A 72,089-nucleotide genomic window follows, 5' to 3' on the forward strand; every position below is an offset into this window, starting at 1 on the left:
TCAGTCGCTGCACCACGTAGAGTGTTTCCACACTCTGAAGAACGCCCATTTGCGCCGAAGGAGAACGGAATAGCTCCTCCAAATGCCCGAATGTTATATTGCCCATAATCACCGAGGGCAGGCGTTTGTGTATATTGGAAGTGCAAATGTTGACAAAACAAAATCAGGTTGCATGAGAGGAAATATGCCTTGGCCCTTTTTTGCGGTGCCAGAGAGCTAAAATGCAAGCCTGTGGTTTGATGTAAAAATGAAAGGCGCTCTTTTAAGTTCGATACGCAGTTATTTGTCTTGAGAGGGTTACTCTGTGTCAGTTGTGGTTTCCCAATTAAAAGGGAAAACAACCAAAACAATTGTGCCTTGATTTTTTAAGTTAATCACAACAAACCTCTTTTTTTTTACACATTTCAACACAGAGGGAGTGAAAAGGGTCAGCGTCTCCATCAACATTGTCTATCACTGACCTTGATGGGAGACCAGCGGTACTGAACGATTCCATTCATTGATCCATAGATCAATTCCCTAATTCTCCCTATCTCTTTTGGCCAGGACTGAACCCCATCTGTTCCAGTGATCAGCTCCCTGTGTGTCCTCACTGAGGGGGTATAAACTGACTGCCTTGGCCTCTCCCTCCCTCCCTATTCAGTCAAGCTTAAAAAAAAAGACATAGATATATATGTGAACTTGGGGAGCGAGTTCACGACAACGTGGAAAAAGCACGAAATGAACTGAGACTTTTTCAGTGGGCCTATTAAACGAGAGAAGTGCTGTGTGGGCTGACAGTTGGAAAGGAGGGAGAGAGAGAGAGACAGAGAGAGAGAGAGAGAGAGAGAGAGGTAAGCCCAAAAGAAAGGAGAAAGGCAGAAGACTCCCTATTATGGAAATTGACTGGCATACTGTTTCCATGGCGCAATGTCTTCTTTCCCTCAGACAGATGGAATAAAGCCTCTTTTCGACAGTGCCACCATGGCTTGTGTGCCAGCCAGGAAGGCCTTCACTCCCCACGTCTGTATTCTTGCACCCTGCTTGTTTACTCACTCACATGTACCGTCCATTGTGCAGGTGAACTTTATGGCCGGACCTCACCTTTGAAAAGCTCCACAAAGATGCCTTCAAAGCTCATTTCCTCTCAATTGTGTCCTCAGAATGCAGGCTGTGTTTGTAGGGGCACAATAGGTTTCTGAAGCACCGTCTCTTCGGCATTGTCCGGTATTATACGCGGGTGAATTACGCACATAGTCCCGGCGGACACGTGTTATCTGATAAGGCCGGAGCGCTGAATTGATCTGGAGCTCAAACTCCTCTGTAAGCCGAGAGATCCCAGAGATATCTTCCTAAACCCTCTCGCAGGGCCTCACACCGGGCCACACGTGAGGAAGCAATTTTCACCGCATTCTCGCTGATTGCGTTTTGTAGCTGAAAGCTAGAATGGGTTTTTTGGGGGAGGTGGGGGTTGAACTACAGGCTGTCTGATTAGTCAAAGTAACTAAAATACCTCAATCAAAACAGCTTCCATCTGGTACACAATCGGACGGGGCAGCGCGAGACTCAAAGAATAATATTTTAATTTCGGCTCTAAAGCAGGGGACTAAATCCTCTAAAACAGTCTGGAATTTTTAAAAGCACTTATCTCCGTGTGGAATCAAAGGGAGCAGTGATTTTCAGACATGGCTGCTGTATTTCGTTAAACAGAAAGCAGAGGCCTGATCTCTTGATGCTGTGGCTATGGCACTTTTAACCCATTAGATGACTGTGTCAGGGCACTTTGCCAGTGTTTGCGAGCCCCAGATCTGTGCTTTTACCACTTCCTGGAGCTTAGTTGCTGCTCACTCTGGAATTGGTAGGTTGGCACTTCACTCTGACACTCTGGAGAAGCAGCATTAGTGTGGCAGGCTTAGCCGTCAGTGGCGTACAGTACGTGCTGAGAGGTGAGGTAATGCCACAGAGACTTTTTAAAAAAAGGGGGACAAGTCTGGAGGGGAGGAGGAGAAGGTGGTGGGGGGGGCTGCCTGTCGTCATGCGTGCGCTCGACTCCAGAACATTCTGTCATGATCAGAGTCAGCTGCGGTGCCCGTCCGGGTGATGAGATGCGAGGCGGGCGGGGGGTTTTGGGAGAGGATGGGCCCTGTGATCCCTCACTGCCCGCTGTGGCAGGACGTGCCATCCGGCCCGACACGAGGGCTCGCCTCCACTGTCCCGCCCGCAGGAGTGACAGGGACTGATTTGAACCTGTCAGCGGAGTCTGGTGTCGTATTCGAGTCTAATCAGAGAGAGGGATGGTTCTCCTTTTGCATGCTCTTGAGCACTGCGGCCAGCATCGCGTTCTCAGGGGCTTTAGTGTTCTGTCAGCGCAGCCAGTGCAGACAGCATCACTCCCGTTTCAGGAATGTCTTGAAAAATGGCTACTGCGTCTTTGTGTGTCTTCTAAACAAGGCAAGCATGAGCAGTCATGTCCCCTCTTTTGATGACACACTTTTTGTCTGCTGTTTTGTTCCTAATTTGTCAGATATTTCCAAATTTCTTTGTAGTTTTCCACTTGCACAAGCAGCGATTACTCACCACTTGTGTCTCACCAAACATCTCACTCATTGCCTTTGAAGTGCGCTCTTCTGACCCATGTGCACCTTACTTTTACAGCAGACAAGGGAGCAGCCTGATTGTATGAGATCCTCGGCCATTACTCTGTAAGTGAAAACAGTCCATTTTAAGCAACCATCTGGACTTGACACTGCTGCTGATGTGAACCAATAAATGTCACTGAAAGAGGCCGACATTTTTCAGGCATGAGAATAGGCCGCCTTTCCTAAGCCACCCTTCTCTTTTTGCCTGGAATGGGCAAGGCTAGGCTGGAGATGTACAAAGCAATGCTGTAATCTTCACAAAGTCCTACTTTACCAGAGGTCATGTGAGTGTGAGTGTGTGTGTGTGTGTGTGTGCATGCATGCGTGTGTGTGTGTGTGTGTGTGTGTGTGTGTGTGTGTGTGTGTGTGTGTGTGTGTGTGTGTGTGTGTGTGTGTGTGTGTGTGTGTGTGTGTGTGTGTGTGTGTGTGTGTGTGTGTGTGTGTGTGTGTGTGTGAGTGAGTGTGTATGTGTGTTGGGAGAGGCAAAGAGAGGGAGAGACAAACTGATTGCACTAATGCTCAAAGCCACAGATCAGGAGAGGGAGGCTGACATTATCCAGGAACATCTGAAGGCAGTTTCAATATTGTGCAACAGCGGAGTATTGTTTTAAGTGGCTTGCTATTCTGATGATTAGGGTGTAGCCTGCATGCCAGCTCTGTTATCTGTTGTTTTTCCACTCGCCCCACCCTCTCATCCTCCATACTGCTCCTTTGGCCTCCCCATGACATCATATATTGTGGTTGTCTCATATGCGGTGACATCATGCACGCTTTCGATGGCCTCTACCTACTGTTACCCCCCTCACACATACACACATATACCCCCCACACACACACACACACACACACCACACACACACACACACACACACACACACACACACACATTCACACGCGCGCACACACACACACTCACACATACACACACACACACACACACACACACACACACACACACACATACACATTCACATTCACACGCGTGCACGCACATTCACAGCACACACACACACACTCCAGTAACCCCCACCTTTGTAATTGAGAGAGGAATGCATACCACATGCTCACACTTCGTTTGGCTCGTGTTTATGTGGTGGAGGGCGAGTGTGAAAGGTGTCTGTTTGACTCGTACATATTGTAATCTTTTAAACAAACAAACCACAGAGCAAGGCCAGGGCCAGCAACCAGCTGTCAAGTGCCACGTAAAGTGTGTGCGCCAACACATACACACACACACACACACACACACACACACACACACACACACACACACTATCACACACTATCACACACACACTCACGCATACACGGTATACAACATCAAGATGATTGTGGGCTGAGTTTGTTTATTTGCTTGCATGCGGGTGAATTAATATGTTTTCCCTCCCCAGCAATCCTGTGATATTAACTCCAAATGGTGACAATGGATTGGAAGGCAAGTGCTCTCCACGACGCCGCCGGCTCATTCTTGTTTGTGGTTATTTGTTGTTTGCGTATGTTTATTGACCGACCAGTTTCCTCTCCTCCTCCTCCTCCTCCTCCTCCTCTCCTCTCCTTTCCTCTCCTGTCCTCTCCCCCTGTTTCCTCTCCACATGTGCTTTGCTCACATTCCGCTTGGCCCCCTACTTTCCCTGGACAGACACGCCTCATTGAATATTGGTGACCCACGATGCTACTGTCCACCTCTCCACTCCTGCCCTCCATGAGACATCCGTGCAAAATTACCTCAGGTGCCCCCCCCCCCCGCCCCTCCTCCACCCCCAGACTCAGCCATCCTGCTGGGGGCAATTTACAACCCAAGGTGCGCAGTTTCTGGCCCAAGGTGCGCATGTGGACCAGTCACAACATGAGGTAAGTTCAAACAGCAAGCAAGTGTTTCTCTGGAGGCTCGTGTAGAAGTGCACGGTCAGTTCTTCCAGGCTCGCTTTGGGCCTCACACCCCTCTCTTCCGGCTTGCAACCCCCCAACTACCCCCCACTCCTGCACTACAGCCCTGGCCGGCCACAGAGGACACCAAATGAGTTCAACTTGTGCGTCTCCACGTGCCCCTCGGCCCGTGCCAAGGCGCTGCTCTGTTTTGGATTTCACTCGGCACTCGGCGTGGATGACCTGAGAAGGGAGGGGCCCGGCGGAACACAAACATCCTTCGCCGAGCTCCGCTGTCACTGCGCACATGTGTGCAGAGCACCGGGGAAACGAGATCCGATGGCGGAGCCGGAGCAGTTTGGCTCGAGCTCGGAGGTGCATGGACCGGGGCAAGGCAGCGTCTCGAGCCTTTACGTAATCCCCGATAATGCCTCCAAAAAGCATTTATTGCAATGAAAATACTCTGTGTTCGGTAAACGTATCCACCCTTGACACGGGGAGTAAAAAGAAAATAAAAGCCCTTGGATGTCTTCAAAAGCAGTTAAGTAATTGTGCAGGCGGCCCACCAGGAAACATAATATTTAAAAGATTTGTTTGCAAGTAAAGCCCATCGCTGATTTGAATGAGCCAAGAGTGTATTGCATGATACGACTGTCTCTTTCGGTTTGTGTCTGTTTGAATGGTAATCGCCACCAAAGGGGACCCGACTTGTTTGTGCAAAAACACATGGTACTCGCCGCTGACATTTAGATCAGCTGATCATCTTCAAAAGGTGATACTCGATCTATTGCAATAAACCTTTTTTCATTTGCGCTTGGCAAAACATAAGTGCACTTTTGTGTTGACAGTCAGGCAAGCCACACAAGTGGCTGCATTACTCTTCTGTTATTTGTTCTGTGTTTTTTTTTTTCTTATTTTATTTTATTTGAAGAGCATCTTGGCAGAGACTGCACAGTAATGGTGTGTGTCCTGTTGAAATGAGACATTTGACCGTGCTGTTAGAGCGAGATCAAAGGACTAAGAGGGGCCCTGTAACGTGCATTTGCGTCTTAAGTTTTACACAAATCCTGTGTCACCCGGGGAAGAAATACGACGTGCCGAGGCAATGCAGAGGAGATTTGAGGTTTGAGCTGATCAGAGGTATTCGCCCAGAGCTTGATTTTGGTGAGACGGGATTGCATGTGTGTGTGTGTGTGTGTGTGTGTGTGTGTGTGTGTGGAGACGTATTTCTGTGTTCGTTTGTGTGTATGTTTGTTCTGTAACTATAAGTGGACTTAGGAACGTTGAAAGACGGTTTTAAAAAATCAGTCACACACTGTCTTCAGTATGGCCCTGTTATGCAATATCCATTTATCATTAAAGTCACCACAGTGGATACCACTGCAGTGTCATAACAAATGGATGTGGCACCATACAGCAAGGCCCTATGCTACACTGATTTGTTATCCTTAATAACTGCTTTAGTCTGCCATCCTGTGCTTTGCGTATTTACCTATTACTAAACAGTACGACATAATGGCTTCAGAATGTTGTGGTAATGTTCCATAGTTTCTCTTTATTCAACACAGTTGAGTTCTGGGCTGAGAACTGTGATGAACAGAGACTGTTGGCAGGCCACTCAAGGGTCCCACAGAGGTTACCATGATAACCAGGAGATATGAGCCATAAGGCTTTTGTGCCCATGAAACTGTCTGTCTGCTCCTCACCTGCACCCTCTGTTCCCTTTCATGTGTCAGGGGCTTGCGTGCCACGCGGGCCTTTGGTGAGGCATAGTATACGTCGTAAAGGAATCACCGCGGTCACATTAAGCGGCATCTGAGGGACCCAGGGCCTGTCTGTCTGACCTCCCAGGCACCCCTATGTTCCTCACGGTGGTACGGGACTGTGCCAGGGCACTGGTGCATAATGACTTTGTCCGGGTGCTGTAACTAAGGGCAGATGCTTTGTCATCATCAATTTATTTAGGTACTACTCATGCATCGCGCCCGAGCACTTGTACTTGAGTTACTGGGAAAGTTTGTGCCTGCCAGCAGCGTTTGAGCGAAAGCATGGCATGTCAAGTGGCTTTGGCTGTGGCTTGATTATGATATTGGTAATGGCTGTAATGGATGATCCCGTACGAGATTAAATGTCAACCTTTAGCTATTGGCAGGACTTTAAAAAAAAACGTGAAAGAATTTAACCCAGAAGATAGTTTCCGTACTGTTTCTTCTTTCTATTTTTTTTACCAATTTATTTTGACTCTTTACCCAAAGACCTGCCATGAGTTATATACAAGTTTTGGGAATGTTTAACTGTATAAATTACAACATAAACACCTCATTGAGTTTTGTGTACTCTGGCGTCTGGTCTGAGTTAGCTGTGTTGTGGGAGTTCCACCATGAGTGAATACGTGTAGCACTCAAGTGTGTAACAGACACGACAAACAGAGGGGGCATCAAGATTAAGTAGAATAAGACCAGTTTGTGTGCCTGAATCTCTTTCACAAAGTGAGACTTAGGTCTTGAGGAAATGCAGAGGGCTTAAAAGGCTTACATCAACAAACGGTTGAATGCCAGTGTATGGCTCTAGTTCAGTGCGCCAGGCGAGGCACTGTTGCTGTTGTGACTGAGCCGTTTCTGTCGGACGTGAATTCCTTTTGTGTGAAAGGCCTCTTTTCTCGCCTTTTGTGAAGCCTGTCTAGACATCCCAACAGCAAAACCCCAACTTCCTAATTGCTAAGCATTGTTTATGCCAACCCTATTGAGAGAAATGGCTAGCGTGCCGGAAGAAGACAGACAGGAGAAAGACACTGTCAAAGCAATGGCAGCGAAAAGAATGATAACAGACTCGTCTTTTTTTCTTTCAAATATACTTTGCTTTAGTTTATTCATGTACTCTTTTTATGTTAGGAATTTCACTATTTCTTTTATATTGTACAATAATGGCTATTATTTACTACAAAAAAAGTTGCATAAATAATTTAAATGTAGAAATGAAAAATAAATACGCAGTTCATTCTTTGTAACAGTCCTTCTTGGGTCACTGTGGAGGTGAATCCTTCCTCTGGAGCTTTCAAGGGACCCTCTCCAGCAGAACACATAGGTACATTATGTACAATCAGACTATACACAACAACTCTGTTCAGATAAAGATCCCTTCCAGTTGCTATTTCAAACACACAATCGAGAGAGAAGCAAACATTGTCAGCACTGTTTAGAGAGCAGCGATATGGAAGCAATCGAGTGAAAACATTAGGGCTCAAACAATGTGCGGAAACGTCCAAAGTATTCTTCATAAAATATACTCAGGGCAGGTCAATGATGAGACTGTGTATGCGTGTGTATGTGTGTGATTTAATGTGTGTGTGTGTGTGTGTGTGTGTGTGTGTGTGTGTGTGTGTGTGTGTGTGTGTGTGTGTGTGTGTGTTTGTGTGTCAGTGTGTTGTGTGTGTGTGAGTGTGTTGTTGTGTGTAATGTTAAGGACAACACTGTCTGAGTTTGTCTGGCACTGTCTGGCATTTCTATGCCTTCCCTTGTGTCTGCATCCTGTGTCACCCTGTTGTATCAACACGCTGTTCATATTTAGCTTTGGCTGTGGGCTACATTTCTATGTGGTCTATTTTGTGGATGAGCGAGAGTGGGGAAGAGAGAGAGAGAGTGAGAGTGAAGGGGAAAGAGACTGATTTCTGTCCTCACGCTGAGAGTTCACACAGGGTTGAATGTGGGCTATCAGAATCCGATAGCTATTGTGATGGGGCCGGCCAGTTCAAATGAGTTCCACTGAGTCAGGGCAGGGGGGCGTAGCTTCTCCAGTGCTCTGCCCTCAAGGTAACCACTAGCGCAATTGCTGCAGACTCCTCCACACGCGCACATGTGGAACCTAATTTTGCCCCTATTCTCGCAAACAGGAACTGGCCACGTCTAGAGGAAATGGCTTTTTATGACTCAAATGCTAAACACAGGAATGGGACCATTTAGTAATTAGGACAGGTCACTAGAATGCCCAATGCAGCTCTAGAGGCCCTGCAGGTCCTCTATGGTGGAGTGCTGACACAACTGTTACCACTCTGTCTCACTGGTAATCGGTTTTGGTTCCTCCTGACAGGTCCAGTAAGGTTGTTATGGAGGCGGTGGGAATTGCGCAGTCCTCCCTTCCAGCGTTGTGGATTAGCGTTAGCGGATAGCTCTCCACGGGCCGAGTCTTGAGGGACGCACTGCTCGGCCACGGTGACCAGGGTTAAGAATGCTATGCCTCACGGATCTGTCAGCAGAAGCAGCCCATTAGGGTCCAACACCCTCAGGCAGCCAAGACGACCACTGGGACCATTCCCTGGTGGTGATGACTTCAGTTCAGCTACATAAACACACGCTTCACCTGTGGTGGTGGAGCTGCAGTCTGGTAGTGGAGCAGTCTGGTTGGTGGAGTGCACCCCACTGGTTTGCTTTGGCTAGGCTGTTTTTTGTGCCTTTGTTAAGACACTACCTTTGGCAGCGACTGGGTTGAGTTGAAAAGATTTTGTCTGTCACGGCTCATTTGTTTTTCCGATGTCTACACTTGCAGGCTTTTTCAAAAATTACTGTGGGTTTGGGTATAACAAAATATGCACAGCAAAAGTCTAAATACAAGTTTGCCCATTTTCCCTCGTTGTAGCTCAAAAACAATGGGATAGCTCACTTGAACAGTTATATTCCAAACATGAAAGTCCCTAATTTGTAGATTGCTCCTTTTGTGAGCTTTCCAATAATGTTCCAAAGTATTTCTCTTTGGTCACCCTTATTATTCAAAGACAATAGGTGTAGCAGGCAGGGCAAAGGGAAGTGTCTGGAAAGTGACAGGTACAGTAAAGAAAAAAAACAGATGAAAATGGGGCTTTGTATACCAGTCCAAAGATAATCATTTTAAAAAGGCTCTCTGCTTTCCTTGAAAACAAGGAGTGGCATTTGAATAGTTACATTTCTGGTCTGTGTGTGTGTGTGTGTGTGTGTGTGTGTGTGTGTGTGTGTGTGTGTGTGTGTGTGCATGTGTTTTTCAGTGAGTGGGTGAGTGAAAATGTAAAATGTCTGTTTGTGGATATCTGTGCTCATGTGCAAGTGTTTGAGCATGCATGAGTGTGGGTGTGAATATGTATGTCTCTTTCTCTTTCATGTCTAGTCAAACTATGTCTCTCTTGTAGCAGTTCGCATAACACCTCTGCTTCCTCGTCCTCCTTCTCCTCCTCAGTACGAGTTGCTGCTCAGCGCGGGTGTGGGCGTTTTGCTCCTGCTTCGCCCCTGATTCTGCCGCGTGTGCTGCTTCTTATTGCGCCTGGTTTTGGGGACCGCGGAGGCCGGCTCCTTGGCGTCTGTCTGGTTGTGGTTGCGGGTGTAGCGCTTGCACTTGCAGGAGGTCACCGCGCGGATCTTGTAGGTCCGCGTCTGACCGTTGGGGCAGTGGAGCTGGACGCGCTGGGTGCGGGCATGGGCGGGCACGCAGCGGTAGTCGGACGCGCTGCTCCGCCACCACTTGCCCCCGATGGAGTTGGGCGGCCGGCACTGGCCTGAGCACACCAGCTCGCGCACGGCCTTGGCACTGCGGCAAAGGCCGTCGGTGATGAAGCGGGTAGATCGCAGTTCATTGCAGGTCATCTCGGACGCCGCTGCACAGGGAAAGAAAGAAGAAAAGAAGGAGGACAGAGAGCGAAGCAGGAGAGAGAGAAAGAGAGAGGGGGATGGGGAAGAGAGAGGAGGTAGAGAGAAAGAGAGAGGGGGATGGGGAAGAGAGAGGAGGTAGAGAGATACAGATGGGAGGGAAAGAAAAAGCGAAGGACACATGGAAAGACAAAAAAGACACAAGAACATATTTGATTAATGTTGTTGCAAAATGTTACCATAAGAATGTTGTTGTTTTCATGTACTTCGTAAACGTGGATTCAGTCTGGTTTAAGAGGGAGAGAGAGAGAGGAAGAAAGGGGAAGATTTCAGACAGAGAAGGAGGATTAGGACTGGCAAGGGACTTGATGACAACTCTCACAGCCGGATGATGTATCATGATTATGTCATTACCAAGACATACAATCTGCGTCTTCAAGAGCGTTCCATATTGTATTGTGAACATTTGTTTTCCATATTTTTAAAGGCCGACTTGAAAGAGCGCTGTGATTATCAAAGACAAAGTTCTCAGTGAATTTCCGTTTAACAAATGTTAATGTTGAATTCTAATCATCCACCACAAGAAAATGTGTATCAGATTAGATTTTAATCATATGGCTCTCTGCCCAGCCATAGCAACTCCATATTTGACTTGGGAAGTTTGTCTGTGTAGTACAGGGTAATTAATCCTAAGTGATCCTAAGTGATTAACGGTAAGAGTAGGTTTTTAATTTAACAAAATGTGCGATTTAAAAGATTTAAGAGTTGATTGGATGTAGATAGGACATAATCCAGAGGTCTTTTGTAAATGCTTCAACCGATGGTTTACATCTTTGTCTGAGAGGTAGGAATACAACTTAATCATCCTGCTCCAGAACCTGACTGCACGTTTGTTTGATTAATCAGTCTGGATTGTTCAGCTCCTTCTAAATCTCTTCTTTCAAACAAAAGATATGATTCCAAAATTTGTCATTTGCCAAAGGGAGTACAACTCGTAAATGAAGACGTATCTCCTCCCAAATGTTTCTCGAATTCACCCAGTGCTAGATACAATTTATTCTGCTGACGGTGTCTAACCTCACTCTTTCACATGGCCAGGGGAAGTGTGAGATGAAGAAACGATACGCTTCTCCCAGGATCCATTTTCTTTCTGTGGCTTTCTTTGCACGCCTGAACAAAGGATTTATGTGTATGATGACTTACTTTTTTCCCTGCCCCTCCCCCCTACCGCCATCGCTTGCAGAGAATTTGATATTGTGTTTTATGAAGGCTCAGCAGAAGGGCGAGAGCAGGGAGGATCTGGAGGAGAGCCAGAGAGAGGTCAGCGTATCTACCATGACCCCCCTCCAAGCTCCACCGAGCTCAAACGTCACCATTGAGCCATGGACCAAAGTGTGTGTGTGTGTGTGTGTGTGTGTGTGTGTGTGTGTGTGTGTGTGTGTGTGAGAGAGTGTGTGTGTGTGTGTGTGTGTGTGTGTGTGTGTGTGTGTGTGTGTGTGTGTGTGTGTGTGTGTGAGAGTGTGTGTAAGTGTATGTTGTTGTTGTTGCATGGTTGGTCTTACACAACATTTACATGATGTGCACAAACACAGAGAAGAGAAAGCAATCCCATATGAGTTTGCTGTAATTTCATTTAAATGAAGGGCACAGCTCAAGTGCTTGGAATATTGCTGATATTTAAAACAAATTCAGTTTCAGCGGAAAGCCTGGTTCAGTTGTTTGCTTGTACATGCTAAGCTGTTTGGAAAGGTTGTTATCACTGTCATCATCATTTGGAGAACAAGTACTCAAAAAACATTTGGTGGACTTCGTCTAGGTGGCGACTTAAAGATGCCTGGCTTGATTAAACTGAATGTGTGTGTGTGTGTGTGTGTGTGTGTGTGGCCATGTAAATCTGTCTCTGTCTACTTGTTCGTGCTCTAGTATGTGGATGTGTATGCGAGAGGTGCTGTGAAAAATAACAAGCCAAATTATTTGCCAGCAAACAAAAATAAGCAGGCTCGGATTCAGCACAACCTTTACTGGCCACAGGTGGGAGTCATTCTCCAAAGCCACACGGTATTTAAACAGCAATTCTGAAATACCCTGAAGAAATTCCCCCTCAGAAAAAGATTTCAGCCCATTCTTAAACAGACTGTTGCAATTAAATGGTTGTGGAAGAGGCAGACCTTGACTAATTGTATAAAAGAGGGGAAATGCCACAAAAGAAGAGCTAAAAAACATGATATCCGTTAAGTGCATCACTTGAGCTTGCGTGAAGATGAAAACCACAGGCACACAAGCCCTCTCCCAAATTCAAATCAGACATTACTCTACAGGCACTGTTCCCACCTCAGTTTGCTTAACTTCGCTGTCTTACTTGTGCAAGGGCAAAACGAGGGGATGGAAAGGTTTACAGTTTGCATGTCTGTTGAGTCCAGTGCACTTGAAAACAACTACTTGTGGCTTTCAACATGGTCATCATAATATCAACATCCAGTGCTGAGAAGCCCTGGCAGACTTAACTGTGTTGGCATCATGCAAGAAAGTGGCTCATTTAGAAAATAGCTTATTATTGGCAAGGCGAATGCTCAGGATGAGGTAGAAGGCGGATGAGTTCTCTGCCTTCAGCCATCAGATTTCCAGTGATCTTAAAAAGAGAGGAAAAGGTTTTCCTAAGCACAGATGGGTCTCTGGCCACCCACAAGCAGGTTTACTTTTCTTTCTCTTTTCTTTTTTTCTCTTTGTTTGCTAAGATTTGTACAAATTGTACAAAATAGATTTCGACTACATTTGATAGTTTTCATTGACCATTGATCAAGCATTCTCTAAACTATATTTACACAACCTCAAAATGGAGTCTATTTTTTGTGGTTAAGTGATAAAAACGCTCATCCACCACGCTCTGTACTGACTTCATTCATCTATAATCTTTTGGGTAAAATAAACATGTTAATGTTCTAAACGTTCAAGAGCTCAGCTAAAGGTCATGATCTAAGAGAATTCACGTTGCAGATAACACTGGCGGACATTCTGAAATTACCAATTGAACAAATAAGAACTGTACACAACTCACAAATAATTTCGTGGAACCGTAAGAGTAAGAATGTTTAAGACAGGAAAGCTTCATAGAGTGATGAAAACAATTAATATTCAATTTAGTCAAAATATTCAAAGATGAGTTATGCGACGAAATCATTAACTTTAGAGTATATGGCAAAGGTTATATCAGTCCTTACCAAAAGTAGGTGGGTTAGCAGACGATATCCGCCCGGAGTTTTTTGGACGATTCATAGTATTATTGTTGACTGTCTGTGTTTGACGCTCCACCGGCGGCGTTTCATCCGTGTATTCAGGTATTCTTTCTGTAGCATCGTTTTTTAAAGCCCCCCATTCCCGTGCAGCGGTACAACATCCCTGCAGTAGCAGCAGCAGCACCGCACCGGAGTAGCCCATAGCCAGAGACACCTGCATGCTTTATCGGTCGACGCCGGAACGGAGAGACTATCGGATGTTTTGTAGGACAACTTCAACAATTCCGCCCATGTGTGAGGCGTTCACGCCATTTAAATACTTCAGGTTTCGAAAAAAAAAAACCTGACAATTAAATTACACAGAGTGGGAGGGATCCGCTCTGACCAATTCATTCAGAAACTGACAGGGAGAGGGTTTGGGGTAAGGTGGAGGCGGGTGTGGGCCGCTCCCATATAGAGGTGTGAGTAATTTTAGAGAGCCCTCTCTGACAGCAGTCCCGTGGCTCTATTGATTTGAGTTTTTGGGGTTTTTTAATCAGGTTTAGACCTACATTGCATTTAATAATACTTGATGACTTTGTACAATTGTGACATATTCCAGATGTTTTTTTTAAATACTTACAAGTATTCAGTGGTACTGTTTTCCCTCCAACTTTTTCTCTTTTGCTGTTTTTTTTACTTTTGTGAAATCAATCACCATTTCATTTACTGGTACTTGAATGAGCAGACTTGATTCACTAGGTGAGATTTTGGTTGTCTAGTAGGGTAACATTTTGGAGGATTGTGGTTGTCATTTCCCTGTACCACTCACAAGAGGACACTCTGTACAAATGCTGCCCTCTTGAGGGAAAGAAAACAACCAAGTGCTGAAATGGACAGTCTTGCATTTGATGAGGTCACATAAAACATTAAAAACACTCCACACCTGCAAATGTTACTGAGCATTTCCGAGCTCATTTGTATTCTTGTCTAATTTGACAACAAATTTGTTTTGCTGTTCTTAACGCAGGGGTTATTAATCTGACAATGCGTATCCTTGGTGCTGCAGGAAAACAGACAGACACAGACAGCTTGCACAGGCAATTTACAAACACACTGACTGTCATCCTGGCTTCAGTCTTACTGGAAACATTAGCAGGTGTAACAACTTTTACCACATGTTAGACTAGCTCTGAAATATTTTTATTGATTAAATATGTCATTGAAGCTTACTGAGTATTTCACCATTCGGCACAGCTACAATTCACAACACAATTATTCACACTGGCACACGAGGAGATAGACAACAGCGCATTCTTACCAAAACAAAATGCTGCTTGTGAGCTCCTGTCATCACGCGGGATAGTAACGCTCGCGCTGTCGGCCACAGGGCCGGCCTGATTGTACCCTCGCGCTCTTTCCCTGTCATTCGCAGCCGTATTTAGGTACCTTGGCTTTCGGCAGAGAAAACACCGGCTCCAGGCATGTTTTATCATGATAACAGCTTGAGCATAAATAACACCGCTTAAATGTGATCCAGACTCCACGAGAGTGGCTCTCGGTGAGGGAGAGACTATTTTTCTAGCATCAGAGAACTTGAACAGCGTTCATGCCACATAAACAAAGCAGTCCGCCTCTCAAGACTGACGGGGAGTGTATTTATGATAAATCCAGACCAACAGTAATCTGGCTGGTCGCACAGGTTCACATAGTGTACCTCACTTGACTTGATGGAACCCACATTTTAAATCCGCCTTTTTGTTTGTATTCCGAGTCTCCCCTACTTCAGGGGAGTCCTATACTTAATCTGAACAATCTCAAGTCTTGACTTGGCACTGTGGTGCCAAACAAAACAAAGCCGTGCTCTGTCACAGACGCATGGTTTTGTCCCATTCAGTCGTACACAAAAAGACTTACTGTAAATTACTTTGTGTGGTATTCTTTTTCAAAGAGCATAATAGAATGACACAGCAGCTAATTAGTGTCATGAATAAAACCAGGCCTTCTTCCACTCTGCATGCACTGTGGACAAACATGTAATCTCAGAGAGCTCAGCCCTCTTTGTGACAATGTAACATTTCAGAATCGTCTGCCAATGGCTGAAAATAGCAATCTAACTGTGATTTATATAGGGTTTAACCGTCTTTGATCTTTCCTTTTCCCAGAATGCAGACGGGAAAGCACTGGTGATAAAGTGTAGACATTAGCTGGTGCTTCGTGTTTATGAGAAAAAGAAACAAACAAACCTCACAGGAGCCTGAGGCACATATGAGGTAAGCAGTAATAACCTTGCCTTGAACTACCTGGACATTGTTCATGCATATTCCAGTGTTAACAGCACATTATTCCCCTGGATGCCTTCTCTCTTGCACGCCCTTCAATCCAGCAGCTCAGATCTGATTTATTAACATTGTGCATACGCACACTTTTTTCCCATTGAAAACGCAGCATCTGCACCTTTTCATTTAAAGCAGAGGATTTAACAATGTTGCAAGATCGTAGTTACAAGACTATGATACAACCAGGACCTGGAGAGATCTCATCCAGACGAGCCATGTGGCTGGCACATAGTCCTGTCACAAAAAAAGCGTCCTAATTGAATCCAAACCAGGTTGATGTACAATAAAAGAGAGGAAAAGTATATATATATATATATATATATAGTATTGAAAGGTCATCATTTGATGTTTCATACCTACACGCCTATGATAACTTTACTGATTAACATCTAGTTTTAGGGCCCTAACTGATTGCATGCTCTGGATTTGCTATTTGTGGCTTAAGGAAGATATAAGAGTGTGGGAGGTGATGAATGAGACCACTATGTCCTGATTTATGGCCCTCTCTCTGAGCAATTGTTTGGTTTTGGAATGGGAGACAAAATCAAATTAAGGTCAGAAAAAAGATAAAGTGTTGACCACACTGGCGTCTGAAGTGTTTGCAAGTATCTGCAACTTTTGAATCACCTGTTTTTGAGATCATGGTAATAAGACACATGCGGTTTCTTCTCTTTGTGAAGAACACCAGCGACACCAGGCACCTCAGTTTAAGCCGAACAGAATGGCTGCTCTTCCAAAAGCTGCCTCATATTCCAAAGTAGTCATTTTGCTTATGGGTGCCGACGGGAACTTCAACTGTGGTTTCTCTCGGGAGTCTGGACAGACCTCACCCAACCACAAGGCCCATATGCTAACCACCCGCTCTCCCTAATCCAGCATCGGCACTGTCAATCCAGCCTTGCCACAGGTGCTATTTTTAGCACGTCCCGTAATTACCAAGCAAATTATTCGCTGCAAACTGCGCAGCTTTTCCAGCGACCTCCTTATTTTTAACAAGGCATTCTCACACGGTGGTAGGTTAGGTAGGTCGAGCTTCACCACTGAAAAAAACACGACCCAAATAAAGGAATGAGTAAAAATAAAGACATGAAGGGAGTACAAATGGTCCGTCACCAAATTGGGTAAGAGTTGAAACGTTCCGCTGGGATATTGGATAGTAACAAGAGCTCAGCACGCAACTCCAGTGGTCGGAAAAATCTGACTTTATTGTGACATTATTGTAAAAAAAATTCAATGAGTATTTCAACATTACTTTGTCGTTGTCCTTGATTCCTGGTTTATGTTTTGTACAATCCAGACTGCTAGCTCTATAAAAGATTTTTTTTTATCGAACTCGGATCTAAGGGGTATTTTCAAGTGAGATTCAGCAGAGCAATAACAGACTCGCTCTTTCCCATGCCCCCTGATTCTGCCCTAAGTTTGGCATTGTCAGTTCTCCCCATGACCTGCATGCAGGCATTTGATGTGCGCTGTCAGTGTTATTCATTAAACCAGAATGCCGTTGGTTTACAAGGCTGCATTATGCATAGACCATAAATTATGCGCCCAATGTTTGCTTAACCTTCCCTGGCGCAGTGGGGCTCACCGCGGATGCTGCGGCTGCTGCTTGCTGCTGCATGTGGGGAGCGGCTGGGCAGCTGGGGCAGGACTGCATGTGAGATTAACGCCATATGGTTTGGAAATGAAGACTGGAAATGGAGAAGGGCCTGGCTACGTTTATTAGCTGACCGTTAAAGCCGCTGTCTACGAGAGTGGGTCAAGTGTTTGTGTGTGTGGGTCGCTATGGTCCATGGGGAGGCTGGTGACAGACAGGCCGTAGCCCGAGATCGTCACCAGGCAGGGTGATAATGGGACTGAGCTCTGGTACACCCATATGCAGATAAATGCCTGGATGAGTTAGTTTGCAGAGATAAAGCTAAATTACAGTGTGTAACCTGTATAATACAGAACTGTTTTTCTGCAGCTTGCTGAGTGTTTTCGCAGAATGATATATTCCTCAACAAGTATTTAAGGGTGTTAGTGCAGGGCGATGTGTAGCAAAAAAAAAGGTTTTCGGAACATTTCATATAGATTTTTGCAAATTATGTTTTTTCACTTCTTCAGACCCTATAGTTTGCAAAACTACCTGTTTCCAATTTTTTCCCGGACTGCACAGGTCCAAAATAAAAAAAAAAAGATGGCGGATATATCACCAAAAATAATCGCCTTTTTAAACATTTTAAATCGATATGTGTTAGGTATTATCATTATATACATACATTTTCTAATAAAATTGAATGACTTAGGTAATAAATATGACCATGGGTGACATGAGATGTCATGATTATCAACCAGTGATGGGTATAACCACCATTATGCTATTTATTGGCATACCCGGAAAAATACATTGACTGTTTCCTTCACATAACCTAATAATCATTTGAATCAAAGTAATGTTCTGCACTCCCCCAAATAGATTAGATTAGAGTAGATTAGATTCAACTTTATTGTCATTGCAGAGTACAAGTATGAAGACAACAAAATGTGGTTTGTGTCTAACCAGAAGTGCAAAAAAGTAGTTGGTTGGTTGTCACTGGGATGGACAGCTGGAGAGCTAGACTTCAGCTGCAGAAAAGAAGCTTCCTCTGAACCTGCTGTGCGCCTTATGCAAGCATCGCTTGCCCTGGATGGCCTCAATGGAGGGGAGTGAGGAATGCGTTGAGCAGTTGCCATACCAAACTGTGACACAGTTGGTGCAGGGGTAGAAGTTCACCAGGATCTGAAGAGGCCGGTGGACCTTCTTTAGCCTCCTCAGATAGAAGAGATGCTGGTAAGCCTTCTTGATCAGGGTAGAGGTGTTGAGGGTCCAAGAGAGGTCCAAGAGATGTGGACACCCAGAAATCTGAAGCTGGTGATACACTCCACTTCAGTCCCATTGATGAGAATGGGTGTGTGTGCTAGCTTTAGACTTCCTGAAGTCCACAATGAGCTCTTTGGTCTTCAATAATTCTGTTAACAGGACTTGCAGGAAATTGTGGGAACATATGAATTTGTTGATTATATGCAAGCCTAATGCTGCCCACTACAGCTAAGTCTGCCTTCATCCATGAATTGTGACTGGTTTCAGAAACAGCATCCTCTGAACAATCTACAGAGAGTAGCTCAGTGCAATTAACACACACATTGGATAGCATCTTAATAGATGGCATGGCTGTTGTGCAGGAGATGGTTGTCAGGAAAAGTGACATAAACTGTTGCCAAGATCTGGCAGAATGCTTCTTTGAAAATGTTGAAAGTAAGAAACAAGGCTACAATGACATATACTTATTATTTAACAACTATACCATCACAAACTCCATGAAAGACAGGACGAGACAGGTCCATACAATGGGAAAAGCACATGATAAGGGATACAAAATACAAGACTCTACACCAATCAAAGACTTTAAAGCTTTCCTGGGATCGAAGGAAACCAAAGCCAACCTCATCCTCTACCTTGGTCATAAAGCTGTTGAACTATGTAAACTGCCAGTCACAGTTCACACACAAAGGTGGCAGTAGCAGTAAGTCATTTTGGCAAAACCCATATGTCACACAGATGTCTTGGTGCTTGCCCTTCGCAGGGTACGAGACATCAACAAAGACAGTCTCATTATCATGGGCACTGGAGAACGTCGACAAAAGATACAGCCTAGAAATCTTGACGCACCCTAGCGGCAAATGTAATTTGCAGTCAGGGTAGTCTAGCAACTCTCCGTTGGCTTGTGAGGTGGAAAAACCAAACTTCGCTCAGGGCAATCACATCGTGTATAGAATCGGTGGACCTATCAGGTATGTATCCTATCCTATCAGGAAATTGAAAGTCAACCGTTTGTCCTGCCATTTACCGTTTATCCCGTGGGAAAGGAAAGGTTTCTGTTTCAAGTCAATCAAGTCATGATGGTGTCATTAACACACTTTGTAGGCTTGTAGTAGGTCCTCATCCATCTCCAGACGTGTTAGCTGGATGTGAGAAATTTGTGTGTCAGCTCCTCAAAACATGGTTTTCAAACAGCTAAAGCCCTTCGGTGGAACATGTTTAAAACTCTAAAACCCAACCAGGGAGTGGAAAAACTCGGGAACTAGGGAAATCCCATCCCTATGATTTCCCTACCATCGCCTATTGCTGTCCCCATGCTCGGATTCCTGCCTGCGCAGCTTAGCGACCCACTATTTGCCCGATGACAACTCCTAATTCCTCCCCTACACTGGACTATTTGAACTTAACACTAAATAGGATTCATGCATTATCATACTGGTTATGTAACCATCCAACCACTTTGTAACATATACCTCAGGTGGCTCTTAATACCATGTTCTATTCTCTGTATATAGACCTTACTCTCCTGTAACTGACCCCAGGCAGATGGGTCAGTTACAGGACAGTAAGGCCCTTGAGTCGTGGATCTGCTTGAGGTTTCATCCTATATGTTTCTCCCTCCCATAACAAGGGCGAGGAGTTTTTTCTCTGTTACTCATGGGCTCTGTCTGAATGTTTAACACTCTGTAAAGCGCCATGAGACATGTGACAAATTGAAATTCTGAGAGCACACAGGCAAGCAAATGTTTGGGCACAAAATACAGTGCTTGCTCCAAAGATTCTTGACTCACTATCACTGGGATGGAGACAAATTGTTGATGGGCAATGGGCTCCTGTTCTGTCAAAACCTCCACCAGCACCAGAGGCTGTTGTGGAACTTGTGAAGTGTTGTTGTCTTGCTAGCCAATGCAGTATACAGACCTGGCGGCAGACACAAATTCACGGATGGGCATTACACCTTTCCGGGGGGGCACGGGAACTTAAATTGATCACGGTAGTTTAAGCTTACACTTGACAAAACATTCTAATATGAAAATGTAGATGCAATTGTTGTAAAATGGTGCAGCCCCTGTAAGAGAGCCCCGTGCGCAGGGATGGAGAGAGAGAAAGCGAGAGGGGATATGTGTGTAACTGAGATGCGTGTGGAAAAAGTAGACGTGCTGTTGAGATTGGAGCTAGTCATATTCAAAATAATGCAAAATTAAATCCGCAGATAAAACCAAAATCCTCGTTCATTTGCTAACAGATAGATAGCACTCTCTTTCAGATAGAGTGTTAGGGACGGATAACTTCGTCCCTGGATAATAAGCTTCCTGTTCTCAGAATAGCTCAGAAGAAAAAACAGTAACGCTATCAAACAAACCGAGAAACTACTAGGCCTACCTCAACTAACTACGATATGAGATAGCCTACCTGCGAGCCGATAAGCATATTTGTCATCAGATGACAGGGGTTAGTGCAGGAAGTGAAGTAGACTGCGCCACGTAACCTCCTCTCCATTTAGGTGATGGGCTTACTGAATGTTCCTGATTGATTAGCTACGGAATAATACAGATTTTACAAGTTTTATTTGCTACTTGCTAGATTGACAAACATATAATATAAGCCTACATTTAATAAGTGTTCAAAATCAATCTATGGGACTGGGGAAGTGGGGTTGGTTGGTGCAGCCAGGCTCGTCCAGGGCGGGCACAGATGACTTCCAGGACGGGCCTGGCCCCCCAAAGCCCCCCCCATGACGCCGGGACTGGCAGTATAAGGTGTTCTTGCAAGAGTAACAACTTACCATTCACGCAACTTTGCAGGTGTGAAGGCTCTGAGGAGATGTACACCAATATTAAAAAGACAGTGACAGTGGTGAGGATAAATACCGGATGGAATTTCTAACAGGGTTTTGAAATCCTGCGCTGCTCAGTTAGCTCCTGTGTTCACTTATATCTTTAACACATCATTGGCTCAAGAGACAGTTCCTACTTGCCTCAAGCAGTCTGTTATTGTTCCAGTACCGAAAAACAAAAGTCCATCATGTCTGAATGACTACCTAGTAGTAGCCCTGACGCCTACAGTGATGAAGTGTTTTGAGAAGCTTGTGAAAAACATTATCTGCTCATCCCTCCCTGCCTCCTTCGACCCCCTCCAATTTGCTTACAGAGCCAACAGGTCTACAGAGGATGCCATCTCAAACCTCATGCACACCACCTTAACTCACCTGGAGGAGGGGAATGGGAATTATGTGAGGATGCTGTTCATTGACTTTAGTTTAGCATTTAACACGATAGTACCTCTCACCTTGGTCACAAAGATGAAGGCCTTAGGACTGAACACCACCCTGTGTCACTGGGATATTTGACTTCCTCACCAACCGCTCACAAGTGGTTAGAGGGGGGGGTCTGACATCTGACTCATTAACCATCAGCACTGGTGCTCCCCAAGGCTGTGTTTTGAGTCCACTGCTGTACAACATCTACACACATGACTGCAAAGCCAACAGTAGTCATACCTCCATCATCAAGTTTGCAGATGACACAGTGATCTTGGGCCTGATTAGTAACAACAATGAACAGTTCTACTTGGATCAGGTTGATGAGGTGGCACAGTGGTGTCAATCTAACAGCTTGACACTGAATATCAATAAAACCAAGGAAATGGTAGTGGATTACAGAAGGCAGCAGCAGAACTACAGTTACACCCCACTAATGATCAGCGGGCAACCTGTAGAGAGAGTCACAAGTTTTAAATACCTTGGTGTCCACATTACTGAAGACTTAACATGGACTGTTAACACTCAATATGTTCTGAAGAAGTCCAGACAACGACTCTACTTCCTTCGTCAGCTAAGGAAATTCAAAGTTTCTACATCCATCATGAAGGCCTTCTACACTTCAGCGGCTGAGAGTGTTCTAACTGGTAGCATCATCACCTGGTATGGGAACTCCACAGTTAGAGATTGTAGTACTCTGCAGAGTAGTGCGCTCAGCTGAACGTACTATAAGAACTCAACTCCCTGCTCTACAAGATATCTATTCCAGAAGAGTACTCCTCTTGGTAAGGGAGTTTTTCCTTGCCCCTGTTGCTCTTGGGTGCTCCTTGTTGGTGCCCCCCACCCAATCCCAGTCCTCCCCCACCTTTTTATGCAGCCCTTGCCACTTAATCTACTAAACCCCTCTTCTACTGCACTTTTACCCCCCATTAATGCACAAATAGGCTGACACCAGACATAATTTCACTGCATTTCTTACTTCCAGTAACTATATGCATGTGACAATAAACTTCCTTGTATCCTTGTATCTTGTAAATACTTGATTGACAATTACAATGTTTTGTTGAACTCTTCAATAATTTTTCAAAAATCTTTTTTTTTTCATTTTTTCTCCAAATTTTTTGGCAAATGATGCAATACATCTTTTGAAAACAGTCTCACTTGTCTATCTCACTACCTCACTTGTCTACCTTATTAGGTGTATATTTATCAAAAAGTTGACCACTTTAATCCTTTAGGTCCTATATTATTTTTCCGCATATATTGTCCGCCATCTTGAATTTTGGCACTGAAAATGAAGAAAAAAATTGGAAACAGGTTGTTTTGTATTCAATGGGGTCCTAGCAAGTAAAAAAACACCAGTTGCAAAAATCTATATGAATCGTTCCTAAAATAACACAATTCCCCATACTATGTAGCCTACACATAGCAGTAGGGATATGTTTCATGTTCTCAGAATCAAAACGTGGGACTTTTATTAAGTGAGGGATGTTCTATGTCACTGATCGCATCCCTGCACATCTGGTGGCGGATGTGATTCATAAAATTCAAATAATCAGCCATAGCTGTTTTATCAAAGGGTCGGTAAGGTGGGGCTGACTTGCTTCCAGCTCCAAGACGTTGGCTTGTGTTCTCTGTGTGTTGTTGACAGGAAGCTATCGTACGGGCTCATTTCCCAACAAGCAACAGCACATTGGAGCGGAATGTCATAGTTTCCCAGAAAAACGAAAGGAAGGTGTGTTAATTAACCATGAAAGTATAAACAGACTCAGCAGCTGAACATGCAGGAATTTATATGGAAAAGCGGTAGACGAGATATTTTTCAAGAGCACTATCCTGAAAAACACTTCACAAGTTTTGCCTTTTTAAAGGATTCATAAAACCAGATAACAAGCGTATGAAAATATTCTTAGTCTCTCATATCTAATCCAGCAAAGACTAATTATAAACAGGGCTAATAAAAAAGGTCAGGCTGTCGCCTATCAGGAAGAGGCTGCTGCTGATGGAGCCAGATGAGCATCAATCCCATGACCACCCATGCCGTGGGTTCTAGTTTTTTACTGGCCTAGGGGGTGAAAAACAAACCTGCCGAGAGGAAACACCGATCAGAAACACTTCATACTTAAGTTGTGTATAAGATTGTGGGTAGGTTGAGGTTAAAATGAATGAGAGTGGGTATGGGATTGGTTAAGTATGTGTGTGTGTGTGTGTGTGTGTGTGTGTGAGAGAGAGAGAGAGAGAGAGAGAGAGAATGTGCACCCCTGTGTGTATGTTTGTGTTTTCATGCACCTTTACCATTATGTTTACTTAGATTTGTAGATTTGTCATGGGTGAGTGGAGTTGCCAACATATCTGGCAGGAAGGTGATACAGTAACAATGTCGGTATTTTCACAGCTTTTTTCACTATTACAGTACATGCTCGAGGCCACAATCCTGCATCACACCAGGATGAGCTTTGTTTGACTAGATTAAACCACTACTACTCTCTCTGCTATGGTGTGTAGTAAGTTAAACATCAACGTCATTATATTAATGAATAGGATTTTCATGTTTATAAACATGAATGTGTACGCACATGAACAGTATGACTGATGTAACATGCTTTTGGTGCCAGTGCACGAGTTGGACAAGAGGTTCAATAAAATGCTCCTCTCACCTAGAGAACTGTTGTTGAACCTTTTGTCTTGTCTGACACCAAAAGCATGTTTCACCTGTCGGTCAGTAAATTAAAAGATGTTTTAAAGTGTTGCCTACATGCTGCCTACTCCTAACTCCACAAATCTGGAGATTTATGGTTGACCCTGGATGCAGCATATTGAAGCCTCATGCAGGGTCGTCTTCATGACTGAAGCAAAATGATTGTCTGTCTCTTGTTGGGAGGCTTAATGCCACAAGACCACAACGCCACAAATTCTCTCTCATGTGAAGTTCATGTCTGTGGGTAATTTGAGGTCACTCTGTTTGAACTCCAACATTGAAGTTGTTCTTTGCAAGTATCTACACCGTTATTAGTGCTCTAGATGACTGCAAGCATGCAAGGCCTTTCATATTTCACAGCGCAAATCAAACGAAACCTTTGAAAGGAAAACAAGATGTCCCACTGTGCCTAAGATATGCTCTGCTCTTCTTCTCAAAGAGGGAAAACAAAGGAAAGCAGTCGCTCTTTTCTTTCTCATCTTGCTCTCCTCCTTTGAAAATAACTTGAGAGCTCCCGCCACCTTCACGGCTAGAGCTTAATGGTGAGACGCGGGGCTGCCATATTGCTCCATTTCAAACATGACAGTTTGCTTAATAAATATCAGCCTCGCAGCATCGGCAGTGCACAGTAAAACAACAGAGCACGCAGAGATGAAACGACCAACACCACTGCGGGCACAGGCGCTTGGAAGAGGATCTGAAACTTAGCCATTCCAGCCCCGTTTTCCCTGATATTTCCCAATAATTAGCGCTGTTCCACAGATGTGCGTCTCCCTTTCTCTCTTTCTCTCTCTCTCTCCTACTTCATTTCTCTCTCTTTCTCTCTCTCTCTTTCACTCTCTCTCCTTTCATTATGGGAATGCTACGTGGAATGGGACGCAAGGATTAAGGGGAGTGGGGATCATCATGTGTTAGTCATTAAAGGAAGGATGGGGGCGACTGTGAAAAAAGAACATTAAAGTGTAGAAGAGCATACGTCTAAATAATCAGAGTCCATTAAAAGGAAATGTTGTCTGATCAAGACAGTAGAGATGTCTGCAATTACAGGAAAATTAGAGCCAGACTCAGACTAACAGAATTATTTATTCGCATTTATGTAATGTTGTACGTTTCGTTATTTTTTGTGTGTTTATGTATGTAGTATAGTATGTGCTATTTCAGTATAGTTTTTTCATGACACAAACTTAATAAGAGGTCTGTAACTGTGACACTGTACCCATACCCTGCCCTTGTTAGATGGTGAGGTGGGAGATACACAAACCATGAGCTACCCACTGGCTTACTGGTAGACCTACTTCATTATCACACTGCATCCTGCAGAAGCTAGCAAACACACATACACACACACACAAGCAATCACACACAGACACAAACACAAACACATGTCCTCTTTGCCAACTGTGCCTCTGCAGGATTCCATCCCCTCACCATGTGTATATTGTTCACAACTCACACTCTAACACGGGAGCAAACACACTAACACTGAGAGCATGGTTATATCACCTCCTATAGATAGCCACATTGTGTGATATGGCACATCTATTATATTGTAGATATATATATATATATATATATATATATATATATATATATAAGCTAAGATCGTATAGTCACTGTAATTATAGGGACAAGGTGGAGAGAGTAGTTCTAGTTCTCATTTCCTTTGTGTGTATGTTTGTGTTTATGTTATGTGTGCATGTGTATAGGATACACCTGAATGTGTTGGGATATGTGTGAATTTGTTATTACAACTGTACACCAGTGCACATGTGTGTGTGTGTGTGTGTGTGTGTGTGTGTGTGTGTGTGTGTATGTGTGTGTATGTGTGTGTCTATGTCCTGCCCTACCGTTTAAGCTGTGAGCGTTGGTGTGTCAGGGAAGAGGCCCCTAGATAGGATCCCACAGCTGGGCTCTGGTAATTGCAGTGTGCATGGGGCCGTGGAAGGAGATTGGCTGTAGCATCAGGGCTCAATTGACTTGAGCGTTTTCAGTGGTCCACGCGGACAGCCCCACGTCCCTGAACGCCAGGTGTGCCTCGGATGAATGCTGCGAAACCACAAAGACTATTTGCATCAAATCATAAGGAAATTGTCCTGCTCAGGAGTGTTTCGTGTGCACTGAACCCACCGTGTGTGTGTGTGTGTGTGTGTGTGTGTGTGTGTATGTGGAAGTGTGCGTGCCTGTGTGTGTCTGTATGTGGAAGTGTGTGTGTGTGTGTGTGTGAAAGAGAGAGAGTGGGAGAGAGAGAGAGAGAGAGAAAGAGTGGGACAGAGGTCATGGCACACTGAGCACTAAAAAAAACTTCACGGGGAAAAGAGACCACATATAAACTTAAAAGGAATTTGTCTCCATCTGTTGGCCGAAGAAAAAAAAACATCTGTAATAAAGATGTGATGCGTTAGTGGCCTATTTGTGAAACAATGTATCATCCTTAATCAAATTAGTCACCTTTTACTTTAGATGTGGAGCTACATAGGACAAATGTGCGTTTATTATTATATATATTATTATTATTATTATATTTTATTTATAATATTATATTATATTATATTATAATATATTATTATAGTATTATATATTATTATATTATTATATATTTAGTAGCATTAGCTTGCTGAAGCTCTTGATCTAATGAGGCTGGGTGTTCCTCACCTGGCTATTTGGTGTTTGCTGCATGTGTCCCTCCCAAGACCGAGACGGCAGTCCCGAATGGCCTGATGTAATCATGGGACTATTGTGATTCTCTCTGCCTCCCCCCCCCCCCCATGCCTCCCCCTCAAGTGAAGACATTCCTCAACTCTTTGGTAATCAAGCACTGTGGAAAAAAGATGGCTTGTAACATATGAAGGCTGCGCTCTGGAAATGGGGTACTGTCATGCAAGCCATGCTGGTGTAGGCTACATTTAAAAAATGACTCCTTCTCATGCTTCAGTCTCAAGGCGAGGAAACCCGTGAGTAATGACTTATTATTGCAATGGCCTCGTTAATAAAATCTTCCAGCTTTGCATTGTGTTTTATTGTTTCCCGTGACAGGAGAAATTGCAGCGCAAATATTTGAAAGAAGTTTTGCCTTCTCCCAGAAAAATGGAAGACAAGAAAATTGCAATCATCAGTGTTTATAGAGAAAATTATGGTTTCAGAACCCAGAGATGCACGAAGACAATCTCGTGTTATTTTAGCCATTTATTGTTCAACATAAGAAAGGAGAAAAAAGAACTTTCCCGGGTAAAAAAAATAACATTGGCATTTGAAATCAAGTGCACTTCAACAAACAGTGTCTATATATCTGTGGAGGAGCTGTCCTGTTCGCTTGGTGAGCCGTGGATACATAAATCAAAAATATAAATATAAAAAATCAGTCTTCCGTATAAGGCTTTAAGGTGGAATGTGGTGAGAACAGCTCATTTTGTGTCAATGCATTCCCTGTTTGTACCACTGTCTTGCTTTGTACCATTTCAAAATCGCCTTCGCAACACTGGAGTTATGTATGCCTAAATTCTTGAGTCATACAGTGTCCATGTTCATAACGTCAAACATCTGTGTAACATCAAAGTAATATTGTGATTAGTGGTTGTGTGTTTGGGGGTGCTGGGAGTGCATGACAGGTGCCTTATTATTGGAGGAGGGCCACTGAGGTTACTTGGGCTCAATCCCCTGCAGATGTGAAAGCTGTCGTCATGATGGGGGGTCAGAGTAACCTGCTGCACGGTGGTGCTGTCATATCAAAATGTACAGCAGTTTAGACTGACGTCATGTGATGTGTTCGAGTGGACACACACAGAGATGTTGTAGCTAGGCTATGTACCCAATACAAATGTCAAACTTAAATCGGGGGTGGGGGGGGGGGGGTCAGTTTGGGATTTAGCTTTCGTGCGAAAGAATGAATTCAGTAATTATGCAACTCATGCACGTGCATGAGCAGGTTGTGACCTAAGCCAAGTTCTGAGTGCAGCCCAGTCAAGAGTATTGTGTAAACATGGGATGCATTTAAATAAGAATAGCTTTTGGACAGGAATTCACAGCAAATCATAAAAAAACGACCTATTTTCAGCCAAACGGAATTTTGTTATAGGAACAACTTAATTAATGAAACATGTTACTCTCAAATAGGGAATTTGACACAGCTGTTACGAGAATACAAACTGTAAGCAACTAGAACAAATTCTGACCTTTCTTATAATGTCATTAAAATAAAAATAAGAGTTCACAAACTGGATTGAGTATGAAGAATAATCAGATTAATTAAGTATTGACAATAAACTTATTCAGGGATTTTTGTGCAAACTAGAGCTGGTCAACAGTAGGTGGCAGTGTTGCATCTTCCACCAGTTCTATCATCTAGGTAAGGGCGTTCACCGTAAACAATATCACTCTAAGTACAATCATGTTGAACCACACAATCCAATCGAAGAATTCATGTTCTAGCCGGTGAACATTCACCCTAACCAAACTGTATGTTTTAAATAATACATTGGTCATCTGTTATCCAATGACTCAAAGATCTCTGTGACAATAGTAAAGCCAACATAAATCAAAGATAAGATGCCATCTTAGACCAAAAGTTCAGAAATGGACTCTTAGTCTAACTGACTGAGTGTCCTCTATATGACCTAACAGAAATCATCCTTAGATCCATTCAACGTCACTATGACATGAAAAGTTAGGGCCGAGTTCAGCTTTAAAATTGGTAAAGAACATGTCTGTAAACATTTATGTCTATTGATTCATTTTGGCGCTTCACTTGGCACAAACAATCCTTATTCGTTCACTGTGTACAATTTGAGTGAAAGGGCACACGGGTTATGGTATATATAACTACAGTCATATAGGTTGTACAAAGCCTATGTCTCCAGATTATACAGGAATGTTTATAGAGCGTGTGTATTTGTATGCGTTTGTATTGTATAGTTGAATTTATTTGTTTCTCAGAAAATAAACATTTTTGTGCAGCAATGAAAAGCAGCATCGATGACAGGTGAGATCAAATGTAGACATAGCCCATGGCTGTCCTAAGTCTTCAGGGAAGACTTACAGTGGGCCTTCTTACTGACACTACTGAGGATCATTTATCACCATGGTCACCACAAATGAGACAAATGATACCTTTAAAACATCACAATTATAACACAAAGCTATAGCTCAACATCACCATTAATATTAACATTTGCTGACATACACATATATAAAATAACAAATAAAAAACAGGAATTGTGATGTTTTCTTGATAGTTTTGACACATATATAAAACAGGCACTATATATATATATATACGATATGATGTATGGAAAGTAATCACGTTATGATGATGTTTAAGTGGAAGCAGTATTTGGTGGTGAAAGTTATAACACTATAATGTGAGGTTAAGCTACAGAGACTATGCTGAATATTTACCTTAACCAACTAACACATGTACTGATAATACCTATACATTATAGATACATTTATTATACATTCATATATGTCAACACTTAAATATGTATATACATGTATATATCTATATGTATATATCTGTACATGTATATGAAGAAGAGTACTAGGCTATACTGTGCCTTGTGGCAGAACTTAAATTGAGTGGTGTGTGTGTGCTGTGCATGTGTGTGTGTGTGTGTGTCAAGTGGTGTGGGGATGTGTGATTTATGAAGGACCCTAGATCATTGCGAACACACAAATCAGCCTTGGGGGCCTTTGGTCACAAGTCCAATCGATCTGACGTGGGTGAACTGATTGCCCGATCCCTCTTTTTTTGTGCACTCAATCCAAATGGAAGTGATCCTGGTTGTCATGTAGGAAGGGACTGGCTGGGCCTCGCATTAGTGCTTCTCTGATCAAGACGGAATGTTCACTGAGGCTATGGGTCATCGCCACTGTGCTACCTTGCCCTCACGAGGCCAGACAGTTGGGACAAAACACCCCTCAGGGAAGAGGCCATTTTGATACTCTGATTCACTATACTGCACACGCGTACAGTGCATCCATCCACCCTGTCTTCAAAAGTACTAAATGCCTATATGAGACACAAAGACCCAGATGAGACATAGTGGGAATGTGGGGACTATCATCTACTCTCACTCTACCAAACCCACATTCACTGTGTTCATTATGGTCTGGAAGCATTCCTCTGGTATCGTCCTGTTCACATCCCGCTTGTATAGTTAATGAGTTTCAATCCAAGTAATGCTCAAAATTACAAGGTCAGCTCATAACTCATATATCATTAACAAAGAACCCTTTACCTAAAATCACTTAATCAAACTTATTGAGCCAATACGGAGATGAGCTATGTAATATCCTTTCCATTGAGAATTTAACGTTTCCCACAACTACAGCAGTTATATTATAGTCAGATGTAAAATGAAACTGCTTTCTGTTGTCATCACCAAACCAGTCCCCATTCACTTTCAACCAGAAAATCTGGTTTGTCCCTATTCAAAGATTTCAGACCATTATCCGATAAGTTATGCATATGGACCAAGGCAGCATCGGGTGAATGGGTTTGCAGGTTTTGTGAGATCTTGTGTGAACAGTGTTTTAAAGTAACTCAATGGATGTTTCTTTTAAAGGACAAGTTCAGTGTCTTTATACCTAATTGTTAGGTGCTGCATTAATGGCATACTGACCAATGCCACCGACAATTATTTTGGCACATTTCTGTATACTTTGAACAGACGAGAAAATATGTTGATGGGAAACAACTCATAATGGCGGTGAATGGCATCTTGCTTTTCCAACAAAAATGTTCAAATGTGAAATTCTCAAAGTAAATCCTACAGAATACATGCATACAATAGAAAAGTTGTACTCCTACATAATTTATTGTTTCAGAGCAGTGAGTCTTATTCCAAGTCAAAGAATTTATGGCTGGTTGTAACTTTGCCGAAATACTGTTCAAAAGTCTTGCACAGAATCACCAAAAAAGCCTCAGTGTAAAATATTACTTTTAGTTTCAATTAAGTTGGATTCAAGATGTAATAAAACTTTACTTAATGATTTTGGTAAGACTTTTGTAATGGTCAGGTAAAACATATATTGTATAGCCTTGTATATATAGACCGTTTCAATCTGTTCCTGGAGGATTTCCAGTTAAAACATACAAAACCAACGCAGATACTTTGAACATGAAAATGAATTGGACTTTTGGTGTAATGCTCTACAAAATTTGGACTCTAAAACAGTTTTTTGTTCCACCGTGAATGCCTTAAAAGAACACACCTGTGTTATACAGTTGAAAGGGTCTATATGAGTATACTGGGACGTGTCAAAAATGATTGTCGGAGTTTAACGGTATGGAGAGTCTGTTATTACTCCAGCAGAAGATGGAAATTCAATTTAAATCCCTGGACCTTGTCATTTAGTGTTGCATTTTGGCAGTGACTAACTGGCATGGCAAGGCTGTGGCTTTCTACTCAATTGTGCCAGACTATGTAGACAACTGTTGTATGGGAGTAGTCGAAGCATTGGCAATGTCACATCTGCATAGAACTGGCCTGTTACCAGAGGTGCGTTCAAATTCGCGAACATAGGCGAATGTTTGCAAACAGTCGCAAATCGTTTGAGAAGGTAGTTCACCGCTAACATACAGTGGAGCTGGAAGTGAGCTGGATGAAGTATTACTGTTACAATAGAATGTTTACACCAAATCAAAATTTAACTGTTCAGAGAATACATATTCAGCATGAACGTTTGCTGCTGTTTAGGGAATTTGAACGTACCTATGGATTCAGGTTTGTTGTGATGCATATGTGTGCAGGCAGAGGCTAGGGGCTCCTTTATGACCTAGCATGGAATGTTTTTTGTCTTCCCACTAAGGGCAGGTTCTGGGCCAGGCCTAATTATTACTGAAGACGTATCAGCGCAGACAGTCTGATTTCTAGAAAACTCTCTGAGGATTCCAACTTATCTAACCTAGTTTCTGGAAGAATGGGAGTTAAAAATACGTGACAGAGAGAAATTACTTTTTCTCACAAGGTTTCGAGTCTTTGTCTACCCCAAAACAGCACTGACCCTGTGTTACATGATGGAAAAAAATCTTGGTGCTCTTTCCAAAGGAGGCCAACAAGCGCTCCTGTTTTGTTAGGTGCCTTAACATTGTGGCCCTCCATACATGGATGGGGTAAGGAACGGCAGTGGGAAATCCATGGAATGATTGTGCTATAATCTAAGTTTCTATAGGTGTCTGGGCCCTCAAGCTCCAAAATTGGACAATGCGACACATACTCAACTGTGATCATAGGAGTGCGTAACAGGTGGAACAGTGACTATCACTGTGCTGTACCTGTGGAGGCTTTTTGTGAGGTGATTTACAAGAAGGTGGGGGCAGTAATCATGATCAAAAGCAGAGAGAGATGGAGAAATGAGAAGGCTGCTTCCCCATCCTTCACTGAAGCTTACATACACCCACCCTACCACACCGGCACGGTGATAAGTTAGAATGCTAATGATATAAAATGATTACGGGATTATATAAAGTTGGTAAACTGTATGTGTGTGTGGTGTTTGAGTACCTGTATTTAAATTATACATGTGTTTTTGTGTAGACACACAAATGTGTGTGTGTGTGTGTGTGTGTGTGTGTGTGTGTGTGTGTGTGTGTGCGTGTGTATTTGTGTGTATGCAGCTGGCCTGGTGCAGATTAGAGTCCCCACATAGCCCAGTGGTGGTTCTCAGGCAGGACTGGGGAAGCCCCAGGAGGGAGAGGGGGGGGGGCAGATGAGAGTGCCAGGGGTCCTCCTCTCATTTGGTCTTGAGTTTGCCCTCCTTGGCCAGCTTCTCATTGAGTTGGCAGAGCTGGCGAAGGAACCCGTCGTTGGGTCCAATCTCACGCTTGTGTCGCACGGTCGCCACGGCAACCCTCACATCCATCTTGTGGCGGAGCATGAGGTATGCGATGACAATGGTGGGAGAGCGGCTATAGCCCTCTCGGCAGTGAACGTATACTTTCCCTAGGTGTGTGAGAGAGAGACAAAGAGGGAGAGAGAGGGAGACAGACAAAGTGAACCAGGATTTAATGCAGCCACTGTGCCCTCTCAAACCAAGATTAATGTCGAGCTGGTGACGAGACACAAGGTGGGCTCTCTGCCTGTAACTGAATCAAATGTTATATAATATCTCATAAGATACAATACCTGTTCAACACAATTCTAGACAGTCCAATTAAGATTTAACTGGTCTCGTTAATTTGTTTCATTCTCAGAGTGTTAGTTAGCACATCTAAGAATGAAATCCAGATGCCTATATTCCAGAGCTACAGATGCCTTTGTGGAAAAGGTATTGATTGTTTGCACTAGTAGGGTAGAGATATAGAACAGCACAGAATGGCTCTAAAAACAATGAGGACAGTAGTGAGAGTAGGTCAGAGACAGGCAGGGGGTGGGGGAGAGAAACATATGCCATGTCTGCTCAATCCTGCCTAGCAAAGCAGCCTTAGACAACGCAAATATGGAGCTGACCTCTGCAGCAGACGGCCAAAGTCAACCCACATTCTCTTCTCACCACACCCCCCCCCCCCCAGAGCCCTGGTCCCAACTAGCAGCCCCCTACCGACACTCCCAGCTTCTCTCCACCTCCCCCCTACACACACATTCATTATCGACCTGCCCACACCCCTGGAGGAATTCACCTTGCCAACTTCTATCGTGCTGCTTCTGCAGATTCTGCAATGCATCTGAAACCTGATCCCTCCCTGCTTCCCTTTCTACCTCTCTATCTCTATCCTTTGTTTCTCTTCTGCTACCTTAATAATATCCCCTTCTCGTTTTTATTTCTCTCAGTGTTCTACTGTAACTTGATATCCTTTGCTAGCAGCGGAGGGACGCTGTTTCGCCATTGCGATGACCTTTCCACGATTTTAAATAACCCTTCCTCTTCCCAACAAATCAATGCAGAGCTGAGTGATGCCACTTATCCGCTTGTCGGATGCGTAGTGAATCCTCAGCCTTGGCGGCGGAGAGGCCTCGACGGCTGACACTCCCTTTTTCGCTCGTCTGCATTCTGTCATCGTGTTGCGAGGCTGGCTGACGCCCCTTACCCTGCCCCCACCCACCCCCCCCCGCCCTCCTGAGCACGCCTTGTCACAAATGTCACGGCAGAGATGACGCTCTGGTTGCAAAGTGATGACGAGTATTCGAGTATTTTTTTTTTTTTTCGTTTTCGGGGGCTCTCCAGCCTCCATGGAGAATCAATGTCCTCCCTCCCCTCGACCAGAAACAGTCCAACTGATTTATAGTGTAACGAGTAGCACAGCCAAATTGGCAAGGAATTAAGATGCTTTATAATTGCACTTGTGTGTCAGCGATGGCATAAAATCCATCCCATAAAACAACAGGCTGAGGGCACCAATTAGACATGGCACTAGGGGTGAGAGATTTGGGAGTATGTTCTGGAGTCGAGTCTAAGATTACTGTCTTGGGAGGTGCTCCAGCTTGGCACATTTGTGAACTGCTAATCAATCACAGGGGAAGTTGGGGCAACTGCTAATCAACCACAGGGGCATTCCCGGCATGTACTTGTGCTTCATTCATGACAAAAAGCTACACTTTACAAAATCCTTTCCATCAGGAGGTGTTTATATTAGTATACATTCAGAACATTGTCGGCACTATTTTGCTCATGAAGCAATATGTGAATATTGTTCAATAAAGCCTCTTTATCTTCATGACCATAGTCTCACCTCTACAAGATTAATATCTCCCTTGTTGGGAATGTGTTTGTTGTAAAACAATGAAAAAATTGCCTGTGTTTATATCTAACATTTTTCAACCACCAGACTATGATTGTGTTGTGTTTTATGCTGTTCCAGAAATGTGTCATCGTTAGAAAAATAAGGAAACTATTTTGACAAGACTAAAACATAACACCAGACCAATTCTCAATGGGGTCTGCCGGATCAAATGCAGTAGGCTTAGTCTGGTTCCCAGGCTAATATTTTATTATTCCTATTTTATTTTTCTGACTTTGTACTGTGAAATCTGATTCCTAAGATCTAAAGGCTTCATGTTTAATAAGGGGCTAAGCTAAGAACAATGGCCACACCCTTGCCGACTGGTCATTGTTGATTAAATCACCACCCACAGTAAGCACATCTGCAAAACATTTTCTGGTTAAAACCAGGTATGTAGCCCTTATCAACAAAATCAATGCACATAAACAGGAATCTCAAGCAGCTGAGCCTGGAACATCAATAAAATTCCACAGAGACGTCTTTGAGTGCATTGTTGCACACTAGCAAGACCTAAAACAGCATACACATTGATTTAATTATACAGTGTTATTTAGTTCGCATAAAATGGAGAGATGATAAAGAATTGCTTTCCTGCATGTTTTTTTCCCTGCTATAGCAATGGTCTCAGTTAGGGTTTTCAAGTGTAGGGGCAGTGATTCAAAAGTTCAATAAAATATTATTTTGACCTAGATGGAGCAACCAATATAAACATACCTTTCCCAGACAGGGCCTTGTCGATAAACTCTGCCCCCTCCTCAAAGAAGGCACTGAGGACAAATTGCTCTGTGTCGTTGGCCTTGATGCCATGGTACGTGATGCCGGTGCCTGCATAGAACTCTGCATTGGTATTCACATGCATGAAGGAGTTACCCTCCGCTGTGTTGAGGATGTGTGTCACCCCCAGCTTCTGCAGCCGCATCACATTCTGGGCCACAAACCTGAGACGAGACAGAAAGGGGGGGGGGGGTTATGATGCAGTGAAGTTCAACCCAACAAAGACACAGTGTCATCAGTCGGGGGAATTTCTGGGTTAAGCAAAAATAGCTCAAGTAAGAAATCACAACGGCAGATTTATGTAAGTCTTGAGGTCAGAGTGATGGAAGGCAGACAGGCCTCCCTGCTGATTGCCACATTGTTAAACTCCAGACCGAAGTTATGAGTTCCCATGCAAAGTGCCAAGCAATTTAAATAGGCCTAGCTGAAAATTGGAACTAATTTATGAGTATGTGTCCGGCGTTGTATGTGGCTGTGTTTGTTGATGCAGCCTGTGGACACAGTGAAGCAAATCCAACCAACCAAGTCCAGATTGTGGTGTGTATAGTATGAAGGGTCTGTGTAGAATCAGATAGCAGGAATGTCTGTCTGTCTTTGCCGGATATCAGGGATGGAGGCCTGTTCCAAACCCACTTGCATTCGCCTTACACTAATGAGATCTTGGCCATGGCCCCAAGGCATACACAGGCCAACAGGCACCCTACACAGTGCCTGGAATTGAGCTGATGCCCGTAGAAAGAAAGAGAGAGAGAGAGAGAGAGAGAGAGAGAGAGAGAGATGGGAGGGGGACTGGAAAGTTCCAGCATCCTGCTGCTCTCCAGCACCTGCTCTCTTCCATCTTTATCTATTCATATCTATCCCCATCTCTCTCCCTCCTCTCCTCTCCTCTCCTCTCCTCTCCTCTCTTCTCTTCTCTCTCTCTCTTCCCCTCCCTCCCCTTTTCTACCAATCCCAATCAATGATGAAGCTGTTTTACACCGCATCAAGATTACAAACAATTGGCTGAATCCAGGCCAAACAATGCCTAAATGGGCAGACAAGCCAACCGTAGTTCCTAACAGTAGCCGTGGCTCATTAAGCAAACTGGCAAATATCTGAGTCTTCCTGATCAAAAGAGGCAGAGAGAGAGAGAGAGAGATGCGAGAGAGAGAGGGAGAGAGAGATGAGAGAGAGAGAGAGGGAGGGAGAGCGAGAGATGAGAGAGAGAGAAACACCTCCCATGCTCCTTTGCCTTCTATATAAATAACAAGCTCCACAGGCAGGACTCTGTGACCTCTCCTGGGTCCCCGGGGATAGAGATCCGGAGACTCCCCCTCCTCCACACCGGCTGGCTGAGATGAAGATCGAGTCTGCCACCATTTTGCTTTTTGACCGTAAGATGTGGCTGCCCATCTGTCTCCATGTCTACTCGCTCCCAAGGCTTCTCTGTACAGAGCAGTGCTCCTGTGCTCTGAGCTTGGATTCAGATCTGCTTCCTACAACCTGACTTATAGCCAATGTACACATGCACACACACACACACACAGGTGACTGACTGTGTGCGTGTATATTTCTGTGGATACTCACTGACTGTGTTCTGTATGTAAGGGCCACCCCAAGTGTCTTTGCCTAGAGCTATAAGTGCCAAGTGAGCCTGTACAGTGTGTGTGTGTGTGTGTGTGTGTGTGTGTGTGTGTGTGTGTGTGTGTGTGTGTGTGTGTGTAGCAGCCCTGCTCACCTGGACTATGCTGCTCTCTGAGCTCCACTAGCTGCAGTCCCTGACCATACATTATTAATATAATCCCCACAAAGAGAGCAGATGCGTGCAGGGAACAGAGGGCTGCCCATTGCCCTAAAGTGCAGCCACTCCATCAGGGGCTAAAAATGCCAGCTAATATATGGAAGCTATTTCTATAGTGAAAGTGCAGTCCTGTTTTTTCCCATTAGTAAGATCCTTTACTTTTACAGTACAGACTGTACCTCACCACAGAGCACTCAAGCACAAGCCAAGATATTGTTAAAGTGACAGAGGATGCGAGATCATAGGTTGGAATGAGACATATTTGCCAAAATGTATTTCTAAAATATGTATTTCAAAAATGTATTTCAAATATGTATTTCGAAAATGTGTTTCGAAAATATATATTTTGAAATGTATTCCGAAAATGTGTATTTCGAAATACATTTTTGAAATGAGACGTATTTTCCACTGGAATGTATTTTTGAAATGAGACGTATTTTCCACTGGTGTTGTGTGACTCACTATACTGGAAAGGTATACACCCAGGAAAGGTATGTCCAGTAAGGTGATTTACACTGGATAAGAATATACATTTAATAATCATTGAATAACAATGTATCTTGACTGGATGCTTTATGTAATGTACAGAGATAAGATGGCCTTGCTTATTCATCTCGGTTTTATTGACCTTTTATCCAGTAGCTATTATTTACCAAATTTCTGAAGAGAAATCTTCAGTGTTCTAAACCATGATTACTTCCTTTGAGACAGAAAAAAGTATAAATCATTATAAGCTACATGTTTTACAGCATAACTGTAAAATATTTCCCAAAAGTAAAACATAATCCAACATTAACACTCAAATTTCAATGTTGTTTTGTTGCTTGTGTTCATCCAACAAAATGTCATCTACTGACATGAGATGACTTCTAGCTCTTAGTAAAAAGCCCCTGTGAATCTAACACGTTGTTGTCTGTACTTTGTCTCCCACTGAGTAGGTTTAGAGACAGAACAGAACCACAGAACTTGCACTAAACTTGGCACTGTACCGTATGCAGATTGATTAAGCTGTTCTAACGGAGGTAATGGGTTTGTCCTGTTGCCCTTCTCCCTGCTCTCTCTCTCTCTCTCTTTACAGAGAGCCAAGCGGTGTATGGGACACAACAAAGAAACTTCTAGAAGCACATATTCCACTCCACTCTGTCACTGTGACCTCCACAAGTCAGATCCAATAGACAATAGACAGTCAAGCTGCTGACTATATCACACACTGACATAACAAACATCCTGTGCACACACTGGGGAGAATACGCTACCTGAGAGCCTAGTTTGATCAGGTCAGATCATACTGAATATAGGCTATAGCATGTTTGAATCGACTGTCCAAGAAAGGATGTTATAGTTCCAAACCCAAAAGTTTATAAGTACAAGGACTATACATCAATAAAACTCTACGATTCTGACTGGTGTAGAACAAGAACAACAGTCTACCTGCATCTCTCTCTCTCTCTCGCTCTCACACACACACACACACACTCTCTCTCTCTCTCTCTCTCTCTCTCTCTCTCTCTCTCTGTGTTTGTGGTGTAATATGTTTATTGCATTGGGGTGGTTAGAAACACTATGTGTGTATATTATAAAAAACAAACCAATCATCAGTTAATCAGACAGGTGAACAAAAATAACACCTTTCGCCATCGCCTGCAACCTTTTGTCGTGCTGTAGTAAGCTGCGCTCATTTGGTCTTTTCTGATGATCTCATATCTCCACGCGAATCAGTCACCAATGCCTTGTGCTTCGGTCATGCTTGTTTCTAAGAAGCTGAACGGCTCATCCCATTTCTCCACTTTGCGTGAGAAATTATTTAACAAAAAGAACACGTGATTGTGAAAGGACGGCCCAAGTGGAGAGATGAATGATCTCTATGAGATAACATGATGGTGGCTATAATAAAGCATGCCGTTCCATTCTTGAAAAACAAGTCTTCCTATCGACTCTTTATCAGTGCATTCTAAGCGTTCTAATGTTTGCGAAATGATCTTTTAGTTGTGCTTCATTCCATTGTGTAACACTCATGATCTGCAGTAGTCTATGAGATTAAAAGGTGACACTTTAACAATCACTGTTGAAAACCCTGCGGTGAGAATTTTACAACCATAGGATGCAGTTGCACCTTGTCAATAGCCTATGTCGTAAGGCAAAAGGTTACACTGTTAATATAGGTGATCTGGGTTAGCCTATATGTGATGTATTGTATGTGTGTTCCCTACTACAGAGCGCAGTGTGGATGATAAACCAGGAATTTCTGAATGAATTGGAAGACAATCTGGATGTCGTGAATCACCCGTAGCCTACAGATATTGAGGGGTATTGAACAGTAGGCTGTGATGTGATGCGTTGCTAGGACGATGAAGTAATCGCCTACCTGTCTGTCATCTACCCAATCTTGTTAGTGTTCGGAGGTATATGTCTCAAAAGCGACACCCGAACCATAGATAAATATGGTAACTTACGCGTTGCCAATGTAAATCCGGGGAAACACCTCGTTGAAATGTTGTGCTGGTAAGCTGTAGAATCCGCTGCCGTTTGACAATAGCTCGTTGAGTTGTTGCACAGTAGCTTCGCTGTCTGGCACACTGACTTCAACTGGTAGCTTGGCCGGGCTCTGGTGTTTCTTCATGTTTCCAACGCAGTTTCACCAAAACGATAAACAAGTGTCAGGTTACTGTCGAAAAAGTGTCAGTTTCCAATTCTGCTGCATTTTATCATTCGGTGGAGAGACGCCTTCGCCTCGGTGGTTGAAACGCTCGCTCCCTTGCTCGCAGACACACCCCGACTCGCCCACCGGCGGTCAGACGCTCTACAGATCGGAATTTGCGGAGGACAGCGACACGCGCACCAGGGTGGCAACCTAAGAACGATAAACAAGGCAGTGAAAGGGGCGTTAAAGGAGCCGCTCTGTCACGACGCCTGGCTCTGACCGTGACAGTGTACCTTATACCTCTGTATTTCAAAGAATCCGTTGATAAATTCATTAGTATGGTTATGATACATTACGATCGATAATCTGGCATTTTAACAGTAAGATCAATGGGGGTAGTTACGTAGGGAATTGTCACCCTCTTCAGCCTAATGTTGCATTTCAAATCAAAGCATCACGAGCTTCCAGAGTACGTTAACTTGCCTGTATACGTATGTGTTTTAATGTTTCATGCCTCAACCTCACCCTGTAAAATATACCATTATAAGTCTATAGCCTACCATGGTGAACTGCAAAGATCCAACAAGTGTTTTTTTACTCAACAGGATGCAGTGAGATTGTGCTACTTTAGCTTCCCATAAATTTGGATAAAAGGAGGTAGTTTGGTCTTCTCTATGATTTGGGGAGAGGAAAGTAAGCTGAAACTGGACATGTTCACTCTCTGTGAACAGATAAAGGGCTTTTTTTCAAAGGCTGAAACAAAGCAAAGTTTGTAAAACTGCTTATTCATACCAGTGACAGTCAGTCCATTAATTATTTTTGTTTCAGGCACATTAAAATTAAATCACAATAAGTCTCTTAAAGTAAGTGTCTCAGTTTCACTGGGCTGAAATGCCAGCCAGGTAGGAACCAAAAGGTTTTTAAATAGCTGGTTTTTGAAACAGAAGCCAGAACATGACAAATTACTGGAGGGACAACTTTGTGTGGAGAGTGAAACTCCATCCGCCTTCTAAGCCTTCCCACTGTGTTAGAGCACTTTGTGCTTATGATTCCCATAAAAAATCAGTTTAAAGTTTAAATGAAGAAAATAATGAGATGGCTCCTGCTCAAGAGTTATACACTCAGTTTTTAAATCTGTGTGGCCCCTTTAGCACCAATGAATGAAGTCTCTTGTGATAGTTGTGGATGAGTGCCTTCATTTTTTTCATAATGGTAAAGGTGCCCATTCTTCTAGACAAAAAATCCTCCAGGTCCTATAAATTCTTGGGTTGTCTTGCATGAACTGCACGTTTGAGATCTCCCCAAAGTGGCTCAAGATACTGACTGCTGAGCGTGCGACCATAAAGTTCAGTGTTGGTCACTCTAAATGACTTTGTTCCAGAAGGTCTGAGGCTTGTCTAGGGGCTGTTTGGCGTATTTTAAGCGTGCTTTTCTATTCAATTCAATTCAATTAAAAAAACTTTATTTATCCCCGAGGGGCAATTTTCTCTATGCAGGCATAGTGACATATAAGACATAACACAACATATAAGACACAATAGAAAGTACAGGACAGACAAAGAAAGAACAGGACAGACAGGAGTGTAAGGGGGGCATTGACATTGGTGCAGTGATGTCTTTTTTTCTGGTTACCCAGTCCATTTTTGTTCAAGTGTTCTCCTTATTGTGGATCTTTAAACAGTCACATCACTTTCTTGCAGTAAAGCCTGTGATTCAGCTGAAGTAGCTTGAGGGGTTTTCCTTGCATCCAGGCCAAGTCTCTTGGCATGTGAGGCTGAAATCTTTGTCAATCTGTCTGACCAGTAACCAAGCCACTAATTCTCCGCTTCTTTATCAGACTTTGTACACTACTGACCAGCATTTTCAAATTGTTGGATATCTTTTTTATATTCTTTTCCTGATTTACACTTCAAGTACTGTTTAAATATTTTCTCGCTTATCTTTTGACAGCTCTTTAGTTTTGGCTCAGTAGCCAGTAAAGTCAGTACAGCCCTGGGAGAAATGTGCAGACAGAGGTCTCATAAGAGCTATGAAACTCATTGACTATTTATACAAAGGCACTCATTACAGTCAAACATGTCATATGTGTGGAAACCTAATAGCCAATTAAGCCTAGGTGTGTCAATGTGTGTGTATATTATCAGGCCAAACATTCAACGGTATGTAAACTTTTGGATAGGGTCATTTGGGTGATTTTAGCTATCACTATTATCTCTATCACAGCTACCAATATTTCACAAATTCTGTCAGGGTATGTCAACATATGAGCACAATTGTAAAGCTAATAGTTATATCTATCTCTCTTGCTCTCTCTCTCTCTCTTTCTTCTCTCTCTCTCTGCCTTATAATGCCAATAATGCTGTATTGCCATTATATGGTCACTCATATTGCCAAAGCAGTTATTACACAATAACTCTGGACATACACACATACATATCAATCGGTGTTCATAAGAATATTATATGACTTTACTTTACTTTAAATAAATAAAGTAAAATAAAATGCAGAATACGATAGTGTGTGTGTGTGTGTGTCTGTGTGAGCGTGTTTGTTTGTCCATATAAGTAAGCATAAGTATATATACTATTTTGATCCCATGAGGGAAATTTGGTCTCTGCATTTATCCCAATCCGTGAATTAGTGAAACACACTCAGCACACAGTGAGGTGAAGCACACACTAATCCCGGCACAGTGAGCTGCCTGCAACAACAGCGGCGATCGGGGAGCAGTGAGGTGTTAGGTGCCTTGCTCAAGGGCACTTCAGTCATGCCTACTGGTTGGGGTTTGAACCGGCAACCCTCCAGTCCGAAGCGTTAACCAGTAGGCCACACCCCAACCACAGACTGTTCACCCCACTCCCCTCTGGGAGTAAAGCTGTTTGAAATTACAGTGTTACAAGTGAATAACTAGATGTACCGCAAAGCGGTCCTGCATTCTCTCCGCAAAAATAAATCACGCTTGTCAATTTGTCTCCAGCTCCTATTCCATCCCCTATTCTTGAAACTTTTGTGTATGTAAATGATGTGTGTGCATGTGTGTGTTTACTTTTGTGTATACGTGTGCTTTTTCGCTTGTGAGTGTGTGTGCAGGGTTGGGTAGTAACGGATTACATGTAATCTGGATTACGTAATCAGATTACAAAAATCAAGTAACTATAATCAGCCCAGATTACAATAAAAAAAATGTGTAATCAGATTACAGTTACATTGTTGGGGATTACCTGATTACATTTTATCATACAAACAATGCAACTTTTTTATGATAGCCTAGCTATCTTTTAATTTGACAAGCTTCAGGCTTGCCAGTTCGATCCCCGACCAGTAGAAAAAATGTGGGCGGGGGAAGTGGTTGAGCACTACTCTCCCATGCCCACATCCACGGCTGAAGTGCCCTTGAGTAAGGCACCTAACCCCTCACTGATCCCCGAGCGCCGCTGTAGCAGAGAGTAGGGTCCGTTCCGCAGCCGGATGATATTGGTAGCAGACAGCTCACTGCTCCGGGTTGGTGTGTGCTTCACCTCACTGTGTGCTCATTGTGTGCTTCATCTCACTGTGTGTTCACTGTGTGCTCTGTGTGCTTCACTAATTCACGGATTGGGAGACCAAATTTCCCTCACGGGATCAAAACTTACTACTTTATTTACTATTGGGGCAGGTCTCTCGGCACACTGCCTGATCTTTTCCTCCTAATCTTAATGTAGCCCCTTGTTTTAGTGTTACCGTTTACTTTGAGAAAGTCACCAGGTCCCCCTGGTTGAAAAACATCCCAAAGGAATCATTTTCTCACCCCCACAATTGAAATGGACATTCAATCTCAGGCCATGTCCCTGGGTCAAAAAAATCCAGCGAAAGCTAAATTCATTGTCCAGGTGTGCCCTTATAAGGGTTAACCTGAGTTGTGCATGTTTGGAGAATAGTGATCCATGATCACATCTATGATGACTAAGTGATCAATTTTGGGATGGGGTGAATGGTGTGTGTGTGTGTGTGGTGGGGGGGTAATGGTGTATGTGTGTGGGTGTGGGTGTGGGTGTGTGGGTGTCCCCGCTTGCCTGCATGTGTGTGTGTTTTATGTGTGTGTGCGTGTTTGCATGTGTGTGTGGGGGGGAGGTGTTTATATATGTGTGTGTGTGTGTGTGTGTGTGTGTGTGTGTGTGTGTGTGTGTGTGTGTGTGTGTGTGTGTGTGTGTCATCCTTGTCTTTCAGTGTCCCTTAAATCATTGACACAAAATTACTGAAAATTACTTTGCTGCGCATATTAACAGGATTAAGTGAAAGTTCAGTACTAAGTTGTAGTGCTAATAGATAGCCAGTAGGGGGCACTCTATCCACTACCTTTGTAGATTCTAATGTCTAAGAGCAAATGCCAAATACCAAGACTTACATTTGATTTGGCATCCTTAATCCTAATCCTGTTGTGGTTGTATCACCACTTCACCTAAAACCAACAGGAGTAAAAGGGAAAAAAGAATAAGGAGTATCCTGTCTGCTTGATTGTTTTGTGTTATAGTCCTGTTAACTGTGTACAGCGGAGGCTCTACCTTTATTCAGTTCACCTGGTAATGAGGTGATTCCCCTTACCTTGTATTCATCATCTTCAGTGATCTCCAAATAGTTGTAAACCAGCCAGAGGTTACTTTTCAGAATTATTTCTCCTGGAGATTCCATGAATCGTATTTTTTATATATATACATTTACGAAATATTCCAAGCATCTGAGTGTTGGTGTAAGTCTGAAACACAACAAAATGTGGAAAACTTTCCAGTTGCACGGCACATTGTTTAGTATATATATATATCTGCACTGTGTATCTTATAGCTTCATATAGCCCCTGTATCATGTTGGAGGACTTGATGATTTTATATGTTTCAAAGTTCACTGGTTTCATTATTAAGTCAGCAAATAAATAGCAAGGAATGTCAGTTGAGCAGTTTTATAACATAAAATAAATCTGATCATGAAGACTGATACAGTAATATGCAATTTGTTAGTGCAGGGTTTGACCACAAGGTGTCAGGATAGTAATGACAATATTTGTTTAAATTTAGGTCTAGCCTATATTATCCATTTCAAACATATGAACAACCATCACATAATAACATGTATACAAGATCTTTAGCTATGCTAACAGCCACAAAAACACAGACATTTTCTCACATTCCTCTCCCAAGATTGTGATCTTGCATAAGTAGCTGTTTTTTCCATATTCTGTTACAGTATTTTTTCCCACAATCATTTTCGTACTTGTCTCAATGCCATGTTCACTTTTTCAACTTTTTTTACAGTAGGCCAAACACACACCTGAGCACAGTTAACCATTAGTGCAAAATGCACTATGTAGCCAAATACCGAGTTGACTCTGAGGAAGACGCTGTATTGAAATGTTAGTCCTTTGTACCTCTCAAAAAGCTATTTGTGTGCTCAACTCTTTCCCTGGGTTCAGTCATTTGAAGCGCCCCAGGACCTGCTGCTGCTGCTGTGCTGTCCTGATGCTGATGCTGTGCTGTCCTGCTGCTGATGCTGATGCTGTCCTGCTACTGATGCTGATGCTGTCCTGCTGCTCATGCTGTGCTGTCCTGATGCTGATTCTGATGCTGTCCTGCTACTGATGCTGTGATGCTGTCCTGCTACTGATGCTGATGCTGTCCTGATGCTGATGCTGTCCTAATGCTGATGCTGTGCTGTCCTGAAGCTCATGCTGTCCTGTTCTGTGAGCACCAAAGGGGCTAGATTGCACATAGACTGTATATACATATAACTAGACAGTGTGTCGTCCGTTAGAATGATGTTCTATATATACAGTCTATGAGATTGCAAGTGATAGGCCTACCCATTCCACAGCCTAATAGTGATCTAATGTTCTGGTAGGTTTTATTGTGAATAGAGTATCTACTGTAAATGTCTGTAGTCGGAGGTTTGATTGAGGAAAGAATTTTGGATTCAATTTGGTGATTGACTGAATTTCTTCCTGAAAGCACTGCAGAAGGGATTAACAGTTTAGCTCACATAGCCTACAGGTATGGTGAAAGTGTTTTGCAAAGGTGGACATGGTATTGAGACAAACTTGAATATGACATGACAGCAATAATGGTTTGAGGCTTACACTAAGTGAAACTCAAAGTCAAAATGGCAGTATATATCTATATGTTGATTTGTCTTTATTCAGTTATTTGTAAAGCTTCCTTTTTTGCTAGACTGCTTTCTAATTCCTCTAAATCCTCTTTTGACTTTTTTGTCTACTTTTGTCTTCTTTTGACTCAATTTTTTTTAGGTTAGTAGCATCTGACCATTTTTCCTCCATAAACTTAAATAAATTCACCATAAATTTAAATGCCATTACTTTTGGCAGACCTCTATACTGCCACTGAAAGCATTTCCATTTTAATCCACACACTAGTCATGTAAAAGTCCTTAGTGTTCTCAATCCCACAGACCTGTTACATAAGTGAATTAGCAGGCCACACAATCCAATAGGTTACTCTGCACACTGAGCCAATCAATGAAATGGCTATGAGTACAGTGCTTGGTGCCGATATCGTCCAACTGATGGCTTGTCACCCCCCAACTGTATCCTCTGAACTCATCTAAATGCCACCAGTGTGTGTGTGTGTGTGTGTGTGTGTGTGTGTGTGTGTGTGTGTGTGTGTGTGTGTGTGTGTGTGTGTGTGTGTGTGTGTGTGAGTGTGAGTGTGTGCTGATGTGGAAAGCTGTTTTTCGCTAGTAGGCATAATTATGCACAGACTCTAGAGTGTGCTGTAGAATTAGTGACCAGAGAGCTCTCCACAAAATGTCAAGTTTTTGAAGACTCACCCAAGAGAACAGCGTCCACAATGAGTGGCAATCCTGCCGCCCAGCACACACAGAAGCCAAAACCTCATTTTTCTGTTTCCATGGTGATCTCATAAGATGCATTTTTAATGCCATGGCAACAGGGCCCTGAAGATTTCAACAGCCTTTTATGATTTTTCCCTTCATCTTACCTTTTCTGATGCAATATAATAGTTGTATCTTATATTGTATGCCATATACTTGTACTGTTCTTGCAATTCTCTTCAAGACCATTGTCTTGTCTTACTGTTGCCATGGTGTTTGCATGTAGTAGCCTTGCCTATGTTGATGCACATAATGTTGCACATGTTTTATTGTAATGTCTTAAGGATATTAGTAGTGTAGCATCAGATTTGCTCAGTGAAAAGATCATACCTCAACATCGTTTGGGGAACTATAATGTACTTTGTATCCCAAATATTGTATTTGAAATATCAAACATTATGTACAGAACATTTCTGTGCACTAGTACTACATTTATATTGCACTATGTGGTCTCTTTTATGTGCTTTTTGAGAAGGCTACTACACCAAAGCACCACTATTTTTGAAATGGCCATTTTGGCAAGTGTTATCTCCAGCACACTAGAGGGAGGAGGACTTCAAAGGAAAGTGTATTTGTTTCACAAAGTGCCCACAAATTGCCCTGCCCTGTGTTTTGGATGAGTTTTGTTTATTCATTTTGTCTGTGTTCTCCTACACATCCCATTCACTATAGGCTAGCTATAGCTATAGGAACTATACGGATGGTTTGATCATTATCAACCAATTACTGGTTTTGTTGTATTGTCATTATAAGAGGAGCGTCCCATCAGCTCGTAAAGTTTGATTTAGCCCCCTGATCCCGAGCTGAGAGTGATGATCCGTTCCCCCTGATGGATCAGCTCTTTGAGTCGGCCCAGCTGAGCTCATGAGTGGTGGCTGCACTGGGGAAAATAAAAGGTAAATCATCATGCAGACAAAGGACAATAAAGAGATACTCTCAAGCAAGCGCAGTATGGCCCAGACATTTTCCTTTTTTTTCTATTTGCCAGCTGGATTTCTAATGAGAAGGGGAAATAAAATGCACACGCTAATGCACACACTAATGCACACGGGGAATGAATTAATCCGATGATCCAATTATGGAAGGGCTCGAATGGAAAAGGGATTCCGTATTGCGGAGACGATGCTCGTAGGCCATTGATTTAAATGGCGTTTTATTGGCAGCCCTTCCCCCGTGCCTCTTGTCTGATTGATGCAGGCCCTTGGGGTTAGAGCCCGCACCTGGGGCCCCGGGTATGAGACCAGTGGGTGCCAGAGGTGGGAGCACATTAGGGAATTCAAAAGAGTATTGAAAATATTATTTGATGTATTTGGGCTTGTTGCCCTCAGAATATAATTATGTGAATGCCTGAATGGGGGAGGGGAGAGGAGGGGAGGGAAGGGGGAGGTGTTGGTTGTCACTCAAGCAGACAAACCATTTGCCAAGTGTGAAATTGCAAATGAGAAAACAAGTGTTTACCTTTAATGCATACTGGAATTTTGACATGATTCATGCTCAAACGAGAAAACTGTTTGAATGTGTACTGATAGCCTATGAGTAGCTTTACAGGCTAACCTACTGACAAACAGTAGGCCTACACGTCCTTCTGTAAAGACAAAACAGTGTTTTGAGTGTCATTTCCTGTTGAAAGAACAGTAGGCTATTTCTGATAATTCCATCTCTAGAGTAGTTGCAGTGTATAAAAGTGCTATAGTAGGACAGCGGAGTGTTGTGACAAGTGATAAAAACAGAAAGCCCTGTGCTGATCTAATTTAAGGGTCTTTGCATACACGTTCCACCGTGAAATTTTACTGCAGTCATGCAGTCGTCTGATTAGTCAATGTTATTCTCCCAGAGGGAGCAGCTTGACCCCAGCATAAACTAGCTGAGAGGTTTGGGGAATAGACGTTCAGCGATAAACCAAGGGCATGCCATACCATTTGCATACTAATGTAAAACTCTGCTAGGTTCATGCAGGAAAGCCTGTTTTTACTTTCCTTTGAAAATGTCATTTACGTTTTACCCCTATGTGCTAGTCCAGCATTGAAGCGATAGAGTTGTAGTAATGTATGTGTACCAGTAGGGTGCACTGTCTCCGTTCAGGAGTCAGCGCCACGTTGTAAATCTCAAACCACACGCTCCACACCAACGAGTGTTACTCCATCCAGCATGCCATGCAGCTCTCTCAGCCCACTGCATCTTGCATATCCAGACAACAGCAGTTCTTGTGATTGTTTTGGAAGTTTCCCCTGTTTTCCCCCTTTGTTCCTGTGCTCCTGTTCCGTCCCATCGATGTCTCCGGCCCAGTGCTCGAATTACGTGGGAGCCAGAGGGAGCCGAGCTCCCTTAGAATGAGGACTGGCTCCCATAAAAACAACAAAGTCAAAAATCTTAGAGGGTCTCTTATATCTGAAGGTGTCTGGCATTGTAATTTAATCTTAAACAACGCTCATTATCCATCCCTGAACGATCTCTTACCAGTAGGCTAGGCTACGTTAAATTAAATTATAGGCTACTGCTGGACGTAGACCTACCTTGAACGCAGCATGACTGCACTTCATCACACCACTATATGAGCAAACCGCATAGCCTAATATCGATTTGACAGCACTCGCAAGTCCGAAGAAGTCACCCTTATTTGATGCGAGTGGTTTGTCTATTTACATAGGCGGTCATTGGGCTGGAAAAAGTCCTGTTTGTTGTTGAACTTGCGCTTCGCCTCTTCTATGTTTATTGACAAAAATAAATTATGGCCCATAATACAGCCTACTTCAATGATTGTGTGAATTGATCTGCAACTATCCTCTGCCATTCAGAGCTCCGGAAAGTTCCCAGATATTTTGAAACACCTGTTAGCAATCTCTGATGGCGGAATATTCAATGGCTAGCCGACAACATCTCATCACGCAGTGCAAATTCCAAAATTGTTCGTCTATTTATTTCCACGAGACGACTGAACACCCCGGTGTTGATATCACTAGGCCTATGTGTACATTAGCCTATAATACTAGAACATAGTTTGGCTGCAATGGCTTTATTATTTTCTGCCAGTTAGTGCATTTTCCTTATGTATAAGTTAAAGACCACATGCATTATTGTGTTTTAGCCTATCTGAGACAGTGGTATGGTTCAAATGAGTTACGTTGTTAAATTGAGAATGGCACTCAGACTAAACTAAGTTTAGTCTGTTTTTTCGTATTGTGAAATTGAAATGAAATATGGACTATTGCAATCAATAATATGTTGAAATAAATTAAAAGGAATCAATTTCTATCAAATCTGTCAAGTTATAGCCAAGGCCTACCAGGCGATACTGCTAAAAGCGCCTCTCAAGGCCTAGGCTATTAAATTGTATCGCCTTTAGTCTATGTACTGGATGTGCCAACTTTTTATGAGAGAGAGAGAGACCCCCTTAAAGACAAAAAGATAATTCGAGCCCTGCTCCGGCCTCTTTGGAACTATATTTGTCAAATGACCTTGCAAGACAATGGAGTCCCCCAGAGAATGGACCTCAACAACAGTGATTCATGCATAATCTAACCATCTGCTTGTGCAGGCACCTGGAGTTGACGCGAGGCCATGACAGGCCGAGGGCAGGGAGAGAGAAAGAGAGAAAAATCACTCTGGCCAAGTACGCCGAGGGTTTGAAAGAGAAAGGGAACGTGCTGGGCACACGAAAGAGAAGAAAAATGAGGAAGGGACTCAGGCAGCGACGGGCAGCTTGACCTCCGCGGCTGTGTACGAGCCTCTTCTCTTGGGTGGCCAGAGCTTTGGTCATACAAGACTTTACAGTTGAGGAATGAGGTCACGACACTTTATGTTTGTCATTGAGATGAAGTCACCAGGCTTGCTCTGTTAGCTGGCTCTGTGGCTCACTGTGCAATAGGCTCTTCTTTGTGGGCTTTCTCTCCAAGGGCAGGTGCGTGAAAGCAAAGGGATTTGGTTTCGTTTTTTTTCTTTTGCCTGGCTTTTGTTTATTTATTTTTTTAGTGTTCTCCTCTGGGCGTGAAGCACCTTTTGGGGATTTGTTTGTAAGACACAAATGGCAAAACGTGCTGCTACCTGTTTCACTGATTTGTACAGGTTGTAAGCACACTCAGAGAGCCCGAAATATTTCTTGCTTCATTTAATGAAACAATGACAATACAGTTTTGAGGAGAGGCATTGCACATTTGCCTCTAGAAGGTGTGTCACATTTGCCTCTGGAAGGTGTTTCAGTGTGTCAATCTTTTCATTTTGATTAGTCCGAAATGCAGGCATGGTGTGTGCTGCAGCTGTATGTGAGACAGATGACCACATCTGTGAGAACGACCCACATTTCCCAGATTAAACCATTAAACGCTAGACTTTTAATATGGTCAGCACAAGGCCCTGTTGGCACACTGGCCCCAACTCTCCAAGGAATATTGCCCTAAAAGCAGCTCAGGCCCTTTCAGCTGTTTGAATTGCAGATGTTTGTCTGGCCCAAAGAGAGATGGTTTTGATTTGATGTGCAGAGTGTGGAGAGTCGGTTTTTCCACCCAGAGCTTCTCAAATTCTCCTCTAGCCTACCCATGTCTCTCTCTCTCTCTCTCGCTCTCTCCCTCTCTCTCGCTCGCTCTCTCTTTTTTCTCATTACCGCTGCATAGCTAAGCAGCGGGATGTCACCCAGCTCACAAAGAGAGGTCAATGTCATAATAGGTATGCCCGTTATTCTCCATATTTCTTCACACATTCAGAGGCTCCCCAGGAGGCTCCCACAGACATACTGGTGCTGCAATGCGGAAGGTGTGGAGAGGAGAGGAGAAGAGCAGAGGATGAGAGGATGAGGTTCTTGACTGCTCCACTTTCTCCCAGACACGCAAGTGGACTTAGCCATTTCCTGCTTTAGATGAACAAACCCAGACATGTTGTATACCCCAAGGCCCAGGGCATTTGACTTGAGTGTGTGTGTGTGCTTATTACTTTTGTGGCCGTGTTTAATCTAGGAGAAAATAACATTGAGGGCACACACACGCCATCTCTCTAAACCATCCCATAAACACAAGGGAGAGAAGATTGGACTTGGAACTCTTTATTTTGAGCTGGCTTTCTCCGTGTCTTGTTTATAAATCAATAAAAACAATAAACACACACACAAACACAGAAAGACACAAGTGTATAGAGATAGTATGATTCACACTAAATCTTGTTGAAGTGCAGCATTAACTATTTACTACAGCTTCATTGGACAGTGGTGGCCAGACCATTCTCATAGTAGCCTATTATTGCTCGAAGACCAACGCAATAAAGGAGCCGTTGATGAGCATCAGAAATCCTCTCCCCGGCCCGGTTTCCTGGAGTCCAAAGCCCTGTCTCTCTCTCTCTCTCTCTCTCTCTCTCTCTCTCTCTCTCTCTCTCTCTCTCTCTCTCTCTCTCTCTCTCTCTCTCTCTCTCTCTCTCTCTCTCTCTCTCTCTCTCTCTCTCTCTCTCTCTCTCTCTCTCTCTCTCTCTCTCTCTCTCTCTCTCTCTCTCTCTCTCTCTCTCTCTCTCTCTCTCTCTCTCTCTCTCTCTCTCTCTCTCTCTCTCTCTCTCTCTCTCTCTCTCTCTCTCTCTCTCTCTCTCTCTCTCTCTCTCTCTCTCTCTCTCTCTCTCTCTCTCTCTCTCTCTCTCTCTCTCTCTCTCTCTCTCTCTCTCTCTCTCTCTCTCTCTCTCTCTCTCTCTCTCTCTCTCTCTCTCTCTCTCTCTCTCTCTCTCTCTCTCTCTCTCTCTCTCTCTCTCTCTCTCTCTCTCTCTCTCTCTCTCTCTCTCTCTCTCTCTCTCTCTCTCTCTCTCTCTCTCTCTCTCTCTCTCTCTCTCTCTCTCTCTCTCTCTCTCTCTCTCTCTCTCTCTCTCTCTCTCTCTCTCTCTCTCTCTCTCTCTCTCTCTCTCTCTCTCTCTCTCTCTCTCTCTCTCTCTCTCTCTCTCTCTCTCTCTCTCTCTCTCTCTCTCTCTCTCTCTCTCTCTCTCTCTCTCTCTCTCTCTCTCTCTCTCTCTCTCTCTCTCTCTCTCTCTCTCTCTCTCTCTCTCTCTCTCTCTCTCTCTCTCTCTCTCTCTCTCTCTCTCTCTCTCTCTCTCTCTCTCTCTCTCTCTCTCTCTCTCTCTCTCTCTCTCTCTCTCTCTCTCTCTCTCTCTCTCTCTCTCTCTCTCTCTCTCTCTCTCTCTCTCTCTCTCTCTCTCTCTCTCTCTCTCTCTCTCTCTCTCTCTCTCTCTCTCTCTCTCTCTCTCTCTCTCTCTCTCTCTCTCTCTCTCTCTCTCTCTCTCTCTCTCTCTCTCTCTCTCTCTCTCTCTCTCTCTCTCTCTCTCTCTCTCTCTCTCTCTCTCTCTCTCTCTCTCTCTCTCTCTCTCTCTCTCTCTCTCTCTCTCTCTCTCTCTCTCTCTCTCTCTCTCTCTCTCTCTCTCTCTCTCTCTCTCTCTCTCTCTCTCTCTCTCTCTCTCTCTCTCTCTCTCTCTCTCTCTCTCTCTCTCTCTCTCTCTCTCTCTCTCTCTCTCTCTCTCTCTCTCTCTCTCTCTCTCTCTCTCTCTCTCTCTCTCTCTCTCTCTCTCTCTCTCTCTCTCTCTCTCTCTCTCTCTCTCTCTCTCTCTCTCTCTCTCTCTCTCTCTCTCTCTCTCTCTCTCTCTCTCTCTCTCTCTCTCTCTCTCTCTCTCTCTCTCTCTCTCTCTCTCTCTCTCTCTCTCTCTCTCTCTCTCTCTCTCTCTCTCTCTCTCTCTCTCTCTCTCTCTCTCTCTCTCTCTCTCTCTCTCTCTCTCTCTCTCTCTCTCTCTCTCTCTCTCTCTCTCTCTCTCTCTCTCTCTCTCTCTCTCTCTCTCTCTCTCTCTCTCTCTCTCTCTCTCTCTCTCTCTCTCTCTCTCTCTCTCTCTCTCTCTCTCTCTCTCTCTCTCTCTCTCTCTCTCTCTCTCTCTCTCTCTCTCTCTCTCTCTCTCTCTCTCTCTCTCTCTCTCTCTCTCTCTCTCTCTCTCTCTCTCTCTCTCTCTCTCTCTCTCTCTCTCTCTCTCTCTCTCTCTCTCTCTCTCTCTCTCTCTCTCTCTCTCTCTCTCTCTCTCTCTCTCTCTCTCTCTCTCTCTCTCTCTCTCTCTCTCTCTCTCTCTCTCTCTCTCTCTCTCTCTCTCTCTCTCTCTCTCTCTCTCTCTCTCTCTCTCTCTCTCTCTCTCTCTCTCTCTCTCTCTCTCTCTCTCTCTCTCTCTCTCTCTCTCTCTCTCTCTCTCTCTCTCTCTCTCTCTCTCTCTCTCTCTCTCTCTCTCTCTCTCTCTCTCTCTCTCTCTCTCTCTCTCTCTCTCTCTCTCTCTCTCTCTCTCTCTCTCTCTCTCTCTCTCTCTCTCTCTCTCTCTCTCTCTCTCTCTCTCTCTCTCTCTCTCTCTCTCTCTCTCTCTCTCTCTCTCTCTCTCTCTCTCTCTCTCTCTCTCTCTCTCTCTCTCTCTCTCTCTCTCTCTCTCTCTCTCTCTCTCTCTCTCTCTCTCTCTCTCTCTCTCTCTCTCTCTCTCTCTCTCTCTCTCTCTCTCTCTCTCTCTCTCTCTCTCTCTCTCTCTCTCTCTCTCTCTCTCTCTCTCTCTCTCTCTCTCTCTCTCTCTCTCTCTCTCTCTCTCTCTCTCTCTCTCTCTCTCTCTCTCTCTCTCTCTCTCTCTCTCTCTCTCTCTCTCTCTCTCTCTCTCTCTCTCTCTCTCTCTCTCTCTCTCTCTCTCTCTCTCTCTCTCTCTCTCTCTCTCTCTCTCTCTCTCTCTCTCTCTCTCTCTCTCTCTCTCTCTCTCTCTCTCTCTCTCTCTCTCTCTCTCTCTCTCTCTCTCTCTCTCTCTCTCTCTCTCTCTCTCTCTCTCTCTCTCTCTCTCTCTCTCTCTCTCTCTCTCTCTCTCTCTCTCTCTCTCTCTCTCTCTCTCTCTCTCTCTCTCTCTCTCTCTCTCTCTCTCTCTCTCTCTCTCTCTCTCTCTCTCTCTCTCTCTCTCTCTCTCTCTCTCTCTCTCTCTCTCTCTCTCTCTCTCTCTCTCTCTCTCTCTCTCTCTCTCTCTCTCTCTCTCTCTCTCTCTCTCTCTCTCTCTCTCTCTCTCTCTCTCTCTCTCTCTCTCTCTCTCTCTCTCTCTCTCTCTCTCTCTCTCTCTCTCTCTCTCTCTCTCTCTCTCTCTCTCTCTCTCTCTCTCTCTCTCTCTCTCTCTCTCTCTCTCTCTCTCTCTCTCTCTCTCTCTCTCTCTCTCTCTCTCTCTCTCTCTCTCTCTCTCTCTCTCTCTCTCTCTCTCTCTCTCTCTCTCTCTCTCTCTCTCTCTCTCTCTCTCTCTCTCTCTCTCTCTCTCTCTCTCTCTCTCTCTCTCTCTCTCTCTCTCTCTCTCTCTCTCTCTCTCTCTCTCTCTCTCTCTCTCTCTCTCTCTCTCTCTCTCTCTCTCTCTCTCTCTCTCTCTCTCTCTCTCTCTCTCTCTCTCTCTCTCTCTCTCTCTCTCTCTCTCTCTCTCTCTCTCTCTCTCTCTCTCTCTCTCTCTCTCTCTCTCTCTCTCTCTCTCTCTCTCTCTCTCTCTCTCTCTCTCTCTCTCTCTCTCTCTCTCTCTCTCTCTCTCTCTCTCTCTCTCTCTCTCTCTCTCTCTCTCTCTCTCTCTCTCTCTCTCTCTCTCTCTCTCTCTCTCTCTCTCTCTCTCTCTCTCTCTCTCTCTCTCTCTCTCTCTCTCTCTCTCTCTCTCTCTCTCTCTCTCTCTCTCTCTCTCTCTCTCTCTCTCTCTCTCTCTCTCTCTCTCTCTCTCTCTCTCTCTCTCTCTCTCTCTCTCTCTCTCTCTCTCTCTCTCTCTCTCTCTCTCTCTCTCTCTCTCTCTCTCTCTCTCTCTCTCTCTCTCTCTCTCTCTCTCTCTCTCTCTCTCTCTCCCCTAGTGTTACCTGAGGCAGCCATACTCCAAACCAGGAGCTGACGCCCAGGTAAAACCACAAAAACACACGCACTCCACTAACCCCAAACCCTACCAACCCAAAAACATACAAGACAAACAAACAACAAAGGAAAAAATAAATAAAATACAGAAAAAGTAAGAAAGAGAAAACAGGTAAGAAAAGGCACAGCGGCCTCACTCACACAACGCTCACTCACAGACGCACCGGCTCCGCCCACTCACTCAGTCCATGCGCACAGAGAGAGAGAGAGAGATCAACCAGGAACTCGGTGATAAATGTGTTCATTTTCAGTGTGGATTTGGCGTTTACATTGCGGCTTTGCAAAAGTGGCCCGTGCAGTTTGCTCACGCCCAAACAAACCAGGATGTCCTGGATTTGTTATGAAGGGGGTGGATTAAGTGCTGTGTTTGTGCCCTGCTTGTTCATGTTATGTGCATGGGTTGCCCATTTGGTTAAAAGTGGAGCATGTGGCATATGTGTGAGAGTTATGTGCGCTGCAGAAAAAAAGGCAAAGTCTCCTTTCGTGTTCTCCCCAGTATTGCACTGGATATATAGTCGAGTTGAATTATTAACATTATACAACCAGTAAGAGAATCTCTGCATTATTCAGTGCTGTGTCCGCTGTAGAAAACTCTTTGGCTGAGTTACTTCCTCTTGCAAGGTTAGTGCTTTAAACTCGGGAAACCTCGTTGTTGTATTTGCGGTTGCCAGGCAGACGAGGCCGACTGTTTCCAGACAAACAAATCTCCACCTGAATTATCAGCACTCAGTGAGATAAGAGACAGGCAAGAGGCCATGGCACACCATGGTTGTGCAAGACAGTGACACTCACCATTAGCCCTGCAGAAATTCAATTAACAGCCCCACAGTCCCGCTCCCCCCTCAATGGCTGTTACGTCCACTCCATCACTCTGACACGAGAGTGGTTTTATTTTGGCCCAGAAATCTGATAATCAAACAACCTTTTTTTTCCTCCTCTGGCCCTGTGATCACCGTAGTGCTTTAATGATTTAGTGCGATTAAACCTTAACGCTGAGCGAGAGTGCGATGGGGTGCAGAAATACTTCAGAAACTTCCAACCAAGAGTCACAGTGACCTGCAATCATTTTGCACTCCAGTTGCCCACGTTTCTATTTCGCTTGCTGTTTACTCCGATAAGAAAATAACTTTCATCTTTTAAAAAAAAAAAAAAAAAAAATCCTCATCTTTTGAGGCAGCGTGATGCTCCAGAGCTTTTGATTTTTTTCTGGCTGTGTATCGAAATGAAAGTACCAGCGGGAGAGGCTTTCCCATTCAGGCTCGCCGCAGTGGAGTAGAATGGGGCCCGTTAATAGCTGTCCTGTTTTCCACATTGTGTATTCAATGTGGAGCTGGCTCTCTAGAATCTGACAGCTGACGCTCTAGTGTATGTATACTCTTATGTAATGTGACTGCCGATGGGTTGTGTGTGTGGGGGGTGTGGGTGTGTGTGAGCGTGCGTGTGTGTGTTGTCCCCCCCCCCTCTCTTTTTTACCAGGGGCCTATCAGATGGAGGGCTGAAGCACCGACCAAGCTCTCTCTCTCTCTCTCTCTCTCTCTCTCTCTCTCTCTCTCTCTCTCTGCGTTTTTTGTCACTCTGAAAAAGCACCTCATGTGATTCCACGCACAGTGCATGCCCAACCATCACTGCAAAGCCCGTTATTGCGGCGCTTTGATTTAAAGCTTCCCATTCAACCGTGATTGTCACTCCAGCTGTACGCAATTATGGTGTTGTGCCAGGGGACTTCGGAAAACTATAATTACACGTTTCGGTCATGCTGTGCGCGCCATGTGACGTGCGGGCGGCTACACAGCACTTCCAGCAGCAGTCAGACTTTTGGCGGCACACAGGGTCCTGCACACCAACTTGGGAAGAGTGCAAAGTCATGTGCAGACACAGGAAACCGTGTGGGGAAACTTCTCTCTCTCTCTCTCTCTCTCTCTTTCTCTCTCTGTCTGTCTGTCTCTTTCTCTCTGTCTCTCTCTCTCTGTATCTGTCTCTCTCTGTGTGTGTGTGTGTGTGTGTCTGTCTCTCTCTCTCTGTGTGTGTGTGTGTCTCTCTCTCTCTCTCTCTGTCTCTCTCTCTCTCTCTGTCTCTCTCTCTCTCTCTCTGTATCTGTCTCTCTCTGTGTGTGTGTGTGTGTGTGTGTCTGTCTCTCTCTCTCTCTGTGTCTCTCTCTCTCTCTCTCTCTCTCTCTCTCTCTCTCTCTCTGTCTCTCTCTCTCTCTCTCTCTGTATCTCTCTGTGTGTGTGTGTGTATCTGTATCTCTCTCTCTCTCTCTCTCTCTCTCTCTCTCTCCTCTCACTCTCACTCTCACTCTCACTCTCACTGCTTCTGTTAAAGAAATCAGATGCAGTGCAGCCTCCATCTAATCTGTGTCAAACTACATTAAATCTCACCAGGTGAGAGGTGCTGAGGGAGGAGTGTGTGTTTGTGTGTGTGTTGTGGGATCAGGAGGAAACGCTGCAGACGACTGCCTGAGACCTCTGTCTGGCTTTAGTGTGATGCAGGGCAAAGATTACCGGCGACACCCAGACAAAATAGCATCCAGGCTCCGAGCCTCGCGCCTTGAACTGATTACCGCTTTATTAGCTCTCCTTCGGAGGGGGTCGGCTGAAGTTCAGCTCTATGTTTAGTCCCTGAGTCCAAACAGCCAGGCAATAGTGGTGATGGCGACGGTGGATTGGTGCTGTAGTATGACCTAATAATGGAGCCGGATCAGTGCGCTATTTTCCTAAATTCCACCCCCCACACACACACGTTTACAGCATGGGTTTTATAAGTGTGTGCCACACGCTAATGCTGCGCGCTGGCAAGACTGCTGTGCCAAGCAGTATTCTAAAAATGGACTCGCACGACACACATTTAGAGCCAGTGGCCAGGGCCGGTCAGTGCTGTCTTGTGTGGTTACTGGTGGGATAAACATGTCTTCGACATCCTGACCACTTTTATGACATCTGTCAGTAAGATATCACAGGGCATTAAGCAGTGTATCAAGTTTTTTGTTGATGCATCAAGAACTAACCCAGAACTAACCAAAGTATTTCAAATGATGGATACCAGGCTGATCTCGTTGTTTGTTTTGTACTCTTGCATTTCAGACTATTTATTCAAGTCAAAGGTTTACCCTTTTTTTCAACTCGGTCTTGGTTGTTTTGTGCTCCGACGGCGGTTCTTCCATGAATAATACAAAATCCTCTAAATACCATTCTGTCTGGTTTGATTACTCTCTCCGCTCCAGATCCCTTTATTGTGCCTGGTCAGGCACTTTTGCAGTAAAACAAGTGTTTTTTTCTCTCTCATAAACGTTATATATGATACTCAAAAACAGAACCAGATGGGCTGTATCAGCTTGCTTCATCTGGGGTGATTCCTCAGCTGTCCAACTCTGGCTTTTCAAAGTGAGGTCCAGCAGAGCCCATTATACTTACATGAAAGTCTTGGCTCTTTTGAAATATTGATTGGCACTAGCTCACATGAGGGCAAATGATCTGCCTTCAGAGCGATCCCTCTCACCGGCCACAGAGCTTGTTTTACCGAATTAAAGGGAAATCCCTATACAGTAAATAATGCAGATAGAGGTGTATTTCTTCTCTGTATATTTGTGTGTGTGTGAGTGTGTGTGTGTGTGTGTGTGTGTATACGTGCGTGCGTGCGTGTGTGTGTGTGTTTTTGTGTGTTTATAGTGAATGGATGTATGTCCTATATGTGCACTCCTTTCAGGACTGCACAGTGGAGGACAGAGTTCCCCCAGGCTTTCACTCAATTGCACTAAGAGCTCCTAGTCCTGGCCATTGTGAGAGCTCTCACTGGGTTGGTCCAATGGGCCCAGGCCCAGGCGAGCCTCCCTGTGTGTGCGTGTGTCATAACCTTGAGAGAGGCCTGCCCCTTGTGCCTGGGAGCGCAGTGCTATCTTTAGCTTCCAGTGGACGGGTTTCTCTGCTGGCCTCCTCCTCCTCCTCCTCCTCCTCTTCCTCTTCTCTTCTTTTCTCTCCTCTCTTCTCTTCCCTCTGCCCGCCTCGCACAACTGTTACTGGGCAGACTAGTTGGGAACCTACTTTTCTGCACGGCACGGCACACACACGCCACGTTATGTGTGCCTCTGTGCGAGCCGAGCTGCTGAGTGACTCGGCGGCTGTGCCCGCCCTTGATGTGGGCCAGAGGGGAGCTGTCGGCTGGAGGCAGTGCGCTGGTGCAGTGCCCTCGCTGGCATCCCTGCCCCGGCCCCCCCCCCACCACCACCACCTCCGCACATGGAGAGTTACGTGGCAACACGAGCTCGGGCACTGGAGTGGCGTGTCTGCCCTGACAGAGTGCCAAGTTGTAGTGTGTAGTGTGTCTGTGTGTGTGTGTGTGTGTGTGTGTGTGTGTGTGTGTGTGTGTGTGTGTGTGTGTGTGTGTGTTTATATTCAGACACAGACACACACACATTATTAATCTGTTTATAGCTGTGTCCGCATTTGTGTGTGCACGTAACTGTATGTGTGTGTGTGTGTGTGTGTGAGAGAGAGTGACTACTTACTTGAGTGGGCAAGTTTGTCATTGAGTGAGGCTGTGAGTGGTTTGTGTTCCTGTGGGTGAGTGACTGTGTGTGTGTGTTTGTGTATGTGGGTGGGTGGGTGGGTTTGTGAGAGAGAGAGAGAGAGATGTAAATGTGTGTGTATGTGTGATCTGTTTGGTCCTTAGGCTACACAGATATGACAGAGGGATTACTTGTTTATTTGAGTTTATGCCAGTGACAAAGCAGCAAAAGTGTGTGTGTAAGTAAGTAAGTAAGTAAGTACATGTAAGTAAGTATGGTGTGTGTGTGTGTGTGTGTGTGTGTGTGTGTGTGTGTGTGTAAGTGTGGTGTGCTTTTGCACGTCCATGGTTGAAGCCAGATGGCCAGAGGCTGCAACATAAGCCAAATCAACTGGTCACGTAGGACAATAAAAGAATAGGAGGGCTTTAAAAAGGCGTTTACATTTCAACTTAAACTATCTTGTAATAATATTAACATTTTCAAATCCCTGTCCTTTAAATATGATACTTGATTTACTCCATAGATTACAGTACAGTGATGTACTGCATGACTGTTGAAGATGTACATTACATATGATGACTGACATTTGGATTAATGACTGCCATTATCACCAAAGTATGGTGATACATTTTGTGTTTCCTAATATGTCTGTCTTTAAGAACTTTGGGGTTTTCTTGCTCATGACTCTTTGGGATTTGAGATTCAGAAGCACACTGTTCTTCAGAGCTGACTCAGTGTGACTCACACCACAACCCTGACTACTCCGACCGCAGTGTGTCAAGTGTATGAATTTTTAACAGACAGAAGAGCTGCTTTTTTGTGAAAAGGCACATTTTAGACTGGCGCAGTTTGGCCCTCAATGGCATGCCACGTGTCTGGTCTTCTTGGCTTCCCAGCTCAGGTGATTTGCGAACCTGTCCTGTTCCTCCTGTTAATCTATATATAGATCCAATTGAATGGATTCCTAATGAAGGAGGATCTTGGGCTGCCAAGGGCTAGACTTACAGACAGAGGTGGACCCTAGAGGACCTTGGGCAGAGGTTAGGGGAGAACAGTATCAAAACAGTGGCCGATCTTCAAGTTATTTATCTGTCCAGCCTTGCCAGCCCTCTCCCCTCCGCGGCTGGCAAGGCTATGTGGCTGGACAGATAGATAACTTGACGACTGAGAGGGGTGGTATCTCTTTACCGCACACAACAGGCACATGATAGCTTTACCGTGCACACGGGGATCAATTGAGGTCCGAACTGGCTCCAAGATGGCACGAGGCCTCCACACTAAGACCACGGATAGGCTCACCTCGAGGTCCACCCCCTACCTGCGTGGAGCTTGTCCAAAATGGCTGCCAACGAAGAGGGTCAGGGGCCAATCACTGCTGGGGATCAAGTGGTATTGTGAGCCCGCCGTGTTTTGCTGTGGGGTCAGCTGGGAAAGAAGAGAGCTGCACTGATACCTCTTTGGTTTGGAGGGGATTTAGCAAGCTATGTCCAAATAAATACAGGGAAAGATGTGAGCTTTCATTACTACATATTGGTGCTTCCATTACTACATATTGGTAGGTAGCAAACTCAATGCCCTTTCAGGATCAAGTTCATGTAGGAACTAATATAGGCATTTTCTGTGGGGATTATATGTAAATCTTTTCAAAATAAATCAGTTTATATAAGAATAATGTTGTAGTAAAAAAAGCTAGTGAAGTGAATGGTAAACTGCTGCACACTTGCAAGTTTTTTCCAGTATGTCCTTACCCCGCTGCAAGTTTTTTCCAGTATGTCCTTACCCCGTCCATGCTGTGCAAACGTGACTGTAAATAATTCACATTCTTCAACTTCATCAGATTTTATAATAATGAGAGAAAACATTCATAATTAAGTCCTGAAGGCACTCAGCCTGTGAATAATTCAGCTGCTGGATTATCTGTGTGCTGATGGGGGATCTGAGCCGCTACACGAGGAAGGTGCTCTGGCTTTGAGGAGGAGGAGGCGTGTGTGCAGGAGTGTGTGTGTGTGTGTGCGTGTGTGCGTGCCTCCATCTCATCTCGCTTACCCTCTCTGCAATGCAGCAGTCTGTGCATGCATGTGTGTGTGTGTGTGTGTGTGTGCCTGCGTCTGCCTGGGGAGTTCAGCTGCCGGGTCTCTCTCTTGCTCTCTCTCTCACACACACATACACATTGACATACACACACTATCACACAAACTCACTTTTACATATATTGTCTTTTACACTTGCACACACACACACACACACACACACACACACACACACAGACACACACTCACACACACACACACACACATATACACACACATTGTTCCTCTTCATCTCTCTTTTCTTTTCTCTCTCCTGCCCCTCGTCTTTCCTTTCCCCTTTTCTCCTCTCTCACTTCCTCTCCTCTCTCTCTCTCTCTCTCTCTCTCTCCATCTAGTCTGCTTCTCCCCTCATCCCCGGGTCTGTTATTTACATCAGTGATAACTCACAGTCCCTGGCGTCCTTCAACACATCTCTTTCTCTCTTTCTCCCTCTTTCTCACTCTCCATCCCTCTCCTCTCTCTCTCTCTCTCTCTCTCTCTCTCTCTCTCTCTCTCTCTCCCTCTCTCTCCCTCTCTCTCTCTCTCTCTCCCTCCCTCTCTCTCTCTCTCTCTCTCTCTCTCTCTCTCTCTCTCTCTCTCTCTCTCTCTCTCTCTCTCTCTCTTCTCTGTGGCAGGACTGCTGGCTGTCTGTCTGCACCAGTACATGTCAGGGTGACTTTACTGCTCGCCCACAGCTCCATCTGTGCGCATGGGTCCCATTTACTTTCCCTCTCTCCCTTATTTATTTCCTTTCTCTTGCACCCCCCATTGCCACAGATGTCACGATGTTGCTCTTTTCAAAATGCAGTGGAAAAATAGAAAAAAAAAGACTCCATCTGTACATCTGTATTTCAAAGGCTGTTCTTCTTCCCTCTCAGCAATCTTTTCCCCTCACACACACATCCCACACACACACACACACACACACACACACACACACACACACACACACACACACACACACACACACATACACACACACACATGCATTGTCTGATAGTGTAGCCTTGACTGCATACAACAGCGATGACCTACATTCTTTACTGTAAAAGATACTGTAGTCAGCAGCAGTGGCCAGCGGGTGGAAGGAGGTGGATGTTTAAGCTGCCTCCACCCCATGCAAGTCTGTCTTCTCTCTCTTTCTCTCTCTCTCTTTCTCTCTGTCTCTCCTCCAGCCTTCAAGACTCCCTATCCGCTAGACTGTGCCATGGACAGCTAGCCTGACACCCCGTCATGTTATTCATCGCTCAACAGCAGCGAGCCAGCCAGCACTTTGCCATGCTAATAGACAGCGTCAAATTCTACCTGGCATGTAGCCCTCACACACACACACACACACACACACACACACACGCACATGCACACACGCACACGCACACGCACAGGCACAGGCACACGCACATGCACACACACACACACACACACACTCTCACACACACACACACACACACACACACACACACACACACACACACACACACACTCACACACGCACACCCCAGCCTATTATTTTATTCAACATTCAGCACATCACAATGCCGGCATGCTGCTTCCGTTGCACGGTGAGGGCGTTCATTAATATGGATGTGGTGCTGCTAAAGTTCTGTAAGGTCAGTAGGGGAGCACAAAGTGAGGGAGCAGCTGGTGGCTTCGTTCCCATCTGAAACTAATGATTAACTCAGTGAAAGTTTTCCCCCCTTCTCTGTAGTCCAGGGCATGGACACATGGCTGCCAGTTTCCCCATATGCTATACTGTGGGAGAGTTTTTTCTTCCACCAGATGATTTTTCCACCAGGTCTTAAAGGGGAGTCACGAGGCAGGGGAAGAGATGGAGGAGAGAGAGAGAGAGATGGAGGGAGAGAGAGAGACAGAGTGAGGATGTGATGGCTGTTAACAAGAGGTACAACACTCTCACACACCTACACACAGCACAGTCACTCACAGTGCAGTGGTGCTCCAGCCAATTTCACACATTTTCCCTGGAATGATAACATCCCCCTCACAATTACCTGCCATGTCGTATCCTAATTCATATTCTACTGAAATAACGTGCTTGCTGCTCAGGCAAAATTATATAGTCACAGCCACCATGTTTGTCACAGTACCATACTTCAGTTGTTTAACTGTTAGTCAGCCTCGGCTATTTTAAAGCTCTCAGCTGGTACTTATTTTCTCTCTGCTGTCATAACATTTGAATGTCAGTGAGGCTGGAGAATGTGAGAGTAAGAGGATGAGCATCCCAAACATCCACGGCTGAATATTTCAGTGTTTACGCATTCCTCTACCATTGCAACAGCCAGGGCCAGCACATCAAACAACAGTGTCCACCGCTGCCGCCCATTGGCCAGGCTTTAGCGCCTGTGGATCACCAGCACCTATTGCCTGATTCATGGCTACCGCCCAACCTTTGACCCCGATGTTATGACATCAGTATGGCCTGACCGTCGGCGTCAGGCTTAGCGCTCTGAAATGGGATTAAAGGCTAGTTAAGAGCGCCGCATACGCACCAGTGAGCCTATATAGAGGTCAAACCCTAGCCATTCCCATTCACCAAAGCCCTATTAATCATGACCGTGGATACAGGTTGGACAGGTTCACATAGAAGCAGTTTGCCAGTGTTTAGATGGGATATTGCACTGATAGACGAGAGCTGTAGCTAAGCCATGATTGGTGATGTAGCTGTTTCTTTGACACTCCACAGAACAAATAAGAGCTGAATCACCTGAAGCGAGTGCCAGCCTTTCCCCTTGAGACAGACAGTGCCAGTGACCATGCGTATAAAACGTGAATCATCACGGTGTTATGTAATGGCGGCCCGTGCGAGAGCGTGGTCTGTGGGCAGAAGATGGAGTGGGTCGAGCCGAGCACGCCGCACACCCCCAAAGAAGGCAATGAAGAGCGGCCAGGCAGCCAGCCACCGCTGCTGAAGTAGCCTGTCTGGTTCTTCTCAGGCACTCCGCGTGAGAGGAGGCCAAGACATGAGGGAATGGAAACTTGTGAGGCTCAGTCTGCGGCCTGGCTGACGGAGCTACGCAAACCCACCACCACTCCATCTATGGGAGTCTGGCAGCCCATTTACCTGACCTGGAACATTCATTATTTTGACAGACAAAAAGATACTCTCGGAGTATGGTTAAGTACAATTGCATGACCACACTAACTCACGTTGTATCGCCAGTTATACTCTGACGGTTACAGTACGGCTAACTGCTATTTTGGCCTCAACGCTAAAATGCAGTCAATGCAGGGCTGCCAACTCTCACACAATGGCCGTGAAACTCAGTCATTTGATTGGCTTCACATGTTCTCACGCCACACTTGCACACGCTGAAGTGTCAACCCTGTCAATCAAACAATGTCAGGTGACCAGACGTCCTCTTTCCCCCCGGGCTTGTCCTCTATCTGAGACCTAAAAAATGTGAATTTCAAAATCGATTTTGTTCTACCTTAGCAGGGGGGTCACTAGACCCTTTTTACTGGTGCCCCAGACAGGGATGGATTACTGCACGGGCCTACCGGGCCCAGGCCCAGGGGCCCAAGGGGTCAGGGGGCCCTGAAGCCCAAGCCTTTGCATGGAATCATTGCCTCAATATCAACAAATCAGGATGTAGGCTATGAATCTGATTGAATTTAGTATTGCCCATGCCCAAAATGCACCAGAATACAGGAAATCACATCAAACAAATTAACAAATTTCTGGGGAAGGACCCCCAAACCTCCCACATATATGACAATAAGTGGGGGTCCCTTAATACATCTGGGCCCAGGGGCCCAAAAGTTCATAATCCGCCCATGGCCCCAGAACTGAACTGCTGTGTCCCAGTAAAATCTCAAAGATATATACAAATATAACCCCAAAACAGAACAAGTTTGGATGTGTAAAATATGAATAAAAACAGAATCTAATAATCTGCAAATCTCTTAAAGTCATATTTAGTTGCAAAAAGGACACACAGACAACATATCTAATGTTGAATGATGAACATATCTAATGATGAAAATTTGGACTATTTCATGGAAAATATATGTTAGTTTTGAATTTGATGCCAGCAACATGTTTCAAAAGTTGGGACTGGAGCATGTTTACCACTTGGCTGCTTCTCCTCTTCATTTAACACAATTCTGTATTAGGAACTGAGGAGAGTATTTACTAGAGTTTTGAGAATGAAATGTTGTCCCATTACTCCCTAATACACAATTTCAGTTGCTCAACAGTATGGGGTATTCTGTTTTTCATTCCATTATGCAGCTAATTTGACAAATCTGGACTGCAGACAGGCCATTTTAGCACATGGACTCTTCCTTTATGGATAAATTTATTTAAATATGTGCAGAATTCATTTTGCCATTGTTTTCCTGAAATTTTCAAGGTCGTCCCTGGAATAGATATTGCCGGGATGGCAGTACTGTATATGTTGCTCAAAACCTGTATACATCTTTCAGAATTGATTGTGCTTTGCCAAATGTGCAAGATGCCTATGCTGTAGGCACTAATGCTTCTCCACACCGTCATTGATGTTGGGTTTGAAACTGATCACTAAAACAAGTTGGAAAGGTTGGATACTTGGATACTCCCTCTCCTCTTTAGCCCAGATAAGTCCATGAATTCCAAAAATATTGGGACATTTTGATTGGTCTACCCACAGGACCTTTTTCCATGTTACCTCAGTACATTTTACACAAGCTCAGGCCCAGATAAGACGGTGGTGTTTTCTGTATCGTGTCTCAATACAATTTTGGCTGCAGTTTTTGAATTGAGTTATCAGAGGTTGTCCTGAGCCCATACAATGACAGGTGTGGAAACAGGTCTGGTGTTGATGCAGTGCCATCTGAGGTCCAAAAGACCAGGGCCATCCAATGTGTTTTTCAGCTCCTTCCTTTGTTTGCAGAGATTTCTCTGGATTCTCCGAATGTTTTAATAATATTATTTCCTGTAGATGATGAACCCCCCAAATACTTCACAATTTCATCTTAAGAAGCATTCAAATGACATTGTTTCATCATTTGTGCACACAGGTTTACACAGAGTGATGAATACCCCTACATCTTTACTTCTATAAGACCCTGCCTCTCTGGGATGCTCTTTTTCATACCCGATCATGTTGCCAGTTACCTTAGGGTGAACTCCTAAAAGGAACTTTAGGTTAACATAGAGCTTTCACTTCTGAACTCCTGAAAGGAACTTTAGATTATCATAGAGCTTTCACTTCTGCTCTGAATACCCATCATCTCTGAGTTCTATTCTGGTGCGTACAGGGAACAGTAACTTCAGCACGGAATTCAATGAATTGCCTTTGGCATTATTCCTAAAAGACTGTGCCAAGTATTGAATGATTGGATGACATATGCCAACAGAATACTTGTGTATATTTGTAAAAATACTTGTGTATATTTGCCAACATTTCACCCACTGACATAAGCATGAAAATGTTAGCATTTGTTGATGTCCAGGCAAAGTAAAGGATGAACGGGGTCTATTCTGAGCACTAAGCAAGGACTTAGGGCGCTGCTGAAGAACACTGTCTTTCAGAGCGTGCACTGAGACACTGAAGAACAGAAGTGGAAAGAGAAGAGAAGAACAAGAGAAGACTCTGGACACGTTGGCTTGAATACCCTTGTGTGCTTGCAGTATTCCCCCCCCCATGCTCTCATTCTCAGGACCCCATCATGAAAGAACTCTTGGTCTTGGTCCTCATAGTACTGTGCCGAAGAAGCATGAGGTCAACTCCCCCATCCCATCCCATCCGCAACACAGCAGATGACAAGCCACTGATCTTGACCTGAATCAGCTCACGCACACACATACACACACTCACAGACACACACACACACACACACACATACACGTGCGCACTTCAGTGTGGACCATCCATGTGGAGGGCTTTCAGAACAAAAGGCCCAAAAGCCTGGATGAAAAGATTGAGATTTCACCGGGCCGAAACAAAGGCAGTACTGTGGACCAGTGTCCTCTTTCGGCACTGGACAACATACCAGATCTTCTCCGCTTGGTCTCTCCTCGGTGCATCACGTGAATGACCCCCACCTCGACCCCCTCACCTCACCCACCCCCATCCCCTGGTACAGTCATGGTAGCTTAAAGTTGACCCAGTCCGAGCACACACACGATGGGGCGAGATGGGGCTACCTGAACGGTCACCTGAAGAGGCCACCAGCTGCTAGACAGAAGATGGAGCGTTACGGCTGGCAGGTTTTCTATGCGGGAGGGTGGTTTTAATGAGGCCACGGAAAGAAAGGAGTGGAGAGCAGAAGGCAAGAGAGAGAGAGAGAAAGAGAGAGAGAGGAAAGGAGGACGGAGAGGAATCGCGTGAGCTGAAATTGTTCCACTCAATTAGGGAAGGGAGTTCATTAAAAGAGGCTTTTGTTTCCGCCTCCTGTTGCAGGAAACAATTCATGGTTAATTTTGTCTCAGGTTTTGGGAAGGCTCATTTGTGGTAAGTCAATGCCAAATCATTCTCCAGCAAGTTCAAAATAAGTAATACTTATTTAAAAGCCAAGTAGCCACTACACACTGAAATAGTTTACTGATTGTTTTATTGTTAAGGGCCAATTTCTATAAAATAATTGGTTATGTAAATTTAACTTGATTTTATACACAGAGCTGGAGGAGAATTTACCCAAACATCCCCTATTGTATTGCGGAACCAAGACTCCATCCACACTTGGGTAAAGGGAGTTGGTTGTACCTGGTACCAAACACAAGAAGATTCTGATTTGGAGCTGCAGTGATTCGACTCAACGTGTTGCCCTGAAAAAGTCATGACTCAGGTCCTATTAAGCTGCTTTGCAGACCAAAATTGCTTCAACCAAGAATTTCGCTCCCAGGGACAAAGCTGAGTTCCCTAACAGGCTGCGCAAAGTGCTCGGGGCTACCGCATCCACTTTGGACGCTCATTTGTGGTCGTGTTGATGAAGAGCTTCATGACACAGCAGCAGACTCTAGCATGACGATCTCTATTAGCGGTCAAGAAGAGGAGTGGGAGATAGTGAGAGAGAGAGAAAGAAAGAAAGACAGAGTCATACGGAAAACAGGCAGACTGAGTGAGTGAGCATGAAGGTATAATAAGTGAGTGAGTGAGAGAGAAAGACAGACAGAGTTATTTGGAAAACGGGCAGACCAAGTGAGTGAGAAAGTGAAAGAGAGAAAGAAAGATAGAGAGTTAAGGATACAGAAAGAAAGACTGATAGAGAGTTATACAGAGAGCGATGGTGAGACTTTTCTCCCTTGGCTGTTGCTGGGCTTTGCCACATGAGCGAGCTTGCTCACGTGGGTCTCCGTTCGCACGTGCCCCAGTGCCCCCCCCCTCCGCTCCCCGCCTCGCACGGCCCTATTTACCCGCCCCGCACGACTGGTTGGGCAATGAAGGCGGACTTGACATACTGTACGGCTGTGAGGCCACACTCTTCACCGCACAGACTGAAATGATGGGCTCCTGAGAGAGAGAGAGAGAGAGAGAGAGAAAGAAAGAAAGAGAGAGAGAGAGCATTCATCCGCACGTTTACCACTGCCCTGCATGCACCCACACAAACATACACACCCACACACACAAGGCAATATAGAGAGCAAAGGATAAACCCAACTACATTTGAAGGAGCCATTTGATAGGCTCTCTGATGGAAAGTACTGACAATACACTGTGGGTGGTAATGAGGGGAGCCGTGGATCTGACCCAACTGCAGTGGCAGGTGGAGAATTATGGGCACTCAATATAATTGGTCAATATGTGGAAAAGTGTGCCGCACACTTGTAGCAGGTGGGAGTTATGTTGTATTACCAATTCTGTTCAAGATTCTGAGCAGAAAAATATGTAATTATGATGATCAGTTTTGATTTAATAGTAAGGAAAGAAAAATGTATGTATGAAATGAATGTATTGGTGTGTATGAAATGAATGTGTGTATGAATTGAATGTATTGGTGAATGTATTTAGTGAAGCATACGCATAAATGAAATAAACACAAGCACCTTGCTTTGATTTGATGTAATCAGCGGGTCATTCATAATCCACATGGCATAATCCAAATACTCCCTTGCACAGCAACCCGTCAGTCAGGCAACACCTCACCAATTAATTGACTTTTCTGTAATATATTTTTAATTGGAATAAGAGCCAGGAATTCTAGTCCCCGAGCTCAGTGACTCCACACACAACTTATCATATAAAATAGTATGAATCGTTCACAGTTATGGATGAAGAGGCAGATTTCTCACCCAGCATGCCCCTCCACAGGGTTCCCTGGGTTGGTATCATAAGAGATGACTTAAGCCACATTGCAAAGCTGCTCTAAGCTGTAATGAGGTTACCTGATTAAGAGCTGCTGAAGAAGTGCTGAGTGTGAGGATTCCTGCTTTTATGGGCCCCAGCCAGAACTGAACTCCTCATTAACTTAATGAAACCAGCCGCGCTCCTTCTGCCTCACAGGCTCCAGGAAGAAAAAAGAACGATTTAATGATCATGTAGACTTCTTAAAAAGTAAAAATATATATATACTGTGTTGTTTGGGCATGAGTATTGTCTCTAGTGAAACACATGCTCTTGCATTTAAGGTCACTAACAACCATGTGTCTGAAGCCCGGCATCAAAAGACAAATTGATTTTATTGAGCTATTTTTATTGTGCAACTGCCGGGCACCCTAAGGCTATTGTTTGCAATTCTTTAGTGATGTATAAAAAAAAAACAAGTCAAGCTACTGTTTCTTGATAGCATGCTGAGTATGGGTAATGTATTTTTTCCCTTCCCTGCTTGACAACAGCGGCAAAACAAACAAATATAGCATCCGATTCCGGGTCACTTCCGCTTTACCCGGCGAATGCGGGGGCCGTCGTGTGTCTCCCTCTCCACCACGCCACATTAATCCGGCTCCGTGGCGGCCGCGTGTGAGCACTGCCAGGCCAGATGGGGTTGCTGGGTAATCCAAGCACGAGATCAGAGGCAGCAGCAGCAGCAGTCTAAGAAGGAAGGAAGAAGACAATGCTCTCAAGTATGAGCCAGCCGAGGAAATCTCTTGATGGAGCTTGACTGTGATGAGAGGATCCACAGGGTCAGGGAAATGAGAATCTGGTTCATAAAGATGGATAATTATGCATACAATATCTCTCTCTCTCTCTCTCTCTCTATTTCTCTCTCTCTTTCTCTCTCTCTCTCTAACCCTCTTTCTTTTCCTATGACACTAATTATGACCGCCGCGCAGCGAAGCTATATAGTTTTAGTCAGATTGTTTTTCTTTTTCTTTTTCGCATGTCCAAATTTCCGTCAAGGATTCCCGGGACAATGAAAGACTGGGGTACACGAAACTTGGTGGGCATGTAACCACACATGGATAGCATGGAACCATCGTTTTTCGTTTTGATCTGTGGCCCCCCCGCTGGACTGGACCCCCCAAAAGGAGTGTGGGGCA

The 72,089-nt window shown here is 44.3% G+C and overlaps 2 protein-coding genes across 2 annotated transcripts; both read right to left on the minus strand.

Moving 5' to 3' along the window:
* Positions 1-7,324: 7,324 nt before the first annotated feature.
* On the minus strand, positions 7,325-13,609 carry sost (sclerostin). Its single transcript, XM_048233962.1, has 2 exons — positions 13,312-13,609; positions 7,325-10,101 (listed from the first exon to the last, which is right to left on the minus strand). The coding sequence occupies exons 1-2, from the start codon at positions 13,544-13,546 to the stop codon at positions 9,683-9,685; spliced, it is 654 nt and encodes a 217-aa protein (XP_048089919.1). The 5' UTR covers positions 13,547-13,609; the 3' UTR covers positions 7,325-9,682.
* A 14,001-nt stretch (positions 13,610-27,610) lies between these two features.
* On the minus strand, positions 27,611-40,631 carry dusp3a (dual specificity phosphatase 3a). Its single transcript, XM_048233964.1, has 3 exons — positions 40,165-40,631; positions 35,872-36,095; positions 27,611-33,379 (listed from the first exon to the last, which is right to left on the minus strand). Exons 1-3 carry the CDS (start codon positions 40,329-40,331, stop codon positions 33,171-33,173), a joined length of 600 nt encoding a protein of 199 aa, XP_048089921.1. The 5' UTR covers positions 40,332-40,631; the 3' UTR covers positions 27,611-33,170.
* Positions 40,632-72,089: the final 31,458 nt, after the last annotated feature.

Source organism: Alosa alosa, chromosome 22, assembly GCF_017589495.1.
Source record: "Alosa alosa isolate M-15738 ecotype Scorff River chromosome 22, AALO_Geno_1.1, whole genome shotgun sequence".
Lineage (NCBI taxonomy): Eukaryota > Metazoa > Chordata > Actinopteri > Clupeiformes > Clupeidae > Alosa > Alosa alosa.

What these genes read in the sequence shown, in the direction of transcription:
- sost (XM_048233962.1), bottom strand. Translation starts at nt 13,546, where the DNA reads ATGCAGGTGTCTCTGGCTATGGGCTACTCCGGTGCGGTGCTGCTGCTG. An exon ending in TGCTAACCCACCTACTTTTG is followed by an intron (nt 10,102 to 13,311) that starts GTAAGGACTGAT and finishes TTCCCTGTGCAG; the next exon opens with CGGCGTCCGAGATGACCTGC.
- dusp3a (XM_048233964.1), bottom strand. Translation starts at nt 40,331, where the DNA reads ATGAAGAAACACCAGAGCCCGGCCAAGCTACCAGTTGAAGTCAGTGTG. An exon ending in CGGATTTACATTGGCAACGC is followed by an intron (nt 36,096 to 40,164) that starts GTAAGTTACCAT and finishes GTCTCGTCTCAG; the next exon opens with GTTTGTGGCCCAGAATGTGA. An exon ending in CAAGGCCCTGTCTGGGAAAG is followed by an intron (nt 33,380 to 35,871) that starts GTATGTTTATAT and finishes TCACACACCTAG; the next exon opens with GGAAAGTATACGTTCACTGC.